General features: G+C 59.3%; 1 protein-coding gene across 2 annotated transcripts; it reads right to left on the bottom strand.

Annotated features, from left to right (window-relative positions):
• Nucleotides 1–12,178: 12,178 nt before the first annotated feature.
• KCNH2 (potassium voltage-gated channel subfamily H member 2) lies at nucleotides 12,179–43,263 on the bottom strand. Of its 2 annotated transcripts, XM_090287679.1 has the most exons (15): nucleotides 42,860–43,263; nucleotides 39,941–40,171; nucleotides 26,067–26,231; nucleotides 24,353–24,805; nucleotides 23,507–23,718; nucleotides 19,144–19,572; nucleotides 18,233–18,620; nucleotides 17,753–17,952; nucleotides 17,009–17,261; nucleotides 15,875–16,068; nucleotides 15,522–15,621; nucleotides 14,676–14,948; nucleotides 14,409–14,601; nucleotides 13,939–14,116; nucleotides 12,179–12,728 (listed from the first exon to the last, which is right to left on the bottom strand). In XM_090287679.1, exons 1-15 carry the CDS (start codon nucleotides 42,933–42,935, stop codon nucleotides 12,579–12,581), a joined length of 3,495 nt encoding a protein of 1,164 aa, XP_090143805.1. In that variant the 5' UTR covers nucleotides 42,936–43,263; the 3' UTR covers nucleotides 12,179–12,578. The 2 variants fall into 2 exon arrangements, with proteins under 2 accessions (XP_090143805.1, XP_090143806.1); XM_090287680.1 differs by lacking the exons at nucleotides 23,507–23,718; nucleotides 24,353–24,805; nucleotides 26,067–26,231; nucleotides 39,941–40,171; nucleotides 42,860–43,263 and adding an exon at nucleotides 21,771–22,158.
• Between the last annotated feature and the right edge of the window lie 10,547 nt (nucleotides 43,264–53,810).

Here is a 53,810-nt window from a genome sequence, read left to right on the forward strand (position 1 = left end):
AAAAGCCTTGTTGGTTCAATTCCCAGTCAGGGCACATGCCTGGGTTTCGGGTTCGGTCTCCAGTCGGGGCACATGCAAGAGGCAACCCATTGATGTTTCTCTCTCACATCGATGTTTCTCTCCCTCTCTGTCTCCCTCTCTTCCCCACTCTAAAAAATAAATAATTTTTAAAAAATAAAAAACCAAGCCCTAATGAAAAGGGTAATTATACAAATGAACCATAATTATGTAACATAACCACCAGTTGAAAATATAACCACCCAAGCAGGAATCATTTCCAGGAACTTAAACATAGTAATTTGACTATATATCCCTACTGAGATTCATTCTCAGGATAAAAAAGAACTTCAGAAATGTCACAAGCTGTTTCCTGTAATCACATTGTTAGCTGTAGCGGCTGGTATTGTCACTCTGAGACTGTTGAGTGTGTGATTGCTGTAGGGCGAAGCAAATGAGTAATTATGTTGGTACCGTGAAGATTCGGGATTTTCAGCGTGGGAAAGACAAAGATGTAAGATCCACGAGGCTCAATTACAACTCGGCAGTTCTGAATCTGAATTAGTAATATCAGTATGAACACACTATATTTTTGTCTCTTATAAGTAATACAGCCCTGGCTGGTGTGGCTGGGTGGATGGAGTGCTGGCCTGAGAACCAAAGGGTTGCTGGTTCGATTCCCAGTCAGGGCACATGCCCAGGTTGTGGGCCAGATCCCCAGCTTGGGGCGTGTGAGAGGCAACCACACAGTGATGTCTCTCTCTCTCTCTTTCTCCCTCCCTTCCCCTCTCTCTAAAAATAAATAAAATCTTTTTTTTTTTTTTTAGTAATATATATTTTGCCCTGGCCTGTGTGGCTCAGTTGGTTGGAGCATTACCCTGTAGACTGAAAGTTCACGGGTTCAATTCCCAGTTGAGGTACATGCCTGGGTTTCGGGTTTGTTCCCAGTCAAGGCACATATGAGTTGCAACCAATCAATGTTTCTCTCTCACACTGATGCTTCTCTCCGTCTCTCTCTCTGTCCCTTCCCCTCTTTCTAAAATCAATAAGCATGTCCTCGGGTGAGGATTTTAAAAAATGTGTTACATATTTTCTAGCAATTGTCACTGAAACACCTAGAAACAATGACCAGTCCCAGCCTAGCAGCAATGAGCATCCCTGTATAGACATATATTTCCCATTAAAAAGAACCAGGACTCATCAGAGAAATGGTTATTTCTGAGACCAGAACAGGAGGGTACAAAATAATTTGGTTTGAATCATCTTGTCAAATCATAACATAAGGAGGCTCTCAAAACTGCTAGGGTCATGTCAGAATAACTCAGGAACCAACCTGAGTAAGTCCCCACGGCCAAAGATGGGGCCGTGGGAGAATTGTCGGGAATAATAACTACAGAGGATGGGAGTGTGATTTTGTTTTTTTCAATCCATGAGTTTATAATGCTACAAGAGGAAACTTATTCTTCACTTTGGAGGACATACCAAGGAACAAGATTTTGAAAAGCTGGTGAATAAAAAGAAAGAATCAAACACTGATATTGCCTTTACTATATGAATTACATGTAGCTCGGGAAAACCGAAGAGTTTCTCATTACAAAAGGAGCCTGCTTCTGAGTATTTATCCAAAGCAAATGGAAACACTAACTCAAAGAGCTATCTGTACCCCGTGTTCATTGCAGCATTTTTTACAACAGCCAAGACTTGGAGAAAACCTGAGTCAACGGATTTTTTAACGTGATATATATATATATATGGTTGAATTAAGGAGTATTATTGAGCCATAAAAGGAAAAGAAATCCTGCCATTTTGCAACAGCATGGACAAACCTCAATGTCAGACACAGAAAGACAAATACCATATGATCTCATTTATATGTGAAATCTGAAAAAAGTATATCAGACTCACAGATGCAAAGAGCAGGTGGAAGGTTGAGAGGTCAGAGACGGGGCAGGAGGGGAAGTGGGCGAAGGACGTCAAAAGGTACAAACTTCCGCTTCACATAAGCCCCGCGGGGGTGTGTACGGCAGGGCGGCTATTGTTAATAACGCAGCGTGGTGTATTTGAAACTTGCCACGTGTAGATCTTCAAAGTTCTTACCACAAGAAAAAAAATAGTCGCTGTGTGATGAGGGATGTTAACTAGGCTTAGAGATTCTTCACAACATATACGATACACGTGTACAGTCATTACGTTGTACCCCGGAGACTAATACCGTGTTAAATGTCAGTTATATCACAATAAAAAGAACCTTTAAAAGAAGTCCAGGTAACAAATAGGAAGGGGAGGTAGAACGAGAACATCACCATTTTACAGCCTCTAACAAATGAATGGATTTAAGCGATGGTCACGAACGGCAGCTAATACCACAAAAAAAAAAAAAGGCAACCAGCTGTGTTTTGTGCCGCCTGTTGGAATAACGCACCACCAACTAGGGAATAATCCTGCCAGAAAACAAAACCTGAGTCTGACAAAGGTGCTAGATTTAATTACGAACTTAAGAGAAACATAGGTGGCAGAGAAAACTATAGGAGAGTGACCATCCATCCCGGTGTGCTCAGGACTTCCCCTGGTTAAGAACTGGGTTGTCTGGTCACCACAGTTTTAGTTCAGCTCCATCACCAGATGAAATCAGCAACATCCCACTGGAGAAAATTCTAAAAGATAAACCACCTAGAACTGTCAATAAAAACAAAAAAAGCAAGGAAAATATATGGAGAAGAACCCTATAGATTAAAAGGTATTTAAGAATTCTACCTGCCCATTGCAATGCATGGACCTTACTTGGTTTCTGACTCAAATATTTGTTTTCTGCCCTGGTTGTGTAGCTCGGTTGGTTAGAATGTCGTCCTGAGACACCAAGGTTGTGGATTTGATCCCTGGGCAGGGCACGTACAAGAAGCAACCAATGATGCATCAGTAAGTGGAACAATAGTTGATGGTTTTCTCTCTCTCGCGCGTGCGCGCGCGCGCTGTCAAATCAATAAATAGAAAGAAAGAAAATAAAAGAAAAGGAAGGAAGGAAGGAAGAGAAAAAGAAATTGGTTTCCAAACTGCGTGAACCACCTGGAGATTGATGAAATCAAGAAATTATAACATTTTAGGTGCAGTAATGTTACTGTGGTTATTTCCTTCTGAGATTCCTTTTAAGACTCCTTATCTTTTAGATACATTGAAATATTTGCAGATGAAATTCTGTGGTCTCTGGGATTTGTGTCCAAGCCAACTGAGGCCAGGGGCGGGAATGGTGTGGGTGAGACAGGACCCGATCGTTGTTGAATTTACACGGTGGGTACATAAGGGTTGAGTGGGCTATTCTTGGTGCTTTTGTATATTGTATATGTTCAAAATGGTTTGCGTTAAAAATACATTTTCATTTCAAAAATTAAAAAAAAAAAGATTCTCGGCAAGAGGCTCATCCGGAAAGCTGAGCACCGTAACCATGGCTTTCCTCCACGAGCCAATGAGTGTCTGCTGGCCCCGGACCCACGGCTGCTGGCTGTTGTGTCGCGAGGGCCGGGCGTCTGAAAAGCTCGGGTCTCAGACTCCTCACCGCCTGGCTTCCAGTTGCGTTCCATCAGGGAGGGCCAATGACAAGAGACCGCAGAAGAGGAAGAAGGGCCTCCGTGGCCTACCCCCACCCCCACCCTGCTCTGCCGTGCCCACTTGGCGCTGCGTTGTCCGGGAAACGCCCCTCGCTCCTTCCCCCAAAGGCCCTCTAGAGCAGTGATGGGTGCAGCTGACTTTTAGTAACGGCTAGTGCAGCGACAGGGCGTAATTTTATTACAAGTAATAAATATGACAGCCCTGAAGGTCCAGCATCGATCGAGCTTCTGAAAAATTCATTGGCCGCTGCCCGCCCAGAAATAATTTCTACTGCTGGTGTCTTCATAGCCCTGGATGGCTTCAGGATCCTTTTTCCTCTCACCTCTGGTTCCTGTACCCTCTCTCCCAGGATGCCTGTAAATTATTTCCGTTATTCCACCCCAGCCTCATGCTTGCTCAGCCAGGCCATTCGCTGGGCACCTTAACTCTAATAACCAAAAGGGCCCACCAAGGTATCTCTAAGCAAAAGGAGCCATTCCCGTCCTAACAGGAGTATTCTCCCTTCCTCCTAGGTTGCTCGAACTATAGTCATCTTTTAACAGAGTTCTCTGTTATGGATAGAGGCTAGAAAAGCTGTCTCCACCTTTAATGAGAAAACATGGCAGCAGGAGTCTAACTGGGCATAACTGGGACTCGCCACATGGAGGGTCTCTTCCCAGTAAAGCGTAAGGGGAAGGGCCAAGACAGCATTTCTCAGCCTCGGCACTACTAACATTTTAGGCTGGATAACTTGGTCATGTGCGGCAGCCCTGGGACTTGTGGCATGTTCAGCAGCATCCCTGGCCTCTACCCCCCAGATGCCATCTACCCCCCACCGTGACAACCAGAAATGTCTCCAGACGTCGTCAAATATATCCTGGGAAGCAAAATTGCCCCTGCTTGAGAGCCACGGGCTAGAGAAAGACACACCTGTCCCCATCGAGGACAGGTCAGGTAACCTTGCTCTGTGCCTTTCACATGCGCCTTTGGGAAGGGACCTCCTCAGGTGGCCCCTCACTGCATGTCAACTCCATTCTCAGCCCGCTCTTCAAGCAATTAGCGCTTGTCTTGAGAAGTCAAGAGGAGCTCACATTTCTGTTTTATTTTGCCAAAGGTGAAAAATGCCGTAACAGTGGCCAGTAAAATGTAGCCCCAAAATAACTCGGTTTGTTTCAGGTCTGTTTCATAATTTATAACTCTTGACGTGAGCTTTTAAATTCTACTTTAAAATACCAAAAGAACAAATCCATCATTTATAGTTCATTCCCAGAACTCTTTATTCTCCCACTGGCCCAGGAAAACGTGGCCGTCAGGTCCAAATAAGGCTGTCTGTCCATCTACTGGGACCATCCCACTGTGAACTGAATATTTGTGTCTCCGCCCCCCAAAGTCATATGTTAAAAGCTAATGCCCAAGGGTATTAGGTCATGAGGGTGAAGCCCTCATGGATGGGATTAGTGCCCTCATGAAGGGACCTCCAGAGAGCCCCCTCATCCTTTCAGCCCAGCGAGGATGGCCATCAATGAACCAAGGAGTAGGGCCTCACCAGACATTGAATCTGCCGGGACCTTGGTCTTAGACTTCACAGTCCCCAGGTGGTGAAAAATAAATGGCTGTTGTTTATAAGCCTCCCAGGGTGCGGTGTCTTTGTTATAGCAGCTGGGGCATACTGAGACTCACACGGACACATCACTCTCCCTGGGCTCTCTCAGCGCGCCCCTACTGGGCTTTCTAGGGATCCAACCCACTCACAACTGTGCAGGTTCCTGCCGGGTGTCTGTGTGGGACTTAAGCTGAACTGTCACCAGACTGGCCCTGTTTGAGGAGCCAGGGACACATGTGACCCTGCCAGACTCAGGTTCCAGACTGAGCAATCCTCCCCTACGTGAGACAATTTTGTGTTTAAAAGGTTCTGTGTTTCCGTTGTTTCAGTGAAAACAGTTGCCTGGTGTGGTATTGGTGTGACTACTGAAGCCCCCTTTTCAAGCCCCCCTTTGGAGCAAAGAGAATAAAATATCAGTCCAGGAAACCTTTCGAGAGTCGCCTGGGGCCCACCACCTGGGTGTGCGCGCGTGGGCCACCAGGGAGCTCAGACACTCAGTAAGCCTCCCTCGCTCCCATGCTCCAACTCACACAGAGCCCTGGCAGCTCCCAGCTTTCTTGTGGGCAGCAAGCATCCCAAGGGTTGGAACCAGAGACATCACAGTTAGGGGGAGCCTCTGCTATTGAAGGAGTGGCCATCTCCCCCCCCAAATTATAAGCTGTACTTGACCAGCACAGAGCCAGAGAGCGAGAAGGCTCCCACTTGCGTCCTTCCCCGTGAGTCAGAGAGGCCTTGCACCCAGGGAGCAAAGTGGGACGCGCCACACGTGGGTAGTCCAGGTGAGGGGATGCCTGCTGGGTCGCTGCCCTTTCCTACCACGCTCTAGACTGCTGGGCCCCCGCCCTTCCATGGAGCCCCCCTCCAGGGGATCCCCTTCATGCAGAAAAGCTGAAAGGCTATGCCCGCCCGAGCCCAGGCCAGAAGCGGGGGAGTGGGCGTGTGGAGCTTCTCAGCCCCCATTGGCGAGTTTTCCTAACTGATGAGGAGCTCCTGTGGCGTCAGGAGCTTGCCAGGCATCTAGTCAGAGGAGCTGCCTCCTCCCCGAAGCCACTTGCAGCTTCTCTGCATTTTATTCACTTCCAAACCACACATTCGACATTTACCCAGAACATCCCATGCTTGTCAGTCCGCTGGCCAAAAGTTGGCAGGAAATGAGGCTTCTGTCCTCAGCCAGCAGCGCTCTGCCCAGCCCCTCCCTCCCCGGGGCCTTGTCTGAAGTGAGCTGGGTCTCTAATAAGCACTTACAGTCCCTTCCAGGTCCCGCTCCTTCACCAAATGCCGGAGGTCACAAGAGGGCGAGAGCGGCAGCCTGGGCCTCTCTGCAGGAGAGAAGCTTAATGGCTCGGGAAGGGATTATCCTAAAACCTGGGCGGAACAGCTCAGCCTAAAATGAGGCACTCCCCCTGTGCCCTTCAGGACCACCTGTGTGGAAGGACAGTGACAGCAGCCACCGGATGGAGTCAAGGTGTCCTCAGCCCTGCACTGCACCCCCACCTCCCGCCTCATTATGAACCATTGCTTCTTATTGTGGGGAACGTGCTTGCTAATTGAACGAAAGAAAAAGAGGAGGAAGGGAGGAAACTTTGCCTGAGTCACGGCTCCCTTCTAGGCACGTGGTCCCTTCTGGGTCCATCAGACGCATGTCTGGTTTGTGTCCCCACCGCCTGCAAGGGCCGCGTAGAAGAAGAAGGGTACAGCCCTGGGCAAGGTCAGCTGAGGGCACCCTGGAGGAACTTGGACGGATCTGTCCATCCAGCAAGGGGGAAATCTGTGTGTCTGGGAGCGGGCCAGGGAAGCAGCACAGGCAGGGGGCATGCAGGCGCAGACGGGTCCTTAGAAAGGTGGGAGCCGACCAGGACGGTGTTGGAAGGATGGGGAAGGAGGGCTGCCAGTGAGGAAGGCGGCCAAGAGCTCCGGGCTGGAAAGGCTGATCCTCTCTCAGGCCCTTTTCGGGGCTGGGCTGTGAGAACGGTTCCCCAGCACACACAGGGGCCACCATAACCTTCCTGTGTCACCTGCTCAGGCCACAGCCTGCGGCCCGCGGAGCTCTGAGATACGAAGGAGGAGGGGCGTGGAAGAGAGGCGGCAGGAGCCACAGCATGCTAAGGGGACAGGCGCCTGCAGAGACACAAGTCACAGGGGGAATGACCCAGAACAGAAGCCGCATCCCTTGGCACTCCAAGATGGGGCGGGGGGCCCTGGGCACACCCTGCCCTCCATGGGATGGGGCCCCAGCCGATTCTCAGCGTCCTAAGGGAAACCCCTGACTTGAGGCTGGAGGATGGAGGACACCTGGGTCACGTTCTAATCACCGTTTAACCACGTGCTCACCCACCCCCCACGCCCCTGTCACCAGCCCTGAGAAGAGAGCCCCACATGAAGCCAACCTTCAAGCAGGAGCGCCCAGAGCGCTTGACATTCATTAAAGCACTTGGTCATTTTCCCAGCTGCTAAGAGTTTCGTTCCACTCAGGCCACTCAAGGCCATGGGAACAGCCTCATCTGACCCCGCCGCTGTCCCTCGTCACCAGGGTCCCTCTGAGTCCCGGGCTCCCGTCACCTGGTGGAGCAGAAAGCAGAAGCGTGGCTGACACCCACAGCCACCTCCTCGTGGGAGCCCTTTCCAGACTGTTTCCCTCAGGACTGATTTCCTTGCCAGTTTGTATCTCAGCCTTTTGCAGCCAGCCCTGATGCTATTGCTAATTTTAAAATAATGTTAAAACATCCTGCTCAATTCTCTGCTCTGGTTTCTTAGCGGTGGCTCTTGCAGACTCCCAACTCACTTAGAAGATGTGATTATAAAATAATAAAGCTGATTATTTAAACAACGCCTTCGGAATACATTTTTTTGGAAGACAATGTTAACAAAAAAATTGAACTGTACTTGGGCTATCAAGAATCACTTTATGTAAATCGTTACTGCAAGAAGACGATCCAGATAAATTGAGTTTCATAGGGTTTGTATCATGCACCTGTGCAGCATTAACAAATCTGTGACAATTCGATCTTTAACTAAATCCTCGTTAATCTTCACACCAACCACCTTTTTACGATATACAATTACCTAAAAATGTCTTGAAACAGTCACCCTGGAAGGCCCTGGGCTTCAAGTTCCTTTCAAGAGTTTTGAGCACTTGAGAGAGACCGGCCCACTACACGTGTCCGTCCCTCGGTCCCGTGTGGTCAGGTCGCCAGGACACGTATGAGGAAGATGCCCCCTCCGTGTGTCCCTGTGAGGTCTCGCCTGAGCCTCCGTCAGCTCCCAGAGGACTGGCCACCCCCTGGGGGAAAGTGCGTCCCACAGACCTGGAGGTGGAACAGAAAAGCCCTGGGAGGAACCTCTCTCAGCCTCGACCATTGAAAGACAAACAAGGCCCTGGCCGGTGTGGCTCAGTGGACTGAGTGTCGGCCTGCAAACCGAATGGTCGCCAGTTCGATTCCCAGTCAGGGCACATGCCTGGGTTGTGGGCCAGGTCCACGGTTGGGGGTGTGCAAGAGGCAGCCGATCTATGTCTCTCTCACACATCCCTCCCTTCCCCTCTCTCTCGGAAGTAAATAAATAAGATAAATAAAATATTTAAATTAAAAAAAAAAGACAAACGAGCCGCCACATGGGGCAGCAGGGCAGCAAGCAAGCGGCCTCCATGCAGAGGCCGGCGGGGACCTGGAGACGCAGAGCAAGACAGCCCAGCAAAGGGCCGGCATCTCCCGGCTCCTCGGCAGAGGCATCTCGGGGAGATGCAAGGTGGCTGGTCCTCAGCCCGTCCCCTCCCGGAGGACAGAGGAGGGAACAGGGGAATGGTGGGGTGGGGGGTCTCTAACAGAGGTCTGAGCTGAGTGCTGCAGGAGGCTTAGGTCAGCTGAGAAGTCCTCCTGGAGGAGGGGGCACTGAGTTGGGACTTAAAGGTTGAAGGGTTTCTCTAGACCACGAAGGGCAGAGTGTGCGTGGCAAGAAGAGGGAAGACCAGGCAAGCGTGGAGCGGGAAGCAAGCATGGTTAGCAGTTAGCAGGACGTGCCCCTGTGTGGCAGGGGGTCTGGCACGCGGCAGGGGAGAGGGGTGACTCTAGAAAGGAAGATGGGAACTCTGGTGCCTCGCTGGCATGGAGGGCTCAGTCCTGCAGGCAAAGAGAAGGCCACCTGTCCCTTCAGGGCCTGGGCCTACTCTGGTCCACCTGCTTAGGCAACACGGGCAGGTAGGTGGCAGGAAGGGCCTGGCACGGACCTCCTGCCCCAGCTCTGTGGCAGAACGGAGCCTGGAGGTCAGCTGGGCTGCAGGGGCTGCCCCTGGAGGGACAGCCGGGCTGGGGACACAGCACCTGAGAAGGTGGTGAGCTCAGGTGAGCACAGCACGTCCAGCTGTGTCCTGAGGGCATTCCAGCCCCAGAGGGCATCAGGCAAGGTCCCTCATTGTAATTCAGAGCAGGGGTAATTCAGAGCAAGGACCAATCCCCACGGGCTGAGCTGAGTGACAGAATCAGGGGATGATGGATTGAAACAGCTGGGCCATTCCCCTGGGGCCTCAGACCCCGCGCCACACCCACAGAGGAGACAGGGGACTGCCAGGAGCCCAGAGACCCTTCCTCAGCCCTTTCACCCCAACCCTGGCCACACAGGAAGACACAGCACCACCCCCCCCACCCCCCACCCCCCGCGCCCAAGCACACAGGCCTTTTTAATGTTAAGGATCTTGCTACTAATCATGACAAAACCCAGAAAGGTGCGTTTTGTAAGTTGCTGAGTGCCTGCTGTGGATGAGCCAACGTAGAACGTAGAACGGAGCCCCCCAGATCCAGCAGTCTAGGCTACGGAGAGCAGGTGGGGAGGGCAGAAGGGGGGCAGTCACACAATGGGGCTCCCAGCCCGCAGAGGGGAGCGCCGAGCCTTTCCCAGAAGAGCCCCCTGGGGACCAACAGGAATTCACCAAGCGAAGGGTGCTCCAGGCAGAGGCACAGACGGTACAAAAGCCTGCAGCACAGAGAAGGTTCTAGAAACCCCAGAACCTTGGAAAGATCTTCGAGTCGCCATCCCGTGAGCCCGGGAGGCCGTGGATCCAAGGGTTAAGTCAGCAGCTGGTGGAGGCTCGGGCCACCTGGTTCACTCCCTCCGGCTCTGCAGCCTCAGGTGCAGCCTCAGGCTCTGGTTTCAGGCCACAGGAACGGTGCTGGCCACAAAAGACGTGTTCAGTGAGTATTGTTCCCCTTATTTGCCAATGAAATGTGAGCAGCGGCTGCAGGGGCTGCGCAGGGGCGGAGGTGGCTTGCACCTGGCCCTTGGGCGGGGGCTGAGTCACGAGGCCAGAACACCCCCTGGGGCCTCCCTCGGCTCAGGTGGAGGCGGGGGCGGCAGCTGGCCCTGCTTCTTTGGTTCCAGACCACAACCCCTGCCCATGTTGCAGCTCTAGGTTTTCCTGGGTGCTGGCACCCATGTGGAGCTCTTTCCCTGCCCAACACAGATCCACCCCCGCCCCAGCTCCCACCCTGCCTCTCTGACCCTCTCGGTTGGGGAGCACCCTCAGCTCTGGACAACAGCCCCATAGCAGTTTGGGGCCTGGCCCTGCAGGAGAGAAGAAGACCCCCCCCCACCACCACCACCACCGAAGCCTCTGTGGCTCCACAAGCCCAGGTCACAGCGGCAGCCAGGGAGCAGGTCTGGTGCAGGCATGAGGACAGACACAAAGAATATGGTCACCAGGGTGAGGCAGGGTCCAGGAAAGGGCCAGCCACGTGAGGACGTCCCCAGCCCCAGGGTCTCTGTCCCAGGGAGGACGGCACTGCTTGCATTCAGTCAGTCAGTCAGTGATTCGTCGCTCAGCTCCGAGCACACCCCTTTGGGCCAGCAGAGGAAGCGGCCCATTCGCCTGACCTGGGACATGTCCTCGGATGCAGAGCGGCTGCACGGTGGGCCCCACCCTCCTTCTGTCCTCTCTTCCTGGGGCCCAGGCATCCCTTCCCCCAGGCTCAAGGGTTACTGTCACGCTTTCTGCCTGGCCCGCCTCTCTCTGTCGCCCCTCTGTACCCGACCCCAGGGCTCCATACGTCCCGTCTCTGTGCCCTGGTGCACAGCCATCTGAACAGAAGAGTCCTTTCCTGTCTCCCCCCTGCCCTGGGCCCAGCGCAGGCGCTGCCAGGCAGCTCACAGGCCCGGGCCCCTCCTCCCAGCACCTGCCCCGTCCCAGGTGGTGACAATGACTTGGAAGCGAGGCTAACACTCACTCCAAAGGGCCAGGGGCTGTGGGACTGGGTGGGCTCTGAAGGCCCTTGGCAGCAGCCTCGCCCACCAGCAGAGCGGGCCGCTGCACGCTGCACGTGCTCCTTGGGGAGGCTGGGTGCCCACCCACACCTGCACACCCTTCCCTGGCCCCAGGACGTGTTCTGACTTATTACTCCAGTAATGGAAACGAACAACCCTCTCGAGGATCACGGGTGAGAGCCAGGTGAGGCCCCCTGCAGGCAGACACCAGGCGAGCTCTGGTCACGTCTAGGAAACCGGTGTGCCCAGCATTGGGTCAGTGCGGGGACCCAGTTCTACAGGGGCCGTGTGCGTCTGGGTTAGGGTCAAGACAAGGCCAAGTTGGGGGTTTGGGAGTACGGGCCAGGACTTAGGCCAAATCACCGCAGGTGACGGTGGGTGTGGGCAGGGTTCATGAACTGTGTGGGGGCAAGAGCGTGGCTGCATTAGCGGTCAGGGTGGGGATGGCTTGGGGGCCGGTGCCAGCCAGCAAAGCAGCATCTGTTAGGACTGCCTCCGTATTCGAAACCCTCTGGTGGTTCTTTGCTGTCCTGAACCAGGGCCCCCTCGGTGGCAGGAAGCCCTGGCGGTGACCTGCGTCAGCCCCCAGGGAGCACCTTCCACCGCACACACCCCGCAGCAGACATGCAGGCAGCCCCTGCGGGCCCCGAGCATGGGTTCCCGCAGAGGCCAGTGTGCACGCGCACATGTGTGACCGTGGATGCAGGGAACAGCATGCTGGAGCCACACCCGCCCAGCACGGTGGAGTCTCCTCAGGATAATTATTTATTATTCATAGTCATCGGCATCTTCATTAATTATTCATATGATCCTTAATTATTATCCTTAACAATAAGAGCAGTAAATAGCAGAAAAGTCCTTGAGGTGCCTAAGGCCCAGGGCCGGGTGCCTCCGGGCAGTTAGACCAGCTACTGCCCCCAGGGCAGTGGGGGGACCACAGACCCCTGCCACTGCCCGGCCCCGCCCCTGCCCCTCCCACAGGGGCCCAGGGGACTGCAGGAGGAGATGGTCCCAAGGGCTGGGGAGGGGCTGTGCCTTGGAGCTCCTATCCCCTTCGCGGCCAGGGCCTCCGGGGCAGGGCCTCCGAGGGGAGGGGCCCAGGCAGTGAGCTGAGCCCTGGCTGAGCCACGGGTCCACACTGGCCCCACTAACTGCCCGGGTCTGAGCCATGTCTGTGCAGGGGCTGGGAGGTGAGGGCGCCCAGCTGGCCCGGCAGGGAGAGGCGTCGAGGAGGGCCGTCTTGGGGGAGCTCCGGGGCCCCCGGGGGGAGCTCTTCACACACCATGAACTGGGAAACCTGCAGAGAACAGAGAGTGTAAGGGGCGAGGGGTCCTCGGAAGGAAAGAGGGGGATGGAGGGGCAGTCAAGTGGGTAGAGAGGAGGTCAGAGTTCAGGGAGGGTCAAGAGAACCTGGCGACAGAGGAAGGAGGACAGAAAGGGGCTAGAGAGGACACGTCGCAGGGCCAAGGCAGACGGAGCAGGACACAAAGCCACCAAGGGAGGTGCTGACGATGAGAGTAGAGAAATGTGGGCCAGAGAGGAACCGTGCAGCTGGGAGCGGTGGCCGTGGCCTTGACGGTGGGGGAGGGGGAGGGGCATGGTACTGAAGGCCACAGCCCCTTCCTGCCCAGGGACCCTGGCAGCTAAATCCAAGCCAGCCCTGAAGAGAGGGCCTTGAACTGGAGAGAAGCTCAGACAGAAAAAGAAGCAAGGCTCCTTCCTCCGATCTAGAAAGAACTCAGGGACCACACGCAGAGGCAGGCTGGCGGCCAGGCCCCGGAAGGCCAGGGAGCGTGCCAGGGCAGGTGGCGGGGTTTGCAGGCTGACGACGAGCCTGCTGGGAGCGGTGCGGGGGAGGCTGTGACTGGAGACGGGCACATTTGCTGACGTGGGCTGTGTCTGCAAACAGGAGCAGGCGGCGCACGGGAGGGGGAGCCGGTGCCAGAGGAAGGGGGCAGGTCCCAGGGCGCCTCCGGCAGCCAGAGGAGCCCCTTCTCGGGGCTCAGACACAGCTGTCCTTTCAGGAGGCCACTCAGGAGAGGAAAGGGGTGGACCAGAATTGCCACCCTGGGGACTAGTCCAAGCCCTCTGGACAACCCCACAAGGTAGCCAGCGTGACAGCCATTGGTCGCCACAGTCAGATCTGGGGGACCCAGTCCCCAGGGCTCGCTGGCACGCCGCACCGGCTACCAGGCCTTGGGCTCCAGCGGTTCCCCCTTGCAGACCACATGTGGTCATAACACAGGCACCACAAACCGCGGTGACAAAGGGGAGCCCACGTCACTCAGCCTGCTGGTGCCTCTGCGCGGCCGTCTGGGGGCTTTGGTTTGGGGGCTCTCCTGCCTGGCCCTGTGCCCACAGCTCCGGAGGCACCCGCCTCAGTACCATCTGTGGGGCGGCTGCGGCCCAGGGCCACGCAGAAAGGGCAGCAAAGCAGCTTCGGGTGGAATTGGCTCTGAAAGGGCAGGGCGGGGGTGCCAGAGCGGGGAGGGGGCTTTGGACCGTACCTGAGAAAGCGAGTCCAGGGGGAGGGGGTGGCAGGGGCTGACGGGCAGCAGAGGACAGGCAGAGGCGGGGCCGGGGCCCGGGGTGGTCACAGCACTGTAGGCAGGCGGGACCAGCGTCATCTGCCTCTGCAGCAGCTGCAGGATGGTGGCCATGTCTGCACTGAGCCGGGTCTCCAGCCTGGGTCAAGAAGGAGGAGGATGCTCTGGGTCTTGAGCGACTGTGACTTCGGGACATTCTGTGGATGGGCCAGCTGGTCTGGTGAACCTCAGGCCACTCTTCATTCTAAGTGTGGCCAACTCTGAATGGAAGGCGGCCACTGCCAGGCACACGGGCAGGCCTAGGCAGAGGACACGCTCCATTCTCTGTCCCATACTGCCAGGACCCCAGAGATCAGTGGCACCGCCACACGGCCCCCGGACCCCCCGGCACACAGCTGGGGGCTGCACGGGCCCCCAGGGGCCGCCCTCACCTGTTGAGCTGTCTCTGGAGGGCATCCAGCCTGCTCTCCACGTCACCCCGGCACCGCCGGCCGGGGCTGGAAAGAGGGATGTTGAGGAGGCTGGGGGCGGGGGCGGGGGCGGGGCACCGAGGCAGCTCCTGGTACTGGCGGCCCCGACTGTCCCCCCAGAAGCTGAAGATGTTCGACACTCCTGAGAAGGCGCCTGGAGCCAGAGAGCTGGGTGGAGGAGACTGGCACGGACGCCGGCCCCCGCCCGCCCCGCAGCCCTCGCCCTACCTGACAGTGGGTTACAAGTCTCACTGCTCTTCTCACAGTCCTCCATCAGGGGGTCCCCACCGGGTGGCTCTCCGGGGGGCCTGGGGCTGGAGAAGGGCACCAGGCGGAGGGGGCTGGAGCTGTGGCCGTGGCCCTCATCGTCACTGCTCTCGGGGCTGGAGGGGCCGCTGGACAGGCTCTCCCCCCACGGCCCCCTCGGCCGGCCCTGGCCACTCGGCCCTGCCCCTGCCCGGCCAGACCCCAAGGCCGACACCTCCCCTGGCCGTTCCAGGTCTGTGGGGAACAGAGAACTGGCCTCAAACGGGGCAGGAGGTAGGGAGGAGATGAGGCAGAGGGAAGGGCGCGGAGGGGAACCAGACAGCAGGTCTAGGGGAGCAATGTGGCAGGACACCTGGTGTGTCTTCTCTTCCCCACACGCCAAGCGGGCACCAGGCCATCTCCCAGTGCTGGCCACCCAGCCCTGGGCAGTGGCACTGTGGGGTGGGCTCTCTGGGTCCCTGGGCCCTGTCCCCGGCCCCCTTGCTCTCCTTTGTCCTGTCTCTTCTCCCCTCATCAGTTCAAGGCAGCGCCCACCCAGATGTGAGCCCTGGGACGGCCAAACAAGCTCAGGCACACCCCTGCCTTGGAGGGCAAAAGAAGGCTTCCTGGAGAAGGTGACAGTTTGAGTGGGACAGGAAAGATGGGCTGTGTTTGAACAGTTGGGGTGAGGAATGAGGAACTCTGAAGGTAAGGGCAGGAAGGTCTGTGAAGCCTGGATGCAGCAGGCACATTAGACCTGGGCTCCACGCACCTCCTTGTCACCGGGACCCCGCCACCCTGCCCCGCCGCGCCCCACCCCCGCCTCACCCTGGTCCACGCGCCTCCGGAAGGACAGCTTGCGCTTGCGTTGCCGGTTGAAGCCCCCTTCCAGCTCCGCGCTGCCGGGAGAGCCGGGGATCATGTTGGTCTGGAACCAAGGGAGGTGTCAGGGCCCTTCCGCGCCGCCCGCCCTGCCCAGTCAGGCTGCAAGCCCTCGTTAACGGAGACGGTGAGGCGGGGGGCGTGCTCTGGGGAAGGACTCCCCGCACAGACGTGTCCTCTGCCCCAAGACTGGGGCTGAGTCTGGGACTCTACCATTCGACAGCAGGGAGGCCAGCCCGAAGGTCACACAGGTTAAGGGCAGCCAGCCAGGGCGCAGCCGGCAGGGGCAGTGCACTCACGTCCCGCAGGTTGAACGTGATCTCCAGGCTGGACCAGAAGTGGTCGGAGAACTCAGGGTACATGTCCAGCACCTCCAGCAGGTCATCACGATGGATCTTGTGCAGGTCGCAGTAGGTGAGGGCCCGCACATCCCCGTTGGACTTGCCAGGCCGCGCATAAAGGTTCAGGGGCTCTCCAAAAATGTCATTCTTCCCTGCAGGCCAAGGAGAGGGCGGCTCAGCCCCTGGGGCAGCAGCAAAGCAGCAGGCCCCTGTCTTCCTGAATTCTCACCCGGTCTCAACGCCCAGCCGCCAGCCAGCCCGGCCTCCCTCAGCTCCCAGGGGCCAGTGCACAGTGTGGCCACAGCAGGACCAGCCTGGGGACCCGCCTCTGCCCATGGCCCAGGCTCCAACTTCACTCCTCCCCCCAAAACCCATGTCCCAAACACCCCCTGGCCAATCACTGCGCCCTCATAATGGTGTTTTTCAAACTACAGATCAGAACACAGTAGGCACTCAGGGCCAACATTGGGTTTACTGAAAAAAAAAAAAAAAATAGGTTAGCATAGCTTAATGCAGCCCAAACAGAAAACACCCAGTAAGGCTGAGTGTTGTGTAGACAAACTGGTTTAATTATGTTTGGGGAAGTGTGTGAACTGAGGAATAAAAATCTAAAACAGCCCACCGGGACAAGGGGAGAACAGGCAGCGGCCAGGAGGTCCCCTGCCCAGGCACACCTGCCCAGGGGTACAGTCAGGGTGGAAAGGAAAGGCCAAGAGGGGAAGAGGGGCAGGACTCCCTTTGCTTTGCTGGGCTTGGTTGTGTTGCATGAGGCTGCAGGGAACTTAGTGAGTTTCTGTAGTAAAATCAGATGCATAACCTCCCTCCACTGCCCACCTTGGAGCAGGAGTTGGTGTTGCTTGAAGGAAGCCACCTGTCACTGCCTGTGGGGACATCCCGAAGGGAAGCAGAGTCTGGGGACCCTCTGAGTTCAGCAACCCTGCCCCCTTGGGCCTGAGCTTAGGTCAATTAAAGGAGCCCACAGTCCCCGTAAGCAGTCCCTGGTCCACGGACTCCACAGCTGTGTCTTCGAAGGGCCCGGACCTCTCCAGGCCTCTGCAGACGTTCCAGCTCAGTGCCCAGTCCCCACCGTACCCAGAATGGCCACGACGATGTCACCCCGCAGGATCTCGATGGAGCCCCGGGAGATGAAGTACAAGGCCGTGAGCAGGTCCCCCGCGTGCACCAGCGTGTCCCCTGGGGGCGCATGTGTCGTCTTGAACTTCATGGCCAGGGCCCGCAGGCAGCCCTTGGTGGCCCCGCGGAAGGGCTTGCAGTGCTGCAGCAGCGAGCGGTTCAGGTGCAGGCAGATGTCAGCCTGCAGGCACTCGGGGAAGCCCTTCAGCACCTGGGGGCAGGGCCAAGTCAGCACGCTCTTCCGAGACCCCACCCTGCCCGGAGAGCCAGGGAGAAGCATCCATGGTCCAGTGCAGGGTCCATTTCTGGGGGGGGCGGGGGGGCGAAGGACCTGGGCACCCATTCTGGCTCCACCCCTTCTAACTGGGCACCCTTGGGGACACTGCCTCATTGCCCTAGGCCCCCATTTGCTTCGGTGTAAGGTGTGGAGCCCAGGTCCTGGGTGGGCTGGTGGAAAGGATCGACCATAATGGCCTGCACGCTAGAGCCTGGTCACCGCCTGCCCCCAAGTGAGGGCTCTCCCAGTAAATGGGCTCCAAGGGCAAAAGCAGGGTGATGTCCCTCTCAGGGTCCTTCTTAAGCACTAACTGTGACCATCTGAACCACAGAGCGTGAGGCATGCCCCCTGCACCTACAGGCGTCCCCACCGCCACTGGGCTCCCTGCAGCCCAGCAACGGCCTTTGGCAGCCTGGTGGCCTCACCGCATTCATGTCGATGCCGTTGGTGTAGGACCAGGCATGCTGGAAGTACTCCTCCAGGCGCTGGCGCAGCGGGTTGGGGATCTGGTGGAAGCGGATGAACTCACGCACCCGGAGCATCTGCGTGTGGTAGCGGGCTGTGCCCGAGTACAGGCGCTGGATGATGGCCGACACGTTGCCAAAGATGCTGGCGTACATGAGGGCTGGGGGCGGGGGTGAGTGGGGCCGTCAGCATCCAAGGGACCCGCTCGCCCCTGCACCAGTCAAGGACACATGCAGTCACGTCTCCATGTGAGGACACGCACGTGAGTCTCAAACACAGAAGCCAAGGTACCCAGGCCCTTGGGATCTGCCTGTGCCCCTGCCTGGCGTCCCAGCCCCCAAACACACCGTGAAGGTAGCCCTGCAGTCGGCGGAGGGCAGCCTTCCCAGACTCCCCTGTGGGCCCGCCCACGGCCGCGCCCACGCCCCGCCCACACTCACAGCCGATGAGCATGACACAGATGGAGAAGATCTTCTCCGAGTTGGTGTTGGGGGAGACGTTGCCGAAGCCCACGCTGGTGAGGCTGCTGAAGGTGAAGTACAGGGCCGTGACGTACTTGTCCTCGATGGAGGGGCCGCCCAGGCCGCTGCTGTTGTAGGGCTTGCCGATCTGGTCGCCCAGGTTGTGCAGCCAGCCGATGCGGGAGTTCGTGTTCGGCTGCTCCATGTTGCCGATGGCGTACCAGATGCAGGCCAGCCAGTGCGCGATGAGCGCAAAGGTGCACATGAGCAGGAAGAGCACCGCCGCGCCGTACTCGGAGTAGCGGTCCAGCTTCCGGGCCACGCGCACCAGCCGCAGCAGCCGCGCCGTCTTCAGCAGCCCGATCAGCTGGGGTGGGAGGGGACAGTCCACGTGGGGCAAGTGAAAAGTGGAGGCCCTGCCGCCCGCAGCCCGGGTAGGCGGGCATTGGAGGAAGAGTCCCAGCGTCTTCCTCCCAGAATCTCCCCCTAATCACTGAAGCGCCTGCCACATGCTGAGCCCGGCAGAGTCCCGTTAATCTTGGCGCTGGCTTTATGGCCGAGGGCGCGGGCCCCCGTGGTGAGAATGAGGAAACGCCCACCCTCAGGCGCCTGGCCAGAGGTCCCACTAGCTTCCAGGGAGCTTTTGTGTGACTTAGAAGACAGTGGCCTCTTCGGCTAGACACGAGGAAAAAGCACCCCATCAGGAGCTCTGTGCCTGGCGAGAGGGTGGGGTGTTCGGTGGGGAGGGGCAGTTGGCACGGGTCAGCGGAGCAGCCTCCAGGCCCCCGAAGCCCTCTCTCCAGCCACCCCCCTGGCTCCACCACCTACCACCACCGCTCAGCCTCCCACCGCGCCCTCCCGGCCTCTGCCCCGCCTGGCCGCCAACCCACCTCCTCCGAGCCAGAGCCAAAGATGAGCAGGTCGAAGGGGATGGCGGCCACCATGTCGATGAGGAACCAGCCCTTGAAGTAGTGGACGGCGATGCGGCCGGGGTGGCTGACCACCTCCTCGTTGGCGTTGACGTAGGTGGTGCGGAAGTTGATGAGGATGTCCACGATGAACATGATGTCCACAATGAGGTCCACCACGGCCAGGGGCTGGCAGGCGTAGCCGCAGGCGGGGGCCACGGGGCCCTCCTCCGTCTCCTTCAGCAGGAAAGCGGCCGAGTAGGGTGTGAAGACGGCCGTGTAGATGACCAGCAGCAGGATGAGCCAGTCCCACACGGCCTTGAAGGGGCTGTAGTGCAGGATGGTCCACCGGTGGATGCGTGGCGCCTGCAGCTTGTACTCCGGCAGCACGTCCGCTCCCAGGGACAGGACCTGGACAGGCAGGGAAGGCGGCGGTGAGGGGGTGATGTGCGGCTGGAGTCGGGAGCAAGGGGCGACAGGCCATGGGACTTCCAGGGTGGGACCGGGTGACGTCTCTGTTGGGACCAAGCACAGTACGGGGGCAGGCCAAAAAGTTTGGCTCAGAATGCCCATCCCTCAGCCATGTGGCCTCCGCCACTGACCATCCCCAGTCCAGGCACTACAGGTCCCCATGTAACACAGGGCCCTCCTAGCGGGCAGCTGGTCCAGGGCACCATGCGGTAACACCCAGAAGTCCTGCTCCCCGCCACCCACACAGCCCCCTGCCTTGGGGTGTGACTCCCACTGTCTGATCTTGCCCATACCCCCCACGCCCACCACACACACACTATGTCCTCAGTCCACAAAGGCACACAGAAGACCCCAGGCCGCCGCAGACAGGCCGACGTGGGCACAGAGGGACACGCACAGAGGCACACGTCCAGAAGTGACCCACCCAGCACAGGCTCACCTTCACCCCCTTCCTCTCGACAGACAGACAGAGGCAAGCTCGCCGTCCAGACCAGGTGGCAGCAGGCACGGCATGGCACTCTTTCTCCCCCAGCCAAACTAGGAAGCGCTGAGGCCAGCTTCCCACTGCCCCAGGGCCGCTGTCTGTCCCCTGTGGCCTTCCCCTGCCCCTGAGAATCCTCCCTCACAGACATTTGACTCAACCAAGGAGCCCCCTCCCCAAGCTTCCGGCCTGGCCCACCCTGAGAGCCAAGGCAGCCAACCCTGCTCCCAGGAACACTGACTGCCCCGTCCCACGTCCTCAGCCTCCAAACTGGGGAAGGCCACACAGGTGTGGCCCCAAAGAGCCCCACTCACATCCAAGCTGGGGATCCCCTGGACCCACCCCCACCGGATGGACTGTATGCAGAACATTGCCTTGTAAGAAGTAACTGGAAGTTCAGACAGGCCATAGTTAGGCATCTGTTCACCCTGGGATGGCCATGGGGGGTTCCAAAGGCGCAGGATGGGTGGGGGGTGGGGCAGCTAGGGCAGGGGAGGGACTGTGTGACCTCCAGGCCCCCACTCTGCCCTGCCTTCAGCCCAAGCTGCCTGCTACTTCAGGCAGAAAGCATGGGGCAGAGGCTGAACTGCACCTGGTAACAGGGATCCAGCCCGAGTCTGCCCCCAGTGGGACCAGCACCGCCACCAAGCACACGCGCGCGCACACACACACGCACACACCCATGCAGGGCGAGCCTGGGACCTCATCTCACCAAGGAGACCAGCTTACTACTATGTGGTCTTGGGCCAGGTGTGTGACTTCCCTTGGCCTTCTGTCCCACAGGATACTGAAGCTCATTTACTTAAGTTAAGTCTTGGGGCCTCACTTGTGGGCGGGAAGGCTCTTCCCCATACCTGCCCCCAGCTGGGAGGAGCATACGAGCCAAAGCAGAGAACTCAGGCGCCAGGTGGTGGTGGCAGCGGTGGGATTCTCAGGCTCACCCTTGAGCCACCTCCCACGCCCCGTCCTCTGCCACCCTCCCCAAGCCTGCCCCAGGCTCTCTGACCTGGCAGGGGAGAGGTGGCTCCCAGGAAGTGCCTACAGAGTCATCAGCCCAGAGGACCACGGAGCAGCCACCAGTACCTCAGGCTGTCCTGGAAGAGGTGACCCAGGTGCCTCTGCTCAGCTGCCCTCACCACCACCCAGTGGCCTCTGATCCCACCCTCCTCAGACTCCAGCCCCGAACCCTGGCCCCTGGAGCAGCCCGGGCCTCCCTGGGCCACCCGGGGCCACCCCCAGCACATGGAGAGCCGGAGCACTGGAGCCGTGGCCAGGCCTGGCTGATGCCCACCAAGGGCGAGGGGGGGGGGGTGTCATGCTCCTCTCCTCCCCCATCTCCCGCCGTCCTCTCTGTTCATCCATTTCATTCCTACTCCTCTGTCCTCCCGCAGCATCTGAGCTAGAGAGCCATGGGCCACGGGCGCCCTGGGAGAGGGGAGGCCTGGCAAGCAGAACACAGCCCGCCGGGCACCAGCGGGCCCAGGGAAGCGTGACCTGGAGCCAGGAGTGGGCTGAGGAGGGCTGCGGACCCTCGGGCTCCTCAAACCGTCCTGCTTCCCAGAAGCCCTCTCTGGCCGGGAGCCAGAGTCCTCTGGGCCACATCCTGAATCAGTGTCCCAGCGCTGGAAGGGAGAGGGAGGGGCTGGGGGTCACCTACCTCCTGGGCCACCAGGCTGGAGATGCGCACTGCCCGCCTGACCCGGCCCTTCTGGGCCCTGGGCCGCAGAGCCCTTGTTCCGCCTGCCTTCCTGGCGGGGGCCGCCATGGAGGACTTGGCTCCCCGCAGCCTGCCTGCCCTGGGGCCCGAGAGCCACCAGGCAGCGCCCCACCTGCTCCCCAGCAGCAGTCCCAGCCCAGGCTGCGCCCCAGGGGCTGGCAGCTTGTCTCCCGGGGCAGCCTCTGGCGCGAAGCCAGGGTCGCTGGGGCTGGGCCCCAGGGCTGGGGTCACCCTGGCAGCGTGCGTGGAGAGCAGCCCGCCTGGCGCAGGCTGCCCATGGCCTCCTGGTGCGCCCCGCTGCCAGGGCGCTGCGCTTTGCCCGCGCCAGCCCAGCGGCAGCGGCGCCGCGGTCGGAACCTCCGCTCCTCCGGCCCGCCCCTCCTCCTCCCAGGTCCCCACCCCCACCGGCCGGGCGGCCAGCGGCCCCCTCCCCCGCAGCCTCTCCAGGCTCCTGCTGCAGCCGCTCCTGCAGCCCGCACCCCTCCCCTTCCCCCCTCCCCGTGGCAGCTCGACCTGTCACCACAGATTGATGGTCTCCCCAACACCCCCGCCCGCCGGGCCAGTGCCCAACCAGCCACAGGCAGGCAGACACCCGGAGACGGAGAGACTGCCCGGGGACCGACAGCGCCGGCAGCACACACTCACACCGACACACAGGTGCACAGACCACAGCACACAGACGCACACCGCTGCGGGCGGGCGCCCAGGCTCCAGGTGGGGACCCCAGAGCGAGGGCCACACAGGAGAGGGACAGCAGCCAGCTATGGAGCCTGGGGGTGGGGGGACATTCTGGACTCAAGGCCAAGAGGCTAGACCCCCTGGCAGGGCCCCAGAGAGCCAGAGGCGGTGGGAGCAGGGCCAGGAAGCAGGACGGGGAGGCCAGAGCTGGCGGCTCTCTCACGTGGGCCAGCGGGGTGTTGCCGTGGAAGGGGCAGGAGGCAGCAACAGGGACTGAGGTGGGGCAGGAAGGACAGGACCCCCCGACTGTCCCAGGCTTCCCATCCTCTGCCAGGGCTTGAGGAAGGAACTGCGCTGGACTGGGGGGCGCAGGAGATCTTGCTGCCAGAAGGGACATTGCACCTGGAGGCTAGTGGTCTTCTCTGGCCCAGAGTTCAGGGACTAGATCCCTCCACAGCGGTGTACCCCATACTCTCCCCTCCCGACATGGTTGGCACGTCCAGGCCACCCTGGCCCTAGCACTGGGCCCCCGCCCTCTTCCTGGCTCATCACCTTGGCCTAGAAGAATCAGGACCCCCAACCTTGACCTCCATGGCCCCTTCTAATTCAAAGCCTCCTGCTGCTTGCCCCCCAGCACTCCCCTCCCCACACCCTAAGAGCAGACACTGTCATACTCCTATGGCTGCTACCCACCCCCCCACCCCACCCCGACCCTGACCCTCTCAGGTACCCAGCAGCCACTGCGATGCCCTCCCTGGGCCCCACCAATCTGTTTGCTGGATCTACCCTGTCCTGAGGCCATCTCCCCTCCAGCCTCCCTTTCTCCAGGACCTCACAGTGCCCTCTCACCCCAACTCAGAAGCCCCCACCGCACCCCCAGCCAGCAGGTCTGCCCACCCTCAGGAGGCCCCACTGACGGGACCCTCCAACCCGCCTTTGGCCGCCGCCCCTTCCAAGTTCCTCTAAGCTGAGGGGAGAGCCAGGGGCGGGGCACCTACCTGGGTGACCTTCTCAGTGACATTGTGTGTCCGCTCCTTTATCTTGGGTGCTATGATCTCCCGGTCACTGGTGGGCGATGCCAGGAAGGGGTCGCCCTTGAGGTCCACAAAGTTGAGGGTGATTTGGGGGATCTTGCTAATGGTGCGGTAGCGCACGAGGTCCGAATCTGACGTGGAATTAAGCAGGCCGCTGCGCAGGGGGTGCATGGCCCCTGGGGTGGGGGGGAGTGGGGTCAGGGTGGCTGACAGGGTGTGCATGGCCCCTGGGGTCGGGGGTAAGTGAGGTCAGGGTGGCAGGCAGGGGGTATGTGGCCCCTGGGGAGGGGGAAAAGTGGGGTCAGGGTGGCAGGCAGGGGGGTACGTGGTCCCTGGGGTAGGGGAGCAAGGGCAGGGTGGCAGGCAGAGGCCAACATAAACTGAGGTGGAGCCAGGAGCCAGGCCATGGGGTCCGTGTGCCATGGGAGCTCGCTCAGGAGAAAGGGGGCAGAGTCGCTGAGAAGCAAGGCCAACCTCCTCCCCACTTGGAGCAACGAGGAGACAGCAAAGGAGGAAGAGCTCCCTAAGGGGCTGTTCAAGGGCACCGAGACCCAGGCAGAGGGCCGGGTGGGGGCAGAAAGCAAGAGGCCTTTCCTGCCCTTCAGACACCCCGTGGCCATCCCTGCTCCAGGACTCTGAGCGTGCAGGCACGGAGATGAAGGGACATTTAATGGAGTAAAAGGCCACTTAGTGGGATTAAATACGTGCTTAATGGGATTTCCACGTCCCGGGCGCCCAGGACAGGGCCAGGGAACGCCGCGCAAGTCCTGGAACCGGACGGGCCAGGCGGGTGAGCAAGGGCGTCCTCACCGGTGCTGGCGTGGCGTGGCGGCGCGGGCAGCACCCCAGCGCGCATGGCCTCGATGTCGTCGGCCGACGAGGCGCGGCGCACGCTGGCGCAGCTCTCCCTGGAGCGAGTCCGGGCCAGGCTGCAGCTGGAGCCCGAGGCGTCGGGGTTGAGACTTTGCGCCTGGGCCGACGGCTGCGGACCGGCTGCGCAGGCGGGCGGGGAGCTGGGGCCCACCAAGGCGCGTCGCTCCTCCTCCAGCCCGAGCCCCGCCACGTGGTTGTCCATGGCGGTCACCTCGTCCAGGGCCAGCGACTCGCTACTGGGAGCCGCGGGTGTCAGGTCCACGTCCACCACCACGGCCCCCGGAGCCCCCGTGCCGCCTCCGCTGTCCGTGCCCCCGGGACGCGCGGGCGACTCCCGCGCCGTCAGAGCCAGCATCGCGGGCAGCTTCAGGCGGAAGGTCTTGGCGCGACCTGCGGGGAGAGGGGAGTAGCATGACCGTGGGGACACGAGTGGGCAGGCCCAAGACCAGAGCCCCTGCCACCCAGCAAAGGAAGGTGGGGAGCTGGGAGGCCTGCTCGCGGACACCCTTCCAACTGGACTTTTACTGCACGAACTCAAGTCTCAAAAAAAAAAAAAAAAATCCTAGAATACAATCTTATCTCTGAAAATAATTAACTCTTTCTTGAGCCACATAGACACCGTGGGCTCTACACTAACCGTGGGCAACTCAAAACTGCGCTGGTAGGCGACATTATCCCCATTATAGACGTGAGGAAAGGCAGCCACACAGTACATGGAGGGCCATGCTGGCCTTCCTGCCACACCCTGCCGCCTTGCAGATGGCCCCAGCATTATTAACAATGCCATTTTATTTTATTTTTTAAGATTTTATTTATTTATTTTCAGAGAGGGGGGAAGGGAGGGAGGAAGAGAGGGAGAGAAACATCAATTGGTTGCCTCTTAAAGCACCCCAACCAGGGATGAACCTGAAAGCCAGGCACGTGCCCTGACTGGGAATCGAACCAGTGACTTTTCATTTTGCATGACAATGCCCAACCCACTGAGCCACACAGGTCTGGCTTCACACTGCCATTTTAGAGCTGGAGCAAACACAGGGTGGACCGCTGTGCCATGACTCCAAAGGGCCAAGTAGAGTTAAACGCAAAGAGGCTGTCATGGGGAGGAGGGGTGTATGAGCCTGAGTCCCCGGGGAACGAGGTGAGGCCTCCATGCCTGCAGCCATGGCAAGCACTCCCCTCAAATCCTCTTCTGCATTAGGCCAGGCGGCAGCAGGGAGCTGACCAGTCCAGGAACAAGGACCAGGGGCAGACATTTCCCAGAGAGACATTTCGGTTCCTGAGAGACGGGGCCTTGTGGCAAGCAAAGGGAGCAGCTCCGAGGTGGCCAGGGCCATCTGGAAGGGAGAATGCCCCATCCCTGGGGCTGGGGAGAGGACCCCTCCAGGGACTGCCATGGGGGAAACCCAGGCAGGTAAAGCCAGGACACCAGCTGTGATCATGCCCCAAGCGCCTGGGAATCTGAACTCAACCTGTTACTCCAACTCTGTCTGTTCATCTTGAGCCAGATGGGACCGGGCCACATCCCTGGTAACCCCTGAAGGGACCCCGCACACACGTCCCTTCCTGCAGAGCAATGGCCTTGGGTAGCCTTATGGCTCCAGAAAAGGGGGACCTCATATTCCTGCACCAGCCCGAGTGCAGCTACATTTACCTGAGGCCAGCCAGCTGGCAGGGGCGCCGCGGTGATTGGCGTCGCGGGCCGGGGACCCCACCATGTCCTTCTCCATCACCACCTCGAAGTTGAGGATGAACATGATGACGGCCCCATCCTCGTTCTTCACGGGCACCACATCCACCAGACACAGGAAGCAGCTCCCTGCGGAGTGGGGGATGAGGCCACTGAGGCACCAAGGCCCCTGGGTGGGCAGAGCAGAATCCTGAAGGGGCCCATCCGCTTCTGCCTCCCCGAAGACCCTCGGCACCAGGGTCTCCTGCCCCAACCCCCGCCGGCCCTGTGCCCTCAGCTCCCCGCTCCAGCTCGCTGCTGGCCGGGCTCTCCCCTCCTCTCTGCTTTCCGTTTCTCTAGCGCTCTCCCGGTGCACCTTCTCCCACATCCCAGCTTAGGCTCCTTCCTGCCCCCACTTGTTCACCTCATTTTCCCTCGTCGCTCAGTTTCTCCTCGCTTTCCCCCACGCATGCTAGGGTAGTGTGGCAGTTAAGCCCACAGCCTTTAGGCCCAAGGCCTCTGGGTTCAAGTCCCACCTCTGCTGCTTAGTCATTTGTACACGATGCTTAAATTATTTCACTTTCCGGTGCCTCATTTCCCTCATCTATAAAATGGGAACGATGGTAGTTCCTTTGTCCTGAGTTGTAAAGATTCAGTCAATATACGCTGAGTGCCTAAGGCAATGCACAGGTGAGGGATTCCTTCTGTTCCCGTCCTGGCTGTCTCCGCATTTGTTCCCAGCTGTCACGTCCATCCCAACAAGATACATTCAGAAGTGGGGAGCAAGAGTTTCCAAACCTTGACAGCAATTCTACATTTCCACGCCACCCAAGTGCGTGATTTTGGACTTCGGAAAGGTATTGGTCTGTGACGTGTTAGAAATAAAGAAAAGTGATTCTTCACCAAGAAGTCTCGAAGCGCTGCCCCTAGATCGTACACCTCTGCCTGTCCTGGCCTTCCTTTTCCCTCCCATCTCGCTCTCTGCCTGGCCCCCAGGTGAGGCCCTCCACCAGGCCAGGTGCGCCCAATCCACCTCTGCTCCCCGCCCAGCGCACAGCCCCTCCCTCTCCCCCGCTGATTACTGAAAAAGCCCCTGCCGCACCTGCTAACCTCCTGCTCCTCCTTCTCCATGGGCCCTGTGGGCACCAGGCTTGTTCCTATCGCCCTTTCTCCTCAGGGGGCAGAGACTCCTTTCCTTGTCTCGCTCCCCTTGTCTCTCTGTCTCCTTTGCACTGCAGGGACCTAACTCACCAGGGTCTGCCGCCTGGCACCCAGAACAACGCACCAGCAAGCAGGCCCTGGCAGCAGGTTTACTGGTGGGGCAGTGCTGATGCTGGGGGGGACGGTGGGGGCAAGGATGGAGAGCAGTGGAGAGGAAGTGGCGGTGGTGAACTGAGTCAAGGGAGAGGCCAGCAGCCTGGAGGGGCTCTGGACAGTGCTTGGGGCTCGCCACCGGGCCTTGGGGGCTGAGCCCTGGGACGTGTGGCAGCAATGGCCTGAGCAGACCAGGCGTGAAGGGCCTGCTTCCTGCAGACCAGCCGATCTGACAGCTGTGGAATTCGTCTTGCAGAAGGAGAGCTCTGAAATGGGGTGGTACTGGGATCAGGGGACGCTGAGCCAGGGGAGGGGCCGGCCGGAATTCTCCACCCTACCTGAGGTCCTTCCACTCACCACATCGCAAGCCCTTGTGGCTCGGCCCTCGGAACCTGAGCTGGGGTTTCTGTCTGGATCTCCCACCGGCAGCCTCTCCTGTCCCCTGACCTCTGGCCTCTGACATGGCCTGACCGAAGCGCAGCTGTGGCGTTGGGAGCTGCAGGGGGCCAGACCCAGCTGAAGACCGTTTGGCACCCAGACAGCCTGCCTGGAGTTTATGCCCTAATATGGTGATGGCCAGCAGCGGCCTGAACAGGGACATGGAGAGGCCAGAGACAGGAAACCTTAGCCCTGGAGACCCCCAACACCCACCCCCGGGCCCCCAGTGATCTGGGCCTCTGATCCCCATTCCTCACAAGGAAACGTGCCCCAGAGAAGTGCAGAGTCTGGAGCCCTGAGGAGCCTGACCTTTCAGCACAGCCAGGGGATTCTGGCCCTGAGGCCTCAGCACCCTGCCCACTCCATTCAGACTTATCAAGAAGAGGGGCCAGCGCTGCATTCTGCAGCCCAGGACCCTGGCATCCCCACCCCCACCCCACCCCGCCAGGCTGCAGAAACTCCAAATGGAAGCCCCTGGAAGCTCAGGCTCACCCCTGCCCATCGGCACACTCAGGCGCACGCCCCCTTGGCCCTCTCTCCCTTTGTGACATTCAAGGAATTTTTCCTTTCAAATAACCCTGTCAAAGCCCAGCTTATTCCAAAAATGTGACCTGGAGCCCTGCCTGATGGCTGCAGGAAGTGGCAGCAGGAGGGGGAGGCTCCAGCTGCTACTTTCAAGGGGAAATGGAAGGAAGGAAAGCCGGGGGCCTGAATCAGCCCCTGCTCTCTGGGGCTCTGCCCTCCGCCCCCCCGCCCCCAGGCTCCTGCTGGCTAGTTGGGTCTTCTGGGGGCTGCACATCACCCACCCCCAGCCCTCCTGCCAGACCTGCCAGCGGACCCCACTCCATCGCTGGCTGGGAGTGCGGGGGATGGGGGGGCCCTGAAGGCAGCTGAGGGTCAGCCAGGCCAGGGTGGAGCCCAGGGACAGTGGGAGCAAATTCCAGCCTGCGGGCAGGTGGGCTCTAACCCTCACACGGCAGAGATGGTAGTGGGCGGCGGAGCTGCTTCCGGGAGCCCCGCGCTGGCTCTTGCACACACAACAGGGCCTGGTCGCGCAGCTGCCCCGCACCTGCCCCGCACCTGCCCCGCACCTGCCCCGCACCTGCCCGTCCCTCACTCTTCTCCCTCCGCCCTGCCCCGCCCCCGGGAGCAGAGGCCGACTTCGGCCGCGGAGGGAGCGAGCCTGCAGTTCCGCGGGTGGCCACAGCGTGGCGGGCGCGGCCCGCAGTCCCGAGGCAGCCGGCGCCGGAGCGCTCGGGGAGGCAGGGGCGGGGTAGGGGGACACGGGCTGCGGAACCAGGTGACCTTAGCTCCTTGTGTCAGAATGACCTTGGGCAACTCGCCTCCCGTCCCCGAGCCCCAGGGTGCTTTTCTGCAGGACAGGGAGGTCGAGCCCACCCCGCGAGGCTGGAGGAATGAATGACATGATGTGTGTGAAGTAGGAACGGGACTTTTGCCGGGTCCTGCTAACGGGAGAAGCGGGGAGGGGAGGCTGGTGGATGGCCGTCAGCAATGGAGAGGCCCGGGCCCCTGGCTCACGCGCCTGATGCCAGGGACACCTCCCTCACGCACCCCGACCCCCAGCCCCAGCTGAAGACACCTGGCTCTGGGTGAGGAGGCTGGATGCCCAGCCTTTGCCGGCCTCCTTGGGCTCGGGATACCACGGGCCCCGCAGGGACGGAGACCAGGAAAGTAGACACAGTATGCAGCTCACGGCAGGTCACCGAGGAGGGGAGGATGAAGGGACACCGGGAAGCACTCTGGGGCAGAGCCAGGCCTGGACACATTCCACGAGCAGCAGGTACAGCTCTTCCTGACCCCAGGGAAGGGTGCTGTCATTCAAAAGAACACAAGCTGGCCTACTTTCACCTGGTGCCACCCGGGCATCCTCTCTGCCCAGCATCCCAACCCAGCCGAGGGCCCCACTCACAGTCCCAGACTGGATTTCCCACCCCTGGGACCCCTGGCCTTGGCTTTATCGTGGGCAGGCCTTATCAATCAGGGCAGCATGGGCCGGGATGGGGGTCCTTAAGCAAGACCCAGGTCAGATCTCGGTCAGCAAACCAGGGGTCATCATGGCTCCCTCAGGGGCGGTGACATGGAGCACCAGGGCAGCATGGAGAACACAGGCCTGGCACCTGCCTTCACCGCACCTGGGCGCCAGCAAGACCCTAATCCAGAGCCCAGGCAAGATGGAGGAAGAGAGAAGAACCCAGGCAGAGGACAGGCCCAGGGAGCCGAGCTGATCTGCCCAACCCTCAGAAAACCTGGGCAATTGCTGTGTGACTGTGCTCAGGTCATTCACCGCTCTGAGCATCAGGCTCCCTGGGGTTGCCGCAGGGGTGAGTGATTCCTGCCTGGAGTGCCTGATGGGATGACAGAGTGCTGGGTGGAAGTGTCCAGAGCAGTAACAGACAGGGTGCCAGGGCCCTGCCGGGAAGGTGACCTCAGGGAGGCAGCGCTGGTCCCCTCCCTGCCCTGCTCCCAGCAGGAGGAGCGGAGCCCAAAGTCAGGCTGAGGGCAGGAGGCTGGGGCCCCGGCGGCCCTGTCCGCCCCCAGGCAGAGAGGCTGTCTCCATGCAGCCTGGGGCTGTGCAGTGTCAGGTTATATTTAGCCTGGTGGCGGCGACAGGAAGATGCAGAAGGAGCGGCTCCTGGACGGGGGCCACCGTGTCACTAACGCGGCTCTCATGGGCCGCCAGGGGCCTAGGAAAGCGAGGGACATCGCAGGCCCAGGGGACAGAGCCTCAGAGGCCTGTCAGTGAATGAGTTTGTGCCTGAGAGAGAGAGTACGTATGCATGTGACACTGAGAGGGGCCATGTCCTCGGCCCGGCTCCGGAGGCTGAGAGGTGCAGACACCCCTAGAGAAGACTCATAACAGAGCAGCCTTTGGGAGCCACGATCCAGACCCTGGCTCACACAGAAGGGGTGTCCCCAGACAGACTCTCCACCACCCTCTCAGCCTGGCACCTTCCCAGGAATTTAGAGGGCGCGCCATCCAGAGGGTCTCGGGGGCCTCTAGACCCCCAACCACTGTGTGTGGCCTGCTTACAGTATCCCTTCCCACCCACAGCAACAGCCTCAAGAGAGCGCTGCTTCTGGTAAAGCTCTGGGCGCAGCCCTGCCCTGCACCAGCCTGCTGGGTGCCACTCGGCCTCTCAGGGACACAGCCTCCTGGTCGGGCTGGTGGCGTCACCAGCTCTGCTCCCCAGAAGCACTGGGAGGTGAAACCAGGCCGGCTCAGGCCGAGAAAGCTGCTCCCGTGGACCATCTCCTCCTGCCCGAGGCCTGCACACGCCAGCTCCCTCGCCCGACTTCCTGGAGTCTGTCCCCCTGAGAATCCTTTGAGTCCTTCGGGATCTGCTACCTCCAATCACCCTGCCCTCCTGGCCGAGCCTCCACCCCTGCACACGCTGGCACGCTGAGTCCCAAGTGGGCCGGCCTCCAGTGCACCCCAGCTTTGCCCGGCCCCTGCTCCCCAAAGCCCCAACCCCTCTTTTCTCTAAATGCTTCCATCTTTCCAGGCTCTGCAGGAGCCTGCTACAAAGTTTCCTCGATGGCTCCATCAGCTCATGTGGGTGCTTCTCATTGAGAACTCCCCTAAAACAATATCCCTAGCTCGGGACATTGCACACTGGCTTCTGGGGTGAGCTTCCCCCCGACCCCTAGAGTCGGAGCCCTGAGGCTAGGGCCAGGGCGGCTTCACAGGAGGCACTGGGTACACAGGGGTCTTGGAACTGATCAAGGACTCAGGCAGTAACCTGCGCTGACATGTGCGTGTGAGTAGGGCCATCCCCCCACCTCTAAGCTCCCTTTCAGATCCAATGGGACCAACTGTCGTTTCACAGCAGAATTTGCCCGTTTCAAACCACCCCAGGCCTAGACAGCAGTCGGAACCATCGTGGGAATGAAGGGGATCTCGTGCTGGAGTGTTATGAAACCTGGCCAGCAGTTAGCGTGGCATTTGGAGGCTGACCACCCAGAAACCTGGGAGCAGCGGGCAGAGCAGGAGCCACCCAGGCATCAGATTTCTGAGCCTCAGACCCCTCCCAGCCTGCTTCACATGACCAGGGGACAACCTGGGGGCCCTGTCCTCTCCCAGGGCTTGACAAGCTTCTAGAACTATGCTCCATCTTAGCATGCAGCATACCCCAGAAAGCCTCGGGGTGCCTTGAGAACAGCCCACCCTAATTCCAGCTCTCAGTTAACCAGAGCTTCTCAATCACGCAACCAAGACTTGTAATCCCTCCAGGACTCGCCCGCCTCATAGGACACGGGGTCGCGCCAACAGAGACATGCGCACAGGAAAGCCTCCTGAAAAGTCCAGGGCAACATTCGAGCATCAGAACACACGAGGGGGACCCAACCGTAAACCGAGAAAAGCGGCATCGTGTGTGGGTGACGGGATCCTCTCCCTGGCGAACCAACCAAATCAGCAGATAAACCATTAAAACCAGCAACAGGGCTCAGTAAAGCCGCCTGGTCTGGGCCCAGCCCACGGGAATACTCAGCGCCCCTCTCCACCAGCACAGAGCTATCAGAACAGGTGGTGGGAAAGAAGGTCGCTTCCCTAACGGCAGCAGAATGCTAAAACAGCCAGAAATTGAGCAAGAATGCACAAGGCCTTTAATGGGGAAAAAAGCAAATATTTAAACTAATAAAGGATACCGAAATGATCTGATAAATGGAGGGACAACCCAGGCCCTCAGGTGGAACAAATATTATAAAAACGTCAGTTCTCTCCAAACTCATCTATAAAACCAATCGAATTCCAATCAAGATTCTAAAGGGGGTTTTTCTTTCCAGGAACTTGATAAAGTTTCTCTTAAGTTTATAAAGAAAAAAGAGAGGTTCACAAATACCTATGTCAACCCTTCGAACAAAAAATAAAGAGATAAGATTTGCCTTCCCAGATACTAAGATATATCCAATGTCATAGCTTTTTTGTTTTTTAATGTGGCTTCGATGCAAGAAAAGATAAATAAATATTTGGAAGAGAATAGAAAGCTCAAAGACAGACCCATGGATATCTGGGTAATTAACCAGGGGTACAGGTGGCCCCACACATCAGTGGCAAAGAACAGGCTGCTCGCTAGATGTGTTGGGAAAATTGGCTCACTACATGGAAAAACATACAACTTGATCCCTGCTTGACACCGCAGACAGAGGCAGGCCCAGGATGGATCAAAGACCCAAAGGTGAACCGATTAAGCAAATAGAAGAAAAAGAAGACCTTTGTGAGCTCAAGATGGTGAAGAATTTCCTCAGCAGCACTTCAAAGGTACAAACCAGGCTAATACTCACTAAAGTTGTATCAACCTTAAGTTTCTTCACTGGATAAATTTAACAGACCACTGAATGTGAGAAGTTATTTGCAATATCCTGATGCAGCAGGAGTTGCTATCCAGAATATATGATGAATATTTAACTGCATGTGTTTGTATTTCTACATACACAAGCAACTCCTGCAAACCAATGGGAACAAAAGACGGCGCTTCCACAGAGCAGTGAGCAGATGATAGGTGATTGACAGGAGAGGAAACCCAAGAGGCTGCCCAGCCCAAGAGAGGGATGCTCAGCCTCACCTGAGGGTAGTCAAAGAAATGCAAATTCAAGCAGCGAGAGATCGCTTTCACCTATTAGACTGGCAAAAATTAGAAAGGTGGGTGACGCCAGGTGTGGCAGAGAGGAGGGGGAACAGGAATCTCGTGCTCTGTGTGGGTGGGTGGTGATGGCTGTGGGCATCCCTGGGCACAGCTGGACAAGGCTTATTTGAATGAAGTGTCCACAGATCCCATGATCCAGCAATTCCACCCCTGGGGATGTATCCTGAAGACACCCTCACGTGAGTCCAAAGGGGCCATGGGTGAGGATGTTCACTGCAGCAGTATTTACGGAGATGCTTGCTCCAGAGTCCCCCCCACCCCAGTGAAAACGGGGTGGGTACACCCCACAGAATATGAAGCTACAGACTAGATGTCAAGTAGCAGCCTGGATGGGATCAGAGGCATACTCCTGAGTAAGAAGAGCGAGCACCAGAATACAATAGTTAGCACATACCATTTACATAAATTAAACCTATATGCATCCAGACAAAATACACATTTTGCGAGAGCATATGCAAGCGGCACATTTGCAGGAAGTACATTTGAATGGTTGCCTATGGGGAGGGGAATGGGACTGGGGAGTGAGAGGGAAAGAAAAAAGATCAAGCGAAAGGGAAAGAAAAAACAGTGACACAGATATCGTGGTTTCCATGATTTGGGGGAGAGGCAGGAGCTGCGGTCAGCAGAAGCCTGGGGGTTGGAGGAGGGCGAGGTGGGCGGGGTCCTGCACAGGACCCAGGGCAGGAAGAGCGCTGTAGCACACAGGGACCCCGAGACCCCTCCCCAGAGTTGGCCGGGCCCTGCGGCCACATGGGTGACACCTGCCTCATGGCAAGCAGAATGAGCCCTGACACTTGATGCTGCCCTGCTGGTATCTCCCATCTGATTTTCCACACCTCTCCCAGCAGTACCCGGGAGGGCAGGTGTTTGATCCCACTTAGCAAATGAAGAATTGCGGCTCTGGAGCCGAGCTGAAACCCACGTTTCCCCTCCGGGGGCCCTAAGCCCATCACGCCGGGAAAGGGCCCTAGGGCAAGACAGCCTGTGTGGCGGTACTCCGGGCTGGGCAGGGCTGCGGGGCAGAAAGAGGAAAACTGGGTTCGCGTTCCCACTCAGGCGCCCACCAGCCAGGTCACCATGGGCAAGTCCCCTTGCCTTTCCAAGCAAGAGCGTCCCTCCTGTGAAAACACAGGGAGCTCTCAGGGGGCCATGAGGACGGCCTGCCAGAAAGCACACGTCCCAGCCTGCAAACTGGAAGTGCAGGCCCCATGACCATGCCCGTGAGCACTGCCACGTAGCTGCCACCGCCACCGACCGCCACCGCCACCACCCCCAGCTTTGCTCCCCCACTGAAGCCTCCTCGGTCCATCTCTGAGTTGGGAGGTGCTGGGCATCCCAGCTGCCTTCCCTGCACCCCACAACGTCCCACCACACAGCAGCGCTGGAGGACTTGCAGGCCTCTCAGGCCACCCGGCCCTGGCCCACCTCCCTCGGGCCCACCCCTCTCAGCCCCTGCATTCTGTTAAGTGAAGGCTCTTCACAGAGGGAGCCACAGAGGCCCAGAGATGGAAAGTGATTTGCTCCAAGCCACACAGCAGCTTGGTAACAGAGCCGGAAGGTGCTCCCAAGCCACTGACAGCTGTATAGGCTTCTGCACCAGCACACAGCCCACCTGATCATTCACTCACTCACTCATTCATTCGTTCATTCATTTGTTCATTCAGCACGCAAGCACGCAAGCATACACTGGGCTCCTGCTATGCACTAGACACAGAGATGCAACAGAGGACACAGCAGGCTTCTGCCTGCGCCCATGGTGCTTCCGGTCTGGCCAGAACTGTGAGCAGGGGATGTGGTGGGCCAAGGAGAGGACACCGCCCAGCCCTCCAGGGGCTTCATGTCACCTAAATTGAGAGAGGTTCATTCGCAGGGGACCACAGTTCTCAGCATGGAGATCTTGATGGGCCCTGCCCCAGGGACAGGAGGGGAGCCTCTCCCCTATTCATCACCTGCCCCAGGTGGCCCTCCACTCCCCCTGTTCTGGCCCTGACCCCAGGGCACGCCTCCCATGGCAGGAGGGAGGGTTTCTGCTGAACTCCCCACACTGAGGGAGAGGTCATTCCATGTCCCTCCCTGTGTATGGGGGAGGGGTGATGGGAGAGAACGTGTTTTTTAAAAAAAAGGTTCATTCTTCACCCAAGCGAAAGGTTCTCTAATGGACGTATTCCGGGCCCGCTCGGGGAAGACATTTAAGTGTGAAAGGGCTTCCTTGGAACCTGTCAAGACACAGCACCCTGGAAGCCACGGCTGGGCAGAAAAGAGGCTCCGTCTCACCGGTCACCCCCACCCTGGCCCTCCTGCTGCCCACAGTCCCCCTCCTCGGAGGCCGAGGCCACCGGCAAACTCTGCTCCCATCCCAGCAGGCTCTGTGCAAATATTTACAGAGCTCCTCTCCGGGGGCTGGAGCAGACACAACACAGAGGAGCCGCCCTCCTGACACTCTCCAGACCCCAGAGTCGGCCAGGAGCAGCACCCCTCTATCCTGGCCGGCCTGCCTCGCTCCTGCCTCCAAGGACAGGAAGTACTCATGCAGGCCAGGGCACCCTGCTCCCACTCAGGAGTGACTCCCCCTGGGGCCTCGGAGGAAAGGTGCTGGGGGGGCGGGGCTTGGGCACATGCAGGTGCCCTCACCTGCCCGGTCTCAGAGGGTGCCCCAATGGCTTTCTGCCCCTCAGGACAAGTGCTCCCGCGTCTAACCTTGTCCTCCAGGATGCCCCCATGCCAAGGACACACCTAGACACCTAGACACCTGCCTGCCCAGCCCCACACACTCTGGGGCTAGCACCACAGGGCCCCAGTGGCACAATGCGGTGTGGGGTCTGGGGCCTGAGGGTCCCTGCCTGGAGGATGGGGAGGGGTCAGTCATGCTGGAGAAGGAGGGGTGAGGAGGCAGGAGTTGATTTTAGGGGACAGGGAGGAGATGGTGAAATGGCTCGGGGTAAGTGGAGCCCACAGAAGGGTGGCTGGTGCCAGAGGTGCCTGCACAAGCGCCTGACCCTGAGGTCTGAGTTCTGGGGACCGTAAACCAGTAGGCATGGGGCCACCTCTCAGGACCAGGCTCCCCATGGGCACTGGGGACACCAGGGTGCAGGCTAGCCGGCTGGTCCCCACCCCTCCCCCAGCCCACAGCTCAGCTGTTGCAGTGGGGGCCCTCTGACCCTGTTACCATGGCAACCAGCCTGCAGCTGGAGCAGAGAAGCAGACAGACTCTTCTCTAGAGACACCCCCCCCTCTCCACCCACTCATGGCTCCTGGGGACACAGGGACATGGAGATCAGGCCAGCACCGGCAGAGCTGGGGGGAGCCAGATGGAACCTGGAGGGAGAAAGGCTCAGGGGTCCTGAAGGGAAGAAGAGTGACAGATGCAGGAAGGAGACAAAGACAAAGGGGACAAGGAAAGCAGCAGAGACCAGGGGCACAGGCAGACAGGCGGAGCGCTGCGGGAGGTGGGGTGTAGAGAGATGGCGGAAACAAAGAGCTGAGGGACCACAGGGGACAGAGAGCAGGGGACCTCCACTAGGCTTGGCAGAGGAGGAGCCTTTCTTGAAGGAACCCAGGGCCACCCCTAAAGCGATGTGGGGATGCAGGTGCATACCAGCAGAGCTGCTGCCCAGGCAACTGCCTCCTGACAGCCCGGCACTGCCCAGCAGCTCTGCTCCAATGCCACCTTAACCCTGGGCCTGACGCTAAGGGGCACGGACACAGGGCCAGCAGCTCCCTGGCACCTCATGTCTCTCCCTCCGGCTCACAAACCGCCCCCACCCCCCAGTCCAGCCTCCCTGCCTCTCAGCAGTCCCAGCAACTAAATAACGGAGCTGTCTGGCTCCAGGCCCTGAAACTGCACAGAGCTAGGCCAGAGGTACCGACATATCCCAGCTGTCCAAACCTCGACCTGCCAGCAAAAGGCCCTGCCTCCTGCCCAGCCACCCCGCTCCCTGGGGCTGCAGCCCAGGGACCCACTCCCCCGTGGCTGGCCCAAGCAGAGACACTGAGAAAGACCTGGACAGACACAAGAGGTGGTCCTGGCATTCTGCAGCTCTGCCTCCCTCGTCTGCCCTGGCACAAAGGTGTGAGCTCGTGCATATACGCCCATAGCCCAGGTCAGGCCACAGGGAACCTACCAAAAGACTGAGTGTCTCACGGCAGAGGGAGGGGAAGCGGAGGAAATCTGTCTGCATCCTAGGCCTCCAGTGCCAAGGGAAGTGGGGACCCACATGACCTGAGGGCCCAGGCTAGCCTGTTAGCCGACAGGAGACACCTGATCCCATGGAAACTCTGTGAGAACAGGGCAGGGGGCAGGCAGGGATGGCTGGCACTGGACTTTCTGGGTCACAGCCCCATTTGGAGTCGTGACCCGAAAGGGGCAAAGAGACTGAACCTGGGCAAGGGGCCTGGGTTCTAGTCCCACTCCCTCCATGGAGCTGCTGGTAACTGGACCTCTGCTTCTCCATTTCTCCATCTGTAACTCGAGCAGGCTAGATTACATGATCCTCAAGGTCAGCAAGATTCCACAGTGGTGCCTCTGCAGGAGGGGTCCCTTGGCCACCCTCTCCCAAAGGAGCCAGCCTGGAGCAGGAGGGAAGGCCAGCTTCCCACACACCGCAGCAAAGATGGAAGCACCCAGGCCCTGGTGCCAAGGAGCCGAGCGCGCACAGGCTCAAGGCAGTAACCAACGTGCCCCACTTTACATAATTTCTGGTGTTAGACCTGAACCCAGGACTTCCTGTATTCATATCCTGTTCATTACACCAATGGTTTGCAACTTCTGGAATAAAATCGTATGTCATGTGCATCTATAGGTACCCCTGTAACTAGTTGGTGTCATTTTTAATATATGACAACAATGCAGAGTGGGTAGGGCTCTGATCAGACAGACATGGTTCCATTCCCAGCTCTGCCACTTACTAGCTGTGTGACTTCAGAAAAGCTTCTTAATTTCTCTGAACTTGTTTCCTCATCCATAAATGGGAAAAACATTGTATCTCTCTCCCGGGGTTGTTGTGAAGATTCCATGAGATAAGGTAAGTGAAACATTTTGCACAGTGTCCAGCACATAGAAGCCACCCACCAACATTAGCTAGTACGAGATGACCAGGCAGATATAAAAGCCAATCTTCTCTGATGAAGGTTCTGGGAGACATCAGTGAGAAAGCAGACAGAAGGTCCTGCCTTCAGAGTTTCCATCTAGTCTCGTGGCCCCTGCCTCCTAGCCAGAACCCCCACGTGCTGTGAGCAGATCTTCTTCCACAGGGTCCCAGTGATGGTGACCCTCTAATGCTGTGCAGTGACATCACGGGCTGGGCACCCCTACAAAAGCAGGGTCAATGAGAGATACAAGCCATTACAGGGCAGCCTCAGCCCATCCTGAGCATACAGGGAGGGTCCCAATAGGCAGGACCACGGGTATGGGGCTCACTCTGCCTACCTGGGGCTGGGGTTGGGGGTTGGCAGGCAGAGGATGTTGTCTACAGCAGCTAAACTCCCTGTGGGCAGAAACCTCATATATGTTCACTGTTCTATCTGCGAGGCCCTGGGTTCAGTAAATGCTCATCAGATACACACTTGGCAGCAGCAAGGTTTGGGCCCCCGTGGGCAGTCCAGCGCCACCTTCCGGAGCCACCTGCCCAGCCCCTCTGCAGAGTCCTGCTGCACTGAACCCCCAGAGCAAAGCCCACCCCACCCCACTGTGACAGACACTGGGAACAGCCCGGCCCAGAGCTCTGTTTACGCGATCTCTGATCTCCATCTCCGGAAGCCCAGAGCAGCTGGGCTAGGAGGCCGTGTCTGAGCCGAGACACCTGGCGCAGGAAGGGACAGCAGGCGGGGCCTTCAGCAGATGAGACAAAGGGAGCTGAGGTTGGGGAGAGGCACACACCTCATGCCAGGTGCAGCTGAAGTGCAGAAGGGAAAGGGGGCAGGGGAGGGGCAGCAGAGAGCGGCCAGAGTGCTGCAGCCCTCCCCACCTTCGCCCCAGACCAGTCAGTCACAAGGCAGGGTCGCTAGAGGCCTGTGACCAGAGGTGAGCGCCCAGCCGCCAGCCTGACCTATTATTTACGTCCACACACACACCTGCCATCCCGGCCACGCCAAACTCCAGCCTTACCCAGCTCAACATGCGCACATCTGCCCAGGGAGGAACGAATCAGAGGTGCCAGACCCCCGACCAAGCAGCCCCTTAGCTACCCCGAAAAACCCTCCCAACGGAGTGAGGTGAAGAGACTCAGATCGCCTGCAGCCCCAATGCCCAGCCCTCGCCTCCCACCTGGCCCTTTGCAATGGCCCCAGCTGGGGTCACCGCACTACAGGACCGCCCAGGCTCCCTCCGCCATGCTTCACCGCCCCCATCCCACTGTGTCGGTCCCCGCCCTGGTTCTTCTCGGCCCCGCCCCCGGCACTGACCCCGCCCATGAGGCCCCGCCCCCTGCCCACGGCCCCGCCTACCATCCTTCCGGTAGAAAGCGATCTCCACTTTGCGCTCTTCCGCGCCGAGCAGGGCCTGCGCGATCTGCGCGGCGGCTCGGCGCTGAGTGCGCGGCCCGTGCAGGAAGTCGCAGGTGCAGGGCCGCTGCATCACCTCCGCCCGCGAGTACCCGCACAGCTCGCAGAAGCCGTCGTTGCAGTAAATGACGGCACAGTTCTCCACCCGAGCGTTGGCTATGATGAACTTGCGGCCTGGGGGGCGGGGATAAGCGTGCACGTGAACAGGGACCCCCTTCCTCGAGGGCTCTTGTCACACGCCGCCGCCCGCCCGGGGACTCCCCGCCCCAGGGAGCACAGCAGAGCCCGGGGTCCCCCGCAGGCAGCGAACGCCGCTGTGCAGACGCAGGTGCCTCGGCCGGCCCCGGGGACTGCGCGCCCCCTCCCGCACCCGGCCCGCGGACTGGCTGCTTGGCTTCCCCCGGGCTGGTGGCCAGAGGCCTGCCGCCCCCTCCGCGCCTGGGGCGGAGGCCAGCCTGGGCGGGTGTCAATAACGCGTGTCAGCAGCCGCGGCGGAGGGATAAACACTGGTCCTGGAGAGGGAGACGGGGAAAGGCCAGAGATGGCGGCCAGCCTTCCCTTTGCCCCAGCTCCTTCGGCTCCTCTTCCCGACCACTCCCCTCCCTAGCTTGGGGGCGCTCCCTGGTAGTCACTCCCCCAAACATCAGTACTTCCCGGAAGGGCATTCAGGGCCTGGGGAGTGGGGCGCTGAAGAGGATGAGGAAAGTACCTGGGGACACCTGCTATGCTTTACGTCATGTCACACTGACAGCCTCATAAGTAAGGTGGGGATCCTCACATTATAGATGAGGAAACCAGGGCTCGAAAGAAGTTCAGAGCCATGCCCACAGACTGCAGCTTGTAAGTGACAGAGCCAGCTTTTGAATCCAGTTCTGGCAAAAGGTGAAGGAGTAAGCTGAGGGCCACAGACAGAAGCCCAAGGTCATAGGGAGCAAGGAAAAGGACCTGCAGCTCCCACCCTGGAAATAACCTGGAGCGCGCGGGGCAGGCCTGAGACAGCAACCCACTTGTAAGAAGACAGATCCAGAAAGGGGACCTCCCCCAGGGATGTGAGGGCTGCCTCAGTTTTGCCCCACCAAGGAAGAGGTGCCCAAAGGACCCATTTCAGCTAGACTGAGCTCATCCCCTCCACGCGTGCCCTGAGAGCCAGGCTGGCCGGTGAGCAGCAGGCAGGCAGGCAGCAGAGGCTTGTGCCAGGGAAGATGCTCCCGGGATAAGGGCTTATTATAAACACAGAAGTTTTTGGCCACTTTGGCCTCTAATGCTGGGGCTTTCAGTAGCAATCATAACTCTGCCTCCTCCCCCCCTGGTGGGCACAGCCCTCAGGGACAAGGCCTAAGCCATGGCTGTGAGGCCTCCCCGAGGGCTGCCTGCCTCAGCCCTCCCTTACCCTGGCCTCCAGGAAGTTACATTTTGAAATTGGGTCATTTTTAGGTCTGTTCCCCAGGCGCCCCAAAACCCCCAGGCAGTGGTCAACCCTAGGAGTCAGAGCTCTCGGTCACATATAAAGACCCTGACTCAGCCCCCAACTCCACCTGAGTCCAAGGCAGTGCAGAGTACCAGCTTCAAAGGAGGAAGGAAAACCACCTGGCCCCCACTGCCAGGCCGGAGAGAAGAGCAAGTTTCTTCGAAGGCAGGCCCCACGCCCACTCTCCCTCACTGAGCTCCTGGAATACGGAGCAGAAGGGACCTGAAAGGCTCCTTCAATCCCATCCTTCTTCCCAGGTGTGGAAACTGGGGCTCAGATAGAGAGTCACTCAAGGTCACATGGCAATCAGTGGCAGAGGTGGGCCCAGGAGCCAGGCCCCCAGATCTCAGTCCACGTGCCTGCCCAGCCTCCTGGGGAGCCCTTGCCTGGTGGTCCTCCACCACGTCGGTCCCCTCCTCCTCAGGATCATCTTGTTCCTCCATCAGACAATGCTGTCCGCTGAATCGACCCCTCCCTCCACCCACCACTGTTACAAGTACATGTTGTCCTGTGCTCACAGGGTCATGGGCAAGGAATGTCACCAGCTCCCCTCTCCCAGGTCCCTTGGCAGTCACACCCACTGTGGCACACACAGCCTTGGGGACAGACACATGCACTCTGGGCGGGCACAAAGCCCGTGCCCAGAATGTTCACCTAGGCTGGGAGATGCTGGAAGCGCCCCCTCCAAGGCCAGTTTAGAGGTTCTGTCGTCCCCACAAAGGGGCTCAGGGACAGGAAAATCCACAACATGGGAGCACTGCATGGAGGCTGTTAGACCCTCAAAACCGGGCTTCAGCCCATGACACCCTCCCACCCTGGGCCCCGCAGTTTGTAGCCTTGCCTAGGACCCCTCCACACTGCCCATGCAGGGTCAAACTCACGGGTGATACACCCCCCACACACGCACACACCCAAGAGCAGGTTAGGCACTGGCCCTGCATGCTCGGTGTCAAGCTCTCACAATGCAGTCAAGATGGGCGCCTGCCGGTCCGCTGAGGTCCCACAGTCTGGCCCGTATCTATTCTCCTGTCCCTGCACCCACACAGCCCCGTCCTCACCCAGGCACCCTGAGTTGGGAATACCCGCACACTCTCATCCTGTCTCCCTGCCCTGCGCACGCAGTGCCACACACACTCCCCAGTCCCCGAAGACTGAGCTGAGCCTCCCACCCCGCGACCAACACCAGGCCCCTTGGCCCCAAGCCCACAGCCACCAGCACCAAGCCTTGCCCCTGCGACCCCCGGCCAGCGCCCTGAGGACGCCGGCCCTCCATTGACTTGCACTTGGCAGATGCACACGGCCCGGGCACGCCCACCCCCCATTCACACTCGGGAGAGTTCGCCCCCCCGCACCCCCCCTCCATCCCCTCCCTGCCGGTCCCCTCCCCCACTCACTCTGGCCCTCAAACTTGCGGATGATGGTGTCCAGGAAGGTGTTCTGCGGCGCGACGTGGCCCCTCCGCACCGGCATCCTGAGCCCATGGGCGGGCCGGGCGGGCCCCCACCCACCCCGGCCCAGCCCGGCCCAACACTAGGCTTTGGATAGCCCTACTCGGCCGTGGTCCCCGCACCCCGCGGCCAAGCAGAGCACGGGCGGGGCAGGGACTGGACTGCGGGCGCGGGGTCCCCACTTGGCTCCCGGCTCCCGATCGCGGGCACGGCCTGGAGCCGCCTGAGCTCGGGCCGCCCGCACACCTGTCTGCCGGGCCCCGCCGAGCCGCGAGCCCCGCTCCGCCGCGTCCCCGCGCCGCTCTCTGCTCGCCTGAGCTCGGGGCTCCCGGCTCCCACCCGCCGCGCCGACAGCCGCTCCGGCGCCCGCGGCTCGGGCTGCGCCTGCGGCTCAGCCCGGCCGCGGAAGGGTTAACGCGGCGCGCGCCCCTCGGGCCCCGGCCCCCGCCTCCCGGGCCCCTCCCGGCCCCCACCGGGTGCCGCGCGCCCGCAGCACCGCCCTCTCCCCACCCCCCTACACACACCCCGCGCGCCCGTCCTTCCCATTGGCTGAGCCGCACCGAAGGCTCCCCCTCAACCCAGACCCTCGCTCAACCCTGGAGCGCGCCCTGACTCGCGCCCCCCGAAGAGAGGGAAGGGGCCCTTAGTAGGGGAACCGTGAGGACAGGTGCGACAGCTGGCCAAGGAGTGGACTGGGGATTCTGTCCCCACCCATGTACTAGAAGGCCAGGGGAACCTGACTTGAAGGGAGAGGGCGGGTCCCTTGTGCCCTGGTACCCCAGCAAGCCAGGCAGTGGCTTGGTACACACAGCTTGCGCTCACTGCCAGCTGTAGGTGACAGGGGTGAGGCCCGGACCCCGGGAGGACGGACCCAGGGTCCGGGGAGACCCGGGAAACGTGAAGGGCAAGACGCTCTGGAGGCCCCAGGTCAGCGGAGATTTGAGATGAGAGTGGGCGAGATTTAGGAGGGGCACGCACCGACAGCGGGGGCGTCCCCCAACACACACACACACACACACACAGCCCTCTCTGGGATTATTCGGGGCCGTCCTGAGCAGAGAGGGACATTTTGACGGGAATTGCGGCCTCCCAGCTGTTGGTTTCAAAGAAAAGCCCGTGAGCGCGATGTTCCAGCCTGGGGATCCCCTGTGTGAGAGGCCCGCCCCCCCGTCTGCAGCGCGGGGCCAGCCTTGCAGGCGCAATCGGCGGGCTCCGGCCCTGCGGCGCCGCGGCGGCCCAGCCCCTCGGAAAACCCTGGCCTCGCCGCGGCCCCTCCCCCCCGCCAGCTGGCTCGCTGCAGCTGCGGCTCCCTTATTTAGGCAAGGAGGCCTGAGGATGCTCAAGGGCAGGCAGGGTGTCTGCCTGCCGCCTGCCCACTGCCTGCCTGGGTCTGAGTGAGGGTCTCCGGGTGCGGTGTCCCGGGCCTGAGCAGCCAGGCAGGGCCCCAGGAAGGCCAGGGCAGAGAGGCGAGTGTTGACAGCTGAGCAGGCCGGCGGGGAGGAGTCGGCAGCTGAGCAGCCAGCAGGGTCCCCTCCCCAGCAGCCGGGATCAGAGACCCGGCTAGATGGATGGGGCCATGTGGGGGCCCCTGAGAGCTTGCAGCTGCCTCTGTCCTTGGCGCTAGGGGGTGGGTCTTGTCACCAGGGAACACCATCATGGGATGTGGGAGGAGGGGAAGAACAAAGGGCAGAGCAGGAAGCACAGTCTGGAAGGAGAAAGGCCCAGAGCAAGAGGCCTTGGCAAGACCACCCTACCCAGACTCTCCCCGCCAACCAGGAGCAAAAGAGTTGCAAACAATGGGGCCAGAGGGGCCTTTGGCCAGCAGGTGACACCGCTTTTTTATTTGCTGGTGGGTGGGCAGTGAGTCAGGGAGGCAGCCAGTGGGAGAGAAGGAGGTGGCTCTGCCAGCTGATGCTAAAAAAGAGCAGAGGCTGCTGTCTGTACAGTAATCTCAGCCCTGCGCCCCCCCCCCCCTCCGGCGGCCTCCTCACTTGCCCTCCGAGACTCCCGGAGCCTTTGGTGGCACAGACTCCCCTCCCTCTGTGACCTGCCATCAGGGATATCAACCCATCTTGGGTGCTGGGCAAAACCCAGCCTGTGACTGGCCCAGCACCTCCTCCACCCGCAGCCCCTCCCTGGGTGTGGGTTACCTGCCCTAAGTGCAGGGTGATTTCCATCGGAGTGGGGTGTTTCCCCCTCCATGTGGGGAGATTTAGAGAGTGAGAAATGACCTGCAGTAGAATGGGCGTGGGAGGAGAGGACATGAAAGAGACATCCACAGGTAGCACCCACTTCTCTCCAGACCAAGGGTGAGGGAGAGCCAGGCTGAAGTAGGGGCGTGGGTGGATGGCAGCTATTCATCTGGCCCGGCCACCAGCTGTTCACACTTCAGTACCTGTGTTCCCAGGACAGACCTCTGCTCTCGTCCCATGGGAGGATGAAGGGATCGGGGGGGGGGGGGGGGGGGGGGGCTTGGGCCTCCCAAAGAGAAGAGACAAGGTTCAAAGTAGCCCTCCTCTTGGGCATGAAGGCAGGCAGGAGAGAGCTGCCTCTCTCTCTCTCTCTCTCTTTCTCTCTCTCTCTCTCTCTCCTTCCCTCCCTCCCTCCCTCTGTCTCTTCCTGGAGGCTGAGGGGAGAGCCTGAAGGCAGTTTCACTGAACCACCCCCACAGCCAAGAACTGGGACAAGGAAGAGAGGCTGTGAGATGGGGACAAGTCCTCCCCAGAGGCATCCTTCCTGGGGCTATAGGTGCCAGGCACCAAAAGGTAAAAGGCAACAGATGAGCTGAAGCTTCTGCCGATCACCTTCCCACTTCCGCTACCCCCAGACCCAGGAGAAGGCAAGTGTCCAACCTTAACACCCAGAGCAACTGGAATCCGCTCCAGCCCAACTCCAGCTCACAGAGCCCTTTGCAGGGACTGTTCGTTCCTGGGGAGGGCACTCCTGGCCCTGCCAGCGGCTGAGGGACCCCACTGTATGGACAGTGAGATACTATTCTTCTCCCAGCTCCCAGAGACAATTCCAGGAGAAAAGTGTGGAAAATATCCGGCCCACCCCACCTTCTGCTCCTGCTCAGAGTGAAGGAACCAAGCCAGGACACCCTGAGAGGAAAAAAGCAGTGGACCCCCAAGGAGCCAGCCAGGCAAGACAGCCAAGATCGGCTGGGAGAGCAGGGGACAATCACAGGGGACTGGGAAGCAGCTTAGGAGGGAATGGTTCCTCGGAAATCCTGGTGAGGAAGAACACACAGAAATGGTCCCTGTGCAAGGGGCCCATGGAGGGCTTCTCTGCACGGCAGGGTCTCGCTCTGCTGGGCAGCAGGGTCCTGAAGATGCAGCTGTTTTCAGATAAGAACTGGGGTTGGAGGAGAGAAACATCAAAGAAACTGCATATTTCCTCCCCACAAGTGGGTGTCCAGGGCTCGCTGAATGCCAGAAGGGGAGAGAGGGATGAGAAGAGGGGGGACCCACCTCAAACCCCCAGCCAGGAGCCTGTGCTCCCTCCACTCATTGCCACCTGCAGCTCCACATGCAGTGATCTCATCAAACCCCGACCCAGGGCCATAACCCAATCTTCTCCCACCAATCTGACACGTGCCGTCGGCGGGACGTTTTCCTTGCCATGGTGATATCAAAAGAAGCAAATAAGGAGACATACTTCTAATTCTGCTTCTGCTACTAGTCACGTCAACAAATGTTCCCTGGGGGCCTCCTGTGTACAGACCCCTGTGCCAGACACCAGGGGTGGGGATGGAGAGGGGACAGGAGGGTAACCCAGGATCTCTGCTCCAGGGGCTCAGTCTACCGAGGCCGAGGGAGGTGGTGGGCAGGCAGAACTGTACGGTCTGTGCTGAGCGCCGTGGGCTTACCAGGAGGTGTCAGTCACATTCAACTAGAGGAGGCTGGGAGGGCCTGGTGAGGGGAGGAGGTTCTTGGAGCCGGTCCCTGAGGTCGAGATGGGACAGAGAAGAAGCATGGCAGGTGGAAGGAACAACATGAACAAAGGTAGAGACAGGAGAACGGAGACCGAGTCTGGGCACGGAACAGGCTGGTGTGGTGTTGATGGAGCAATAGGATGGGCCGCGAGTGGGGGTCTGAGGAGTCTGGTTTTTCTTCTGTGCGCCCAGGAACAGTGGCGCCCTGGCCAGTGTGCTCGGCAGGTTGGGCATTGTTCCGCAATGCCAAAGGTTGTCAGTTCAATTCCCGGTCGGGGCACAGGCCTGGGTTGCAGGTCCGGTCCTTGGTCCGGGCACATACAAGAGGCAACCAGTCGATGTTTCTCTCCCACATCGATGTTTCTTTCCCTCTCTTTCTCCCTCCCTTCCCTCTCTCTCTAAAACTAACTAACTAAATTAAAAAAGAATCTTTTTTAAAAAAGAGGAACTATAGTGGCAGCTGAAAGGTGTGGTCCACAACTACAGAACTACATCTGTCTGTACAGACCGCAGTGTGCAGTCAGTGTCTAAGAAAGGTCTGTGGCATGAATGAAACATGTGTATCAGTTTGGAGAGACTGAGGCGGGTACTATCGCTGCCTAACAGCCATGGCTTAAATCAAATCACCATTTATTCTGCTCCTGGGTCTGCCATTGGGGCAGGTGCACTGTGTCTGCTCAACTCCACTTGGGACTGAAAGGCTCATTCACTCATCCAGTCTGGTGGGAGATGCCAGCTGTCGGCTGAGACCTCGCTAGGATGGGGGCCAGAACACCTACACCAAGACTTTCCTCGTGGCTGCCTGGCTTCCTCACAGCATGGTGGCCAGGTTCCAAGGGCAAGTGTCCCAAGAGAGCTCCGGGAAGCAGCTGTTCCACCTTTAATAGCTCAGCCTCCAAAGTCACAAAAAATAACTTCTGCCACAGCATGGCCAATCCGATCCACAGCGAGAACGTAGACGCCACCTCTCAGTGGAGGAGTGCCACTAACACAGAACAAGACAAGCACGTGTGACTGGATCTATTGGAAAACGATGAGCTGCCGCCCGGAGCTGTGCGCTGGTCCTGGAGAGCGCTGGTGAAGCCTCGAGCTCAGGCAGAGGTGATGGAAAGGGGCTGACTCGTTGGTAACTGTAGGAGGATCACTAAATGTCACTTTCCTTATACCTGTAAAGTGAGGAGGCCAAACAAGCTGATCTCTGGGATCCCTTCCAGCCCCAAGAGTGAGCGATTCCTTGGTGCTACACAATCGCACCCTGCACCCATCGGTGCTCCTTCCACCTCCCCTCAAAACCTACCTCCGCCTCCCCCTCCTGTCTCTGCTCTGATCCTAGGTGCCCGCTGTGAGGCCAACGGTTACTCCACAGAGGGCACCTTGGTCCAGCCTACTTCCCGACTTCAGAATTTTAAGTGGAGTGGGAGACCTTTCACGGCAGGTGAGAAGACCCTCAGACTCCCCAGTCTCTCACTCCACCCTGCTGTGTGCCCATCACCAGAGGGTCTCTTGGGAGAAGACACGTGGTAAGGAATCCACCTGCAAGGAGTTTGTAATCTAACGGGGGAGAGGGAACTGACGGGCCTGACCTCATGAAAACAATCTGGCGAGACGCTGTGTGTCTGACAATGTGTGCAGAAGAGTGGGGCTCTGAGCGGGTTGGGGCAGCCAGGAGGGCTTCCTGGGGAGCCTGGGCCCTCCTGGGGGGTGAAGATTTTCTCAGGCACCGGGGATGGGAGTGAATATCTTCCTAAAGCAAGATCCCAGGAGGGGTCAGGTGTGGAGTCCCCCCACTGATCTACTTACCCCCAAATGAGAAGGTGGAGCAGTTAAGTTCCCTCTGCCTCAGAACTCAACAGCCATCTGCCTTTTCGATGTAAGGATGGGGTTCAGCCTCCTCCGACGCAGAAGGGGCTTAAGCCGGGCTCCAGAGCTTAGCGCGCTGAAGCTCCAGAATTACTATATAGGAGTCATTGATGGAGAGCAGGAACCTGGGTTTAAGGGAGACTAGGATGCTTTGTTTTAGGGTGTCTTTGAGGATCTGAAAAATATTAAGGAGCGAACCACGCTCTGCTGCCTCCGACCAGGGAAGGTGTCCTGGCAGGACATCCGGTCCTACAGGGCTGGCGCTCTGTCCCTGTCCAAGGTGCTGAAAGCCCTTCTTGCCCAGCTGGGCGGGAACCCAAGGAGGGCTGCTCAGGTGATTAAGACTGGGGCCGTCCTTGGGACACAATGAATTAGACAGTCACTCCAAACCACGAGAAATCCTTTGCAGCTGGGCAGTAGCTTCGGGAAGCAGCATATGATGAAGCAAGAGCTTACTTTGCCGATTGGTGCTAAGGAGCCTGAGATCTCACTTCCCTATGTCCTGAATGTGCCTTCCCCACCATCCCCACCGAAGTCATGGAGAAAAAGATACGAATCCTTCTCTGAACTTCACACTTGTGAGTCATGGGCTTTCCCTTGCGGGGGGGGGGGGGTTCTGTTGCTTTATGAAATATTAGAGCCAGAAGGAAACACTGTCATATGTTAGATGAGAAAAAAGATTCAGAGCCCTGGGGACCTGAGATCTCTAGATACAGAGGCAGCTCCCTGAGCGCTTCAGGACGATGCCCTGCTCATTCTGCTAAACTCACCAGGTGGAATTCAGAGCCTACCTCAGCCTGGGCGGGGGGTTGGTGGGGTGAGCATGGGGGTGCTGACCCAGAACGGGTTCCTTATCCTGCAGCCAGTGGATCACCAGCCAATGGGAAGGACCAGAAAAGAAAGCAGAGGTCCACCCAGTCCCCGAGTCCATCGTCTCCCTAGTTTTCTCACAAACAACTGCCCATCTCCTTCCATGTGCCCCAAGCTGTGTGGGACCCCTGGGAGAAAGGAGGCATACAGTCCAGTCCCTGGGCCTTCAAAAGTTTTCAATAAGTTGGGAAGAAAAGATGCTCACACATGAATAGGCAATATTGCAAGAGCCAAGTACAACTCATGGCAGCCACCAGAGAAGTGCCGAAATCCCAGATACCAAGAAGTGGTGCAGACCATGAGTGCTTTGGTTGCAGAGTAGGAAGAGACCGATCGTTTTAAGGCTGAAAAGGGCAGCGTCTTCACAAAGGAGCAGGGTTCAGGGAGAATTTGGCTGAATGAGAACAGAGATCGGGATACTTTCTGTCTGCCCCTCTGGGGAACAGCAGCCCAGGGTGGAGCCTTCCTGTAAGAGGATAAGGGCGGTGAGGGTGCGAAGGTGAGCAGGGCCCGTCGTACTGCACGAGCCCAGAATGCCCTGGAAGAGAGGAATCTTTCTCCCCTGAAAAAAGAAAGGGTTAGAGAGCTCCCCCCTCTGGACCTCCGAGGCACAACACCAACTAAATCAGGATCCTCTAGGAAGTGGGGTCCTCCCCGTCCTTCAGCAGCCTAGGCTGGAGTTAGAAAACCCGACGACGTTCTTGACCCCAGGAAAGGTCAAGATCAGCATCAGCAGCAAATATACCAGAGACATCTCACTTGCTAGTCATTGGGAGTCAAGGGCTTATAGTCCACTTGGAAGAAGAGGAAAAAGGCCACACAGTGACTGACATTACATCAGGGTTTGGGATCAGGGTCACCATATCTCACAAGCCAGTACAGACATCTGAAGGCTTCTCCTCCCACCCTGGTTTGGAGAGAGGATCTGGCCCCTCCCAGGGCACCTAAGAGGCAGGGGAAGGGTGTCTGCCCAGCCAATCCCTAGTGACGGTTGCTATGGAATTTCCAGGCTGGGCATACTCAATGCTCAAAGCCCTGGTTCCCAAGAGACCCAGCACCACAGCAACCAAACCAAGAAACCGAGCCAGCTGGAGGGACTGGGAGAGAGGAGATGGGGAGAGGAGGAGGGAAGGGCGGCAGGGCCTGTGACACTGATCCCTGACAACTGTGTCCCTCTGTGTAGGGCCCCCATGGCCTGAGGCAGGGGTCCTCATGGTCATCATTCAGGAGACTTCCACCTGACCCTAAAAACTCCTTGTTTTCATTCTGGATCCCAGGAGTGAAGGATGATTTTATGTGCCATGGATGTGAAAATATTCATACCCACACCAGTGTTCTTGGTCCACATTAGTTTTGGAGGGGCAGGACCAGATGAGGAGTCAGGTCAGGGAGTGAGCCCCCAGACACAATGCCCAGGTGCACTTGTGTGCATGTTTACACACACACATGTACTCGTGCACAAACACATACATGCACACACATACATGCACACTGTCATACTCACATATGCATATATATACACTCAAGCATACACACTCACACTCACAACCCTGCACACTCACACATAACTTACACACACACACACACACACACTGTCACCCAACAGACACAGGATCCACCCAGGGTGTGGTTCAGAAGCCAGAGTCTAAATCTCAGGACAATCGAGGCCAGCAGACACCAGGTGTCCCTGAGGAGGTCGGTGAAAACTCCCAGGAGCCCCCACAGGCCGCAGGCACCATCATCCCATGGCAAGGACTTAGGCTTCTCAAAGGCCTCTTGGCCCCGGGACTTTTCCACCAGGAGGCAGAGGAGTGTCCAGAACAGGGGCCTTCTGTCCTCGGGAGCCCACCCGTGGGACGGGGCCCCTGTGCTCCCTCCCACGCCTCCCCAGCCGCTGCTGTGCTGGGCACGGCCCCCTGCGTCTTCAGTTCACACCTGTGCGGTCTGCGCAGGAGCAGGGAGGTGGGCTGGTCACAGTGTCACCGTCAGGAGCACCACTTCAGGGTGCCAGAGGGCTAGCGAGGGTTGGCGCACCACCCAACGGGGCTCAGGGGCCCAGGCCGCTGGCCCTCGCTCGCCCTGGGTCTCCCCGTCTGTCTGAGCCCCAGGCCTCTGCGCCAACCTCTTCTCCTTGGCTCTCTGCTGCTCCCGTGCGGCCTCCGCAGGCACAGCCGGGGCTGCCTGCCGGCTCCGCAGTGCCAGCCAGGAGCCCCTTCCAGATGGGCAGCACCTTCCCCTTCCTGAGCCCCAAAGCCCCTCCCCAAACAGCCAGCCTCCGCCTTGAATCTGGAAGCTGAGCAAACCTCTCTGCTCCGACGTGCCAATACAGCATGACTTATATCCTGAGCCCAAGCCGGCTGCTCCCCTCCCTTCTGCCCACGACCCCCCTTCCTTCCCTCCTGCCCCTCTGGTCCCCACCCAGGCCTTGCCAGCAGGCAGGAAGGAAGCTGTTCATAGTGGGGAGGGTGGGGCACTTCCAGCTCACACTGAACAACCCCGGGTTGAGCTATAAAGAGTCAGGGCCTTCCGCCCCTGTCACCGGCCACCCTCCGCAGCGCCCACAGCCCCCACAGCCCTGCACACCGCCCTGGGGCCAAGGCCTCCCCTCTCTCAAGGTCAGGGCATCCCACCGCAGGCCCTGCACATCTCTGTGCTCCGAGGGAGAGGCCTGGAGCAAGGTCTGCCGCCTTCTGAGGGAGCGAGAGGAGCCAGGGGCCTCAATACTCCCCCACAGAAGGGTCTGTCACCCTCATTGACCAGAGCCGATTGGAGTGGGATCCGGGCCAACCTCCCCAGTGGCAGAAGACACACAGTCACTGTCAGGGACTGAGGAGCTGGGCTCCCAAACAGATCCCCTCCAAAGCCCTTGCCAACTTGAAATCCCTCCACTCAAAGTCAAAGTTCTTCCCTATCCGTGGGACTTCCAATCTGCAGGCCTTGACATTTTCATTTTTTCAGAAACTACTCTTTAAAATGCAATTGCTGATAAGACCACTCAGCCACTGAGATGCAGGAGCCTTTACACCCTAGCAGGATGGCTGATGAAGGACCAGACAGAGAGAACTAGGCAGGCCCACGGAGGGGAGGGAAAGCCCACCCCAGAGGTGGGAAGATCAAAAACCACCAGGAAGGCCTCAGGCACCTGAGCGCAGGCAGGACAGTGGGGCAGGGTGGCAGCGGCCCCCGCACAGTGCTGCGAGGAAAAGTCCCGTCGGTGAAAGCTCCCACCTCCAACTTTCTGTCTCTATGTTGACTTTTTCCTCCGCTTCCTAAGACCCAGGCTGGGGGCTCTCTCTGCCCAGATCAACACTGATTCAGGCCTGACTGGCTCCTGCCACCAGTGTGGCTGTGCTGAAGTGTCCCCAGCCTGCCCGGGGCCAGAGAACGCTTCCTTTTTGAGCCTTCACCTTCACCAGCCTGACCCCTTCTTTCTGCCCACACAGACACGTCCAGCCTCAGCCAGCTCCCTTCTCAGTGCCCCCCTCTGCCGCCTCCAGAACACACATTTGTGGCAAAGCAAGCCAATGTTCACGAAGCACCTGCTCAGGGCAGGGTCCCGGGGCCCCACCGGATGGCACCTGAGCAGCACCTAACCCGTGCTTCCAGAGCACACACGTTCACTTTGGAGAGGAATTGCAGACGTAGAGCAAACTGCCCCGAAACCACGCGGGGAGGAACCACGCGAGAGATGCTCCGTGGCCTAGGGCGCGTGGAGAAGGGGCACTGTGCATGGCCCCCCCTGAAGACACATATCGGGGCCATACATGCATCAGGCTGTCTGGAAGCATGCTGAGGAGGACCTAGAGACGTAACAGACAGGCTGTCATGTGGAAGATGACAGGGAGACAGGGAAAGCCTCCGGAACAGGATGCAGGTCTGACACCCATGAAAGGGGAGCGGGAAGGCCTGGGGAGAGCCGCAGGCCGCCGTGAGCTGAGCAGCTCTCTGCCAGGCCAACAGGAGCTCTGCAGAACGATGGCTGCAGAGGAGTCCCCTCTGGCCAGACCCGGTGAGCCCGTGTGCCTCCCAGCGCTCAGTGACCATTGGAAGCTTCCGGGGAAGCTCGTGGCCTCGGGCTACACCCTGGGCAGATTCTGAACGCCTTGCAGCTGGGAGCCATCTGCCACCGGCACCTGCTGCGCCCATTCTCTCTTGAAGAGCGATCTGGGCGGGCCACCTCCCGAGCGGCCAAGGCTGAGCCATGAGGAAGGGGAAGAAAGACTTCCTTTAGTT

This window comes from Furipterus horrens, unplaced genomic scaffold (assembly GCF_987537825.1).
Source record: "Furipterus horrens unplaced genomic scaffold, mFurHor1.1.pri manual_scaffold_9, whole genome shotgun sequence".
Lineage (NCBI taxonomy): Eukaryota > Metazoa > Chordata > Mammalia > Chiroptera > Furipteridae > Furipterus > Furipterus horrens.

Excerpts from the sequence above, each read along its gene's own strand:
- KCNH2 (XM_090287679.1), bottom strand. The coding sequence starts at position 42,935 with ATGCCGGTGCGGAGGGGCCACGTCGCGCCGCAGAACACCTTCCTGGAC. Across the intron at positions 17,953-18,232 it reads CTGTGTCATGCTCATCGGCT|CCCTCATGTACGCCAGCATC; the intron begins GTGAGTGTGGGC and ends CCCCGCCCCCAG. Across the intron at positions 14,117-14,408 it reads CTCCAGAGACAGCTCAACAG|GCTGGAGACCCGGCTCAGTG; the intron begins GTGAGGGCGGCC and ends TTCTTGACCCAG.